At 39.6% G+C, this 71,585-nt stretch overlaps 2 protein-coding genes across 13 annotated transcripts; one reads left to right on the plus strand and one right to left on the minus strand.

Annotated features, from left to right (window-relative positions):
• The first annotated feature begins 6,647 nt into the window (after positions 1-6,647).
• On the plus strand, positions 6,648-34,484 carry Fubp1 (far upstream element binding protein 1). 11 transcript variants are annotated; one of them, XM_028754345.1, is made up of 23 exons: positions 6,648-6,961; positions 10,212-10,302; positions 11,010-11,072; positions 11,793-11,831; positions 12,995-13,034; positions 13,266-13,318; positions 13,410-13,481; positions 13,664-13,721; positions 15,329-15,491; positions 15,583-15,681; positions 15,778-15,879; positions 16,118-16,220; positions 16,342-16,442; positions 16,907-17,048; positions 17,742-17,902; positions 19,851-20,002; positions 20,299-20,378; positions 23,122-23,250; positions 24,948-25,022; positions 29,391-29,536; positions 29,913-32,088; positions 32,989-33,125; positions 34,260-34,484. In XM_028754345.1, exons 1-21 carry the CDS (start codon positions 6,851-6,853, stop codon positions 29,919-29,921), a joined length of 1,989 nt encoding a protein of 662 aa, XP_028610178.1. In that variant the 5' UTR covers positions 6,648-6,850; the 3' UTR covers positions 29,922-32,088; positions 32,989-33,125; positions 34,260-34,484. The 11 variants fall into 11 exon arrangements, with proteins under 11 accessions (XP_028610178.1, XP_028610184.1, XP_028610174.1 ...); XM_028754341.1 differs by having other exon boundaries at positions 6,753-6,961; positions 23,122-23,259; positions 29,773-32,088; XM_028754344.1 differs by having other exon boundaries at positions 6,753-6,961; positions 23,122-23,259.
• A 240-nt stretch (positions 34,485-34,724) lies between these two features.
• Nexn (nexilin F-actin binding protein) lies at positions 34,725-53,782 on the minus strand. Of its 2 annotated transcripts, XM_028754311.1 has the most exons (12): positions 53,595-53,782; positions 51,481-51,556; positions 51,232-51,380; positions 48,016-48,057; positions 46,514-46,696; positions 46,266-46,436; positions 44,221-44,409; positions 41,661-41,858; positions 40,472-40,693; positions 36,169-36,354; positions 35,400-35,757; positions 34,725-35,315 (listed from the first exon to the last, which is right to left on the minus strand). In XM_028754311.1, exons 1-12 carry the CDS (start codon positions 53,619-53,621, stop codon positions 35,302-35,304), a joined length of 1,815 nt encoding a protein of 604 aa, XP_028610144.1. In that variant the 5' UTR covers positions 53,622-53,782; the 3' UTR covers positions 34,725-35,301. The 2 variants fall into 2 exon arrangements, with proteins under 2 accessions (XP_028610144.1, XP_028610145.1); XM_028754312.1 differs by lacking the exon at positions 48,016-48,057.
• Positions 53,783-71,585: the final 17,803 nt, after the last annotated feature.

A 71,585-nucleotide genomic window follows, 5' to 3' on the forward strand; every position in this document is an offset into this window, starting at 1 on the left:
TTTTTAGAGAATGCAAAGTCCTACTTGTCCCATTGGAAGCTGGTGCTATTCTGCACATGTGCATCTTCAAATGACCCAAATCATTTTGAAAACTGAGCTGGAGACAAAAAATTTTGTGAAGTAGGAACATTCATAAATACAGAATTGACATGAAATGAGGATTAACCGTATAATGATGCACCAATAAAGAACTATGGTCACAAAAAAAGAAAAGAAAAAACAAAGGAAAAGAGTCTTCAGAGCAACAGCATTATTGGAAACACCTGCACCAAGTGGCGTACCTTTGACATATTTGCTCCATATAAAGCAAGCGTATCTTTTACTCCAGGAACTCTCCACACAGTTTAATCTCTAGTCTGAGCACTGGCCTCTGAGAACTGTGCTGCTGTGGACCCTGGCTGAGGCTAGGCTTCTACTCCACATTCGACTTCAACTCTCACTCTCCATAAACGTATGCATTTTCCACTACACTGTGATCTCCCAGAGGGGTCCCCCTCCTGCCTTCCCTACCTGAACAAGACCTTTTATCAGCATAACATACTGATAAGCTTTTGCTGAATGAAGGAACAGAAATGGCTAACTACAGGACTTACAGTAAGATGTGTATACTATAAAGATGGGAAATTTTAAATAGAGTCTGCACAATTTTCCAACCAGCTAGATGTGACATTAGGATGGGTATCAGATGTTGGTTTCTGGGCTGAATAAAGGTGTACACAAGTTACTAATCAAAGAAAATTTAAGAATAAGACATTTGAAGGGAAAGTCAAGTTCATTACATGTATGCTATGGTTCTGTTAATAAACCCCTACTGACAACAGAAACAGTGCCTAAGAGTTGATACTCTAGAGAGAATAGGGTCATAAACAAAGAACTAGAGCTTTAGCATGTAGAGTTGGGGCCTGCACTGACGGGTGCACTCAGTGCTATCTGATCTAACAGGAAGTCTCCACCTGTGACTTGGTCAGGACTAAGCTTTTTACTCAGGGTTAAAAACAGAACAGAATTGAGACGACAGGAGCACTCATGAGGTTATTCTAAGTACTGTAACTTATGTTAGGAGTTAAATGTTTGCTAGATGAGTGACCTGTCTGATCATTAGGCTTTTCCTATCCCAATCTTTCAATCCATTTTCTAACGAACTACAGGACTACCAGACTACTGGAAGTAACTGGGTGAAAGGAAATGCAGGATGGGCCGAGTGACTCAGGATTTCACTGACATCTATGCACTAAGAGTATCTTTTCAAGGTTGGCATTTTTATTGTTTACTGATGCCCAGACTCCAGTGCCCAGCTCTTTTATGGGATTGAAAAATTGAAGAATTACTGCATACCTATTATAGGTCAATCATCAAATCAATGTCAAGTTCAAGGTCAACCTGGGCCACACAACAAGATCCTGTCTTGAAAAGATGAAATAAAATGAAGACAGACTACATTTGATTCTGAAGAACTATTTATATCCTTAGTTGCTAAAACTAGAAACGACTATGATAAATCAGTGAAAAACAGTAACTTCAAAATATCTGTGTAAAAAATTTAATTCCATTTTCTCTCAAGTTCACATTTCATTAAATATATTTCCAAAATGAAGTGAAAACACCAACTAATAAAAAAACAATACAAAAGTATAAAGAAAATCAGAAGGCAAATTCCAAAATGATCACAGTGATAAATAAAAATATCATGAAAAAAATTCTACTAAAAACAAAACTGTTATCTCAAGTGAGTCTTAAATCTCATACCCACAAATCTTAAGGATTTTTCTGGTAAAGAGCTTCAGTTTTCAAATGATCTTTTTCCAGGAAGAAAATGTTATAATGGAAAAGGAGAGGTCCTGATTACAAAAGCAAGATGATATGAGTTCTACACATTGAATATGTGAAGCCGCTGGTACCTGAAATTAAGGCATGAACACATGTGATGTGAAGCCACTGGCACTTGACATTAAGGCATGAACCTCTGGGAACGCAGGCCTTTTTTTAGTTTCATGATTATTTCAAAATCCTCTCAAACTATTTAACTGTTCATTCTAGGGCTCAAATTTATGGCATTTGAAAAGATATTTTCTTATAAAGTTCAGATAAAAAAAACAGATTTATTTATATTCTGCCTCCTTAGCAATACAACTAGAACTCATCTTTCAGAACCAAATGCTCAAATACTAGATGTTGAATAAATATGGAAAACACCAAGCAAATGAGGTCAAAATACATGTGTGAAAATGTCAGATAGGTTTTATTAATAGTTTGAAGATATTGCTTTATTAACATTTTTGAACATATTCAATGTATTAAAAACATGACTTTATAATTGTACTATGATTGTATTAAAATATTTTTTGCAACAAGAAAAAAGGAAATAAGGTTCTACTTTGAATTACAAAGCTGGTAACAGTTCTGGGAGACTATAAACTGTGTTCCCTTATCAGGATATATAGCTCAATGCTAAGACTCTTGCTTGTATAGGAGGCCTGCTTTTGATTTATAACATGGCTGGGGAGAAAAAGCCCTTTGGCATTTTAAGGTTTTTGTTTATTTAAGCAGATAGTGAATTGTGAATTAAGTAGCTTCACCTCAAAAATGGTTTGGTGATTCAGAGCTAATGGGGCAAGGAAAACAGCTTTCATAGGATGGACTCCTTTGAGTTCAGGCTAGCCTGGTCTACATACTAAATTCTAAGAAAGCCAGGGCTACCAAAGTGAGACCCTATCTCAAACAAGGAACAAAAAAACCCAAAAAAACAAAAAAGAACAAATTAGCTTCTCTGTGTGTATGCTGGGGTACCTCCAGTCTCATACACTGGTTAAAATGTTGTTCTCTACCGTACTGCAATGTTATATTTATGTTAACTTTTTATTTAAAATGTGCACATATGCAGAGGTCAGAAGACCTCAGGTCATGTGCTGTATCAGGCTCTGCCTTACTCTTGAGACAGGCACTCAATCTACAGCTAGACTACAGGGTAGCCAGCAAGCCCTAGAGATCCTGTCCCTGCCACCCGCCAGACATAGTGTTAGGGGCCTGTCAAGTAACTGTCTCCAACTCTTTATAAGGATTCTGAGAATCTAAAACTCAGTCCTCAGACTAATTCATCAGGTAAGGTCTCTTACCTGATGAGCCATCTGTAAGGATCCTGAGTTTTACCAAGACTATGTGAACATGTGATTTAGTGTGTACTACAATCCACTCTTGCTCATGAGAATACCAGATGAATTAACTTATTTTAGGGGTACCAACTCCCATTTGCTCAGCACTATATGATTCCTGAAGAGTTCAGAAATGTCTCTCCTGAGAATGACAAGGCAGGTTATGATCACTATGTAGATGAGAAATCTGAGATACAGGTAGCTCAAGATAATAAAAAATAAATAAAAATAAAAAAGAACATGTAGTTTGGGTTTTTCAACATTTATTTACTCAACAAATAGCTAGACTGCCAACACAGTGTTAGGAACTGATACTGATGGGACAAAATCATTGTTCTTCAGTTCACACTCTAATTTAAGGGAACCAAGAAAATAAACACAGGACACAGATAAATTCTATAGAGCACGGTAATAAGTTAGTGGTTGCTGAATGGCACGATGAGTCATCACAGTGGTCTTCATAGGAGCTGAGGTGAGGCCTGAATGAGGCAGTCAAATCATGCATGCCAAGGGCTACAGAGCATCCAGGTAAAGAGCAAGAATACAGACTGAGGTAGGGAAACCTTGGATATCGAAGTGGACATCTCACTGTAGTAGAGGAAGAGACCTGATTACATAAAACTTTTCTAGTTAAAAGGGTTTAAAGTGTAATTGAAAATGTATAGGTGAGATAGGTTTCCAAGAAATCATGAAAAGATGGATTGTAATACAGTCAGAAAGAAGACATACCTGAGCTATAAAAAGGTAGGTAAGAGTATGGTCGTTGGATGATATCTGTAATGGCTATTCCTGGTTGATAACTTGACTATATCTGGAATGAACTACAATCCAGAATTGCAGGGCTCACCTGTGATCCAGATCTTGAGGCTGGAAGACTCAAGTTTCTGACCTGAATCTTGGCATGGAGATCTTGAGGCATAGTGGCTGAGTCAAGGAGATTTCTGAGTTCAAGGTCAGCCTGGGACAAAACAAGTCCCAGATCCAGGCTAGGTGGTATATACCTTTAATCCGGGCCACACCTTCTGCTGGAGACCCTTCCCTGCTTGCAGTTACTTGCTAGCACATCTGTTGAGATCTACTTCCACAGAAGACCAGCTGAAAGAAGTCTTGTGGGACTGGGCAACTACCAGATTCTTGGACTTCCATTTATAGCTAGCTGACCATTGTTGGAGAGTTGGACTATAGACTGTAAGTTATCACAATAAATCCTCTCAATATAGAGAGACATTCCATAAGTTCTGTGACTGTAGAGAACCCTGACTAACATAATACCTCTCTACGTTGAGTATGTTACTTTTGAATCCTTATATATAGTTCTGTATAAACCTTCTTAATTTTATTTTTTTCAGACAGGGTTTCTCTGTGTAGCCCTGGCTGTCCTAGAACTCCATCTGTAGAACAGGCTGGCCTTGAACTCAGAGATCCACCTGCCCCTGCCTCCTGAGCTAGGGATTAAAGGGCATGAACCACCATCACCTGGCTAACTTGTTTTTAATTTTTGAAAGATTATTTTATTTTACATGTTCAAGTGTTTTGTTTGTATGTGTATGTACCTTGTGAGTGGTAGGAACTAAACCTTGGTCCCCTGGAAGAGCATCAGTGCTTTTAACTGATGAGCCATCTCTATAAATTCCTTACCTTTTTTTTTTTTCTTTCTTAAGTGAAATATAAACAAGGAGGAGCAAAATTAAAGTGCTCCCCTTTGGTCTGGGATGACAGTGATGGTAACTAGGGTGAGGGCTGGAAGCGGCAGGGTTAAAAAGTATTGGATTAGAACATATATTGGCAAGAGTCAGTAAGGTCTTCCTGATGGCCAGAGAAAAGGCAGGGACAGGGATCAAGAAGAGTTCAAGGTGTGAGCCCAATGCCTGCAGATCTTTTCAGTTATCACAACTGGTGGTGCTTAGGAGACATGGGATTGGCATTGAGGGCAAGTAGCAGCCAAAGATGCTGCAAATACTGTACCATGCAAAGCATACAGCCAAGAATTGTCCAGTCCAAAATCTCAATAGCACTGAGGTTGAGAAACCTTAAGTCTAAGCTGACTCCAATGTATTCCATTCTAGAATACCCAGCCTTCCAGGATTATATACAACGTTGTAAAAAATTAGAAATGAAGGTCCTTTCAATATTTAGGAAAAAACTTAAATGATGATAATATGGCTAGAGGGGTAGTAAACAACTCTGAATTATTTCAACCAGAACATCTAATTAGTATACAAATCTAATTAATGAAATAAAAACATCAATTACTGATGAATAAATGCTATTTGCTGGGCAAACTTTTTCAAAATACGACTGAAATGTTCTCATTAGCTAGTTTTCCTGCATATTGCTATGATTAAATCTGTAGCCCAATACCTTTACTGTTTTTCGAAATCCACGAACATTCCTAGGTACCTATGAACAGGTTAAAAAGGACAAGCCGAGCTATAAAATGGCTAAGACAGAGCTGGTTTTAAAAAAATCATGCTGTTTCTATCTGCAAGCACCTGACTTGGTAACTGATAGTGGGTCTTGAACTAGTGGGCACATTAGTTTCCAGCTATCAAAGCCAGAGGCACATATTTCTCTCATTCTAAGATTGGGGATAAGAAAAGTGCTTCTTAGGCAGATTCGGGGCGGGGTGGGGGATGTCATTTTACCTTTCTTTCTTAGCTAAAGTGGGGGCAGGGGACAGAATAGGGCCCAAGAATCCTCATTCACCGTAATAACTGCTAGCATTGGGCTAAGACACGCTCAGGGATGATCTGGAGACACGTGGTTACTGGCATATATAGCATATACTAGAAACTGCCTCCAAACCCATCTAGTCCAGAAATGAAAATTCAGAACATTCCATTTATCCGATTACCTGCAGGGGCGTGGGGGGTGGAGAAGACGAAGTCAAGCCAACGTGTGTCAAGAACACGACATGTTCAGTCTAAGGGGCACACGGCATGGCCGAAGACACACAACGCTAGGTGTCTAAATACTGAATTCGCAACACTCACGTTTTTAAAGGACAAAGGGAGGTCATATTTTCACCATCCGCTCGCCCACATTATTTTACATATAGTCTGCTCGAGAACTAAGGGCCCGGTGGTCTGAGTTCATCCCCGCTTGTGACCGGCCGGGCTGGAGGTCACAGGCGGCGGCAGCTCAGCGCCCCGGAGCATGCTGGGCTCCCGCCGGGCCGCAGACGGTTCCGCAGCGTCGCCGCGGACGCCCCGCGCGGCCCTCGGGCTCTGCGGCCGCGCGCTCGCGGGACACTGTTGCGTGACGTCCACGCCCGACGACGTCAAGCCTTTCACTACGGAAACACGGAAGGACACTAGCTCCCCGATCCGCGACGGCCTTAAGTTTTCTACAAGCGTGAGTGACAAACGTCTGGGAGACTACAGCATCGCCCCGCCGAAGCCAGAGAACAATAGCCCGCAATCACGCTGAGCGGAGGCGCCCGGATAAACCGTACTATCGTGGGATCTTAGTCAAGTCTCGCGATAATCTCCGCCGGGCGTCCCTTCTCAGCAACCCCGCCAACCGCACGTCAGCTCTGAAACATCGCGGGACTTCCGTCTCCTAGTCTCCGCCCCTTTACGGCACGATGGTCGTGCAAGAATGTGATACGGCCTCGACGGCCGCCATTTTCTTTCTTTCTTAACAGTTAGCCGAGAGGGAAACCTCCGCGAGGAAACAGCAGCGTGTGCTGTAGCGTGAGTATGGCTGACTACTCAACAGTGCCTCCGCCGTCGTCTGGCCCAGCTGGCGGCGGCGGCGGCGGCGGAGGAGTTAACGATGCTTTCAAAGATGCCCTGCAGAGAGCGCGGCAGGTAAGCGTGGACCGCGCGGCGGCTTCCTTCCCGAGAGCCGCTGGCGGGGTAGGTCTGGCCCTGCTCGCCGTCCGGACTACGGTCTGAGGAGATGGCGACTCCTCACGGGGGGTGGGGGGGGTCCCAGCGGCTCGAGGCCGAGCCTGTCGTGGTCTGAAGCCCCCCTCCCACGCGCTCTCCCCAAGCGTGGCCCCAGGGCCTCCACTTCCGCACCGCGGCCTCCCCACGGAGTGTGCTTAGCCCCGTTCCCCTCGGGCCTGTTTCCGTTTGATACGGGAGCATGGAAGGTTCTGGGCACTTAGGTCATGACTCGGGCCAGGAAGGGTTGTCTCGTTAGCGGTCTTCCCCGCTTCCCGCTCCGCCGAGCTCGACTCCCTCACTGTAATTAGACTTAAGGTTCACCTTCCCGTTACAAGGGAGGCTTTTCCCCGGGGCGGGATTTGTGAGGCGTTCCACCAATCCTTTCCCCCATCTCAAAATGGCCTCGGGCCCATTCTTACCCAGCCTTCAGTTTGAATCTGCCTCTCCCAAGTCTAAACCTACAACCCTCTTTGTGTTACGTAGGGACGTACTGTTTGCCCCCCAAAGGCACCATTTTCCCCAGACGAAAAGGGTTGGAAAAAAATTAAAAGTGCTTGTATTTGGAAAAAAAAATTTCCCCCTTAATCTGAACTTCAAATGTCTTCAGGTAGAGCCCCTTGACAAATCTTTGTAGCTTAAAAATGTCTAATGTTAACCTGCCGGGCGTGGTGGTGCTCGACTTTAGTCCCAGCACTCGCGAGGCAGAGCCTGGCGGATCTCTTGAGTTGGAGGCCAGTCGGGACGGCCAAGAGGGACCTGTCTCAAAAAAGTCTGTCACGGAATTCGTTTGTAAGCTAAAGTAAACCTTTATGGCACTCTATTGTAGTTGTTAGACATTTTGTACTAGTGTTGAACGAACAGGTTTTTAAAGCCAGTTTTGACTATATTAGAAATTTATTTCCTAATCCCCCCCCCCTTCCTGGTCAGGACTGAAAGATTACCGAGTCAATCAAGGTTTATCAAATCTATCATGCTATAGCAAGCACACTTAACTATCTAGTGCATAGATGCTGAAAAAAATCTTTGTGTGTCTTCATGGAGAGGGAGGGATTCCATGACAACGTGATGTGTGTCTAGAAGTCAGGGCGACTTGGAATTGCCTCCTCCCATGTAGGACCCTTTGGTCAGGGACAAGTGTGGCTGCCTGGGCATCTGATTAAAGCTGAGGCAGGCCTGAGTTTTAAGGTTTCCTGCAGAATCGTCTCTAGTGCTTATTAGCAAGTGTGCTCCACCCAGGTAGCGTTGGAAGATTTTTAAGTTGTGGTCTTGTGAAATGAGAGAATCAAATACCAATGAGCAGATAGAAGATGCTTGATTAATAAAGCATGGCAGTTATATAAATATTTGTGCTATGAGGCACACACTGTATAGGGTGCTGCTGGAAAAGGATGCCTTACTGAATGACATTCAGACAGTGAGGAGTGAGGCTGGCCAGCATGGACAAGACGCTGCTGCTTGCTGTACAAAACTGTACACAGGGTTAAGGGTTTCTGGAATGACAACCAAGCATAGAATAGCATAGGAGGAGGAAAAAGGTGGGAGTGTGAGAAAAACTACGGATGCATCCGTTAGCAAGCATTGACTGATGCAAGTGTTTAGTATAGATAATAGTATCTGTTAGACCTGGACATTCTGGCTATGTAGTAATCCCAGCAGGACCTTGCCCTGTATAAGGAAGGCTCACAGTGTATGTTAAATGGAATAACCATAGATCTTTAATGTGTTAAAGCAGTAAGGGGATTAAGGTCTCACTATGTCCTGGAACTCACTGCAGGCTAGGCCTGCCTCTGCCTTTAGGATTAATGGTGTGTGCCACCCATGACCAGCTGAGATCTGGTTTGTTTGTTTGTTTGTTTGTTTGTTTTTAATGAGAGTCTTTGTGCCTCACCCTCCCAAGTACTGGAGTTACAGGCCTGTCTGTACTGGTCCACTATGATCCAGGCACACTTTGTCTTTTGTAGATTTTTTTTTTTAATTTGCATTCCTGCTCACACACCCCTTACCCCAGTCCCTCTCCCCATCTCCCCACCCTGCCCCCCATCTCCCTTCCCTGGGGCCTCAAGTCTCTCAAGAATTAGGTAGATTTTCTCCCACTAAGGCCAGACCAGGCAGTCCTCTGGTATATATATGCCAGGGATCTTGGACTAGCCTGAGTGTGCTGGGAGGCACACTTTTTATAAAAGTTTAGTGCAACTGTGTCATTGAGGATAAATGAACACATTGTTAAAGTTTCCAAAAGAACATTTCGAATGTTGCTGTGGACCTTTCCTAGGAAGTATTAGAAGTAGAAAGTGTGGGCTAAAGTATAGGAAATGGATATTTTCACCTCATTATCTTCTGAGAATTATCTTTAACTTCAAAATTGGTAAGGATGGGTCAGTGAAGAAGGTGGTAAATGATTTGGTTTGATTTTGCTTGAAGTAGCACAGAAAATGTAGTAGAGCAAAAATCAAGTGGAAAGCTTGAGTTATTTCTGTAGATTAAAATCAAAGACATTACCCACCTATAACATGTTTAATAGAAACATTATTGAGTTCATAATTCTAACATGTTAGTAGTTAGGATTAGCCTAGCCTGGGCTACAGAATAAGACCATGTTCTCATCCTCTCACCCCCATGAGGGAAGTTGAAAGTTTTGCTTGCTCTTTTGAATGAACCAAGTACCAGCTTTTTCTTTTGGATACTTGTAGAACTATTACATGAACGGAGTATAAATGAGTGTAGTTTGTTATGGATATTCCTTGGTTTTTCAAGTAAACTCAGTGTTTATAAAACCTGACTGTAGAAGATAGCCATAGTCTAAGCCATTTTCCCCTAGTTCAATGGTACTTAACACTTCCCTTTTAACATCAGTACCTGTCGGTTCTAGACAGTGTACTTCAATCCCTAAGATACAGTTTATAATGCTATGATTTGAAGTCAAAGGGTAGGAAAGATTTTGTTTCCAGATGTGTGTTCTTTTAAATGGGGGATATATCATAAGTTTAATAGATCATTATTATTATTTGTTAGCTCTCTGAAGTATGTGGTAGTTTTAATTATTCTTAGTAAGTGAATCTTTCTAATGTTTTTAAAAGGGGAATAGTATATCTTTTATTGTAAGAAATTTAGTGCTGAGTAGTACATAAAGTAGTAATACCCTGATTAGTATTCTCATTTTTCTTTTAAGATTGCAGCAAAAATTGGGGGTGATGCTGGTACATCATTGAATTCAAATGACTATGGTTATGGGGGACAGAAGCGACCCTTAGAAGACGGAGGTAAGTTATAGCCAATAGGAATAAGTATCTTCCACAGTATTCATTTGATAAGGTTTTCAGTATTGTCTATTGAGATGACTTATCAAAATACTATCTATTGGTCTCAGAAGGATAGGGTTTTGAAAAAAACAGACCTAGAAAAGGTAAGTATAATTTGAGTATATCAGAAAGTATTACTGTAATAGAAAACAGTTCTTTTTTGTCCTATTTTAGGATTATGCTTGCTTTGAGTTTGCACAGACTGTGTTAATGCTAGAAACAAAATAAGATCAGTTATTTGGGAAACATTTTACTGAGTTTTCATATTTACTTCAAAATGCACTTTAAAGGTTAAGGTTTGTTTGTTGTAGGCATCCCATTTTTATATTGTTTTAGTGCTTTGTTGAGTGCTTCATATTTAACTTTAAACATTGATTAGAACAGTGGATTCATAGTGCTCTCCTTAGAAAAATTGACACTTCTGCACTTAGAAGTGTGTACTTTTTTGTTTTAGTTCTGATGTATGTATAAATTTTGATGCTCTTTGCCCTTTTATAAAAGATTCTGACAGCGTATAGGACTGTATTGTGGCCCTTTCTGGTAATACTTGGTTTCCTTTTGTCTAAGTATGTTTATATTTGCAAGTGAGGTTTTCAATGTGCAAGAAGAAATGAGCTAATGATGCTTCAGATGTTGTGTGTAATGTACTCTTTTTATTTTATGTGTAGATGGCTCTTGGACAAATCCGAGCAGTACCACACACTGGGAGGGAATGCCCTCTCCTTTTAAAGGCAGGAATTTTTATTTATTACCTGTGTTTAGTATGTAAATGTGAAATAAGCCAGTGGATTCTTAAATGGACACAATGGTCTCTCTTGGTTTATGTGTCTGAATTTTTGCTATACAAAGCCTTGAAGTTGGGAGAATAATAATAGTGTTTTGAGCAATAGGCTGTCTATTCTCTAATTGTTGTATGCATTTTGTTTATCTGAGAAAGGCAATCATGTGGTTGCTTTGAGGTTTTGGGGATTTTTTGTAGTGAAATGCTTCATTTGAGAATAAAAGAACAGTTTAGATTGAAATTGTCTTGTAATGTGAGCTTTCTTTTTTGGTATTGCTTTATGATCACTGTCAGATACACTCATCTTTTGATATGTCTGGTTTTTATGTAGTTCTCCCTAATTGTCAGTTCCTACAGTGGATGAAGCATCATTAACCATTAGCATAAGGTATTCACCAGCATTGAAGCTAAATAGTTTGTGCTGCATTATTCTAAACTATTTTAAGTGTCTGTGCATTGTTTAAACAACACACGAGAATGAAAGAATGTAGGTTTTGTGGGTTTTTTTTTTTTTTTTTTAGATATTTGAGTCTAGGTTGAATCATGTCGTTTTTGATTCAAGTGGTAAACCATTATCAGGTATTTTAATAAACATTGCTATTCTTGCTTGTCAGGGCGGGGGAACTTTGTTTTTTAATTGACAAAAAGTAAAAGACACTTAATTTTACAGATCAACCAGATGCTAAGAAAGCACCTCCCCAAAATGACTGTAAGTACTTTAGGCTGAGGTTTCGTTGCTTCTTTTGAAATTATTTATGTGTGTATATAAAGATAGCGTGGAAATGCCCTGAAAGTGGATTATATGTGGTTGCTAAGAACTGAAATTTGGTTGTCTACAAGAGCATGTGTGCCCTTTATCATCTGAGCCTTCTCTCCAGACTGTTGTTTCTACCTTTGGATAGGTTGTGGGGTTTGGGGAATTTGCTTTTGAGCCAAGGTCTCAACTGTGTAACTGACTGGCCTTGACTTCACAGAGATCTACCTGTGTAAAAGTATTTTTTATTCACCTGATGTAATTGTCATCTCTGAGGCTTACTGCCTCCCTCAAACCTTCTAGTTCTTTCTGAACTCTGGCTGGATCAACTTAGCTGTTCCAACCTGATTCAATCCAGCTTCTCTCTTGACCTCTGACTGAAATACTCTGCTTGACCTCAAACTAACCTCATTTTCTGGCTCATTCTGTTTTTACCTTTGTCTAGCTTGTTCCTTCTCTGCAACCTGTGTCTCTACAATTGTTCCCCTACCCCCTGGGCTGTTATCTCTTAAGTCCTCCTCTCTATTCTCCTGAGAGTTGGACATAATACTATTATGTTGACTCTTTCTCTGATTGATCACTTTGCTACTCAGTTAAATGTCACTTTCAAACATGAGTGCTTCTACAAACTAACTTCATTGTTTGGGATTAAAGTTGTGTGCTAAGGGCTAAGCCACGTCACACCTATAAGCAGGGTTTTCTCCCCCAGTAAATAACACAATCTTGGGGTTCACGGTGTGATCAAATAGCCTATAACAGACTAGCTTTTGTTTTCTCTTGTGCTGGGACTAAGGATGTGTGTGCCTTGCCATACCCAACAGATATTCCTTACAGATGTATAGCTTTTTAAAAAAAAAATAGTGATTCTCTTTTAATTGGAGCCATGTATATATAAACACTGATTGCTGAATTTTGAATATAAGTTAACTACTCTGGTTCTTAATCCGTGCATCCCTTTCCTGACTTTCTTGCCACTATCAATGATGATTCAAATATGAATAGTCGGAATTTCTATTTTACCAATGTATATATCAGGGAAAGAGTTTGGAGTATATGGTGTGTTTATCTTAAATAAATAAACTTGAACTTAAGCTTGTTTTTGTTTAAATTTTTTATAGCTTTTGGAGCACAGTTACCACCAATGCATCAGCAGCAAAGGTATAGTCAAAACTTTGAGTTTTATATAAGCAAACAAGTTAGTAGTGGCATTCACTCTGAACCCTTTCACAAGTGTTCAGGTCACTGTCTTGCTCACTCATGTACTACCTCATTTAAAAACCTAAGTTTGGGCTATTGGGAGACATTAAGATTGGATTTATTAGATTACTTTTATGTATACGTGCACATAATTTTTCTGTGAAGAAAATGTTAGTTTCTGTTCTTTCTTAGCAGATCTGTAATGACAGAAGAATACAAAGTTCCAGATGGAATGGTTGGATTTAGTAAGTAACATTAATTTCAAGTTTTTAAGACAAACCATACTTCAAAATTTAGTGTAAATAATAACTTCTCCCATTTCTCTACCTTAACTAGTAATTGGCAGAGGAGGTGAACAGATCTCACGCATACAGCAGGAATCTGGATGCAAAATACAGATAGCTCCTGGTAACAGTCTTGTCTTTTCTTTCTTTCTTTTTTTTTTTTTTTTTTTTTTTTTTTTAGTGTGAATTGTAATTTTGTCCAGCCCTTGCAGATTGGATAGGAACCTTGATTATTTTAAGTTTCTAAAGATCAGATAATTTTAATCTATTTTTTTGACCTAAACTTTTCTTTTTATTTAATTGTAGATAGTGGTGGCCTTCCAGAACGGTCTTGTATGCTAACTGGAACCCCTGAATCTGTCCAGTAAGTTTGAAAACCATTACATCTACTTACAGTGAGACTGGAGACTATACACTTCTTTCTCTTTGGTTTTTTTTCAAGACAGGGTTTCTCTGTGTAGCCCTGGCTGTCCTGGAACTCACTCTGTAGACCAGGCTGGCCTCGAACTCAGAAATCCACCTGCCTCTGCCTCCCAAGTGCTGGGATTAAAGGCATGCACCACCACCGCCTGGCAATGCTTCATTTTCATAACGTCTGCACCGTTGTTCTTTGTTCGTTGCCTTGAAATCGTTGCTTTAAAAGTTTATATATTGTGCCTTTCTTAGATAGGGTTCGTCATCTGAACCTGAGACGGAAAATTGTTAAAAACGGGGACTAAGGAAATAACTCAGGCATTTAGGTTCTTGTCTTCCAAGTAGGAAGCACTTAGTATAATCCTAAAACTAAAAAATTCAGCATGGTAATATGGCTCAGGACTTGTGTGGAAACAGGCAGATTTTGGGGACTTGGTAGCCAGCCACCTAACGCTATTTGATGGGTTCAGAGTCATTTGGAGACCTTGCCTCAGGGTACCTATCACACAAAAAAATGGCACTGGTGGTTGTAATTTGGCCTACACACCTACCGTGAGTGTGTACACAGACTCAGAAAATTATTAAAACCTGATTTGCCTTGCACACAAAACTAAAACTCATAACCAGTATAGTGAAAATTTTATATTCCTGGTTTTCTCTTCCACTCAACTCTTAAGGCTCTGATAAAACTACTCAATCTTTACCACTAATTGTCTTCTCCCCATTCCCACCTCCCCCCCAGACAGGGTTTCATTGTGTATCCATAGTTGGCTGTCTCAGAACTCACTCTCTGGGCCAGGCTGGCCTAAAAACCTCACAAGATCTACCTGCTTCTGTCTACCAAAGGCACACACCACCATTGCCCACCACCACTCTCTGTCTTGAGTTATTTCTATTGCTGTGGCAAAACACCATGACCAAGGAAGGCTACTTAGAAGAGAAAGTATTTTATTGGGCCCATGGGTTTTAGTTCAAGACACTAAAACCACTTAAGCTTATCTACTTACTGAAAACTTAGAACTGTGACAAAGTATGTCATCCTACACTGAAATTAACACCTTCCCTTATTCTTTTATCTAGTATTCAGATATCTTTTAGGCATAATTTCTAAGAGCATATAGACAGGTTTGGAAATTTCTTATCATAAAAATATCTTTGAAGCTCATGTTCTATTTTTTTAACACAGCACCTTCAAAGGTTTACACTTCCTACATCTGCTTGCCTTTTTTTAAACTCAGTGCCCATCAAGCATTGCATCTAACAATTGCATTGACAATTCTCTTTTCTATTACATTATTTAGCCATTGGTGTTTGACACGATAGATGGGATATTTTTAAATTACTATATTTATTTGGTTTATAGATACTTAACTACTGCCCATTTTACATTCCTTTGGTTTGACTTCTTGCCTCTAACCATGAAATGCGTCCAAATTAACTGCCATACAACCCATTTAGAATATACTTGATACATGACTGGATAAAACTGCCTATTATTATTTGTGGGTAAGGTTGGTTATGCTACATATTTTTATTTCAAGATTAATTTGTTAACAGATCAGCCAAAAGATTATTGGACCAGATTGTTGAAAAGGGAAGACCAGCCCCTGGCTTTCATCATGGTGATGGACCTGGAAATGCAGTTCAGGAAATCATGATTCCAGCCAGCAAAGCAGGACTGGTTATTGGAAAGGGGGGAGAGACTATTAAACAACTTCAGGTATTATTATACTATAAAGAGTATTATTACGTCTTTTGAAGCCACTTTTTACTTTTTTACTAATTTGTATTAATTTTCATGATTTTAATAGGAACGAGCTGGTGTTAAAATGGTCATGATTCAAGATGGGCCTCAAAACACTGGTGCTGATAAACCTCTTAGGATTACGGGCGACCCATACAAAGTTCAGGTAAGCCTCACTTGATATATCAAGGCTGACGGGGTGGACAAATAAGCATTAAAATGTTTGGACACATATTCTGACTTGGGTAACTTTCTGTTCTAGCAAGCCAAGGAAATGGTATTAGAGTTAATTCGTGATCAAGGTGGTTTCAGAGAAGTCCGGAATGAGTATGGCTCAAGAATAGGAGGGAACGAAGGGATAGATGTAAGTAAGAATCCTGAATTGGGAATGGTTGTATACTAACTAAGCCATGAGTGCAATAGTGTTTTTCCTGCTTTGAGTTAAATGGACTTGTCTTAACATCCTGTCCCTTTTCTTGGTTTCTTCTATGGGGCATTTTTATCTTATTTTTATGATCATCATTTAGTATATTTACTTTTATGATAATATGGATATGAGTCTTTGAGAAATGTCTTTTAAAATATACTTTCACTTGCTTAAGGTCCCAATTCCAAGATTTGCTGTTGGCATTGTAATAGGAAGAAATGGAGAAATGATTAAAAAAATACAAAATGATGCTGGTGTTCGAATTCAGTTTAAGCCAGGTAAGCTTAAGGTATAGTTAATGTTCTAAGAATTGATAGCTTTTAATTTAATCTTGACATTTATAATTGGTTTGTCACAATTTATTGGGTTTTTTTCTTGTTGTTGTTGTTGCTGTTTTAGATGATGGAACAACACCTGATAGGATAGCACAAATAACAGGACCTCCAGACAGATGTCAGCATGCTGCAGAAATTATCACAGACCTTCTACGAAGTGTTCAGGTTTGATAGGAAATTAACATTTTCAGTTTGCTTTCATTGGAAAAGATACATGAATGAAAAAATGCCCCTCCGTCTTATCTTAGATATCTGTTAACAGTGTTAAAATGACTAACATTAAATTGCTTTAAGGTAAACATTTTAGGGTAGAATTTATTTACCCCAGTGCATCTGAAATTTTATTTGTATGGGTATGTGTGCCTGGGCATTTGTGCCAATGGAAGCCGAAGGAAAACTTTCTTAAGTTGGTTCTCTATTATTGGGTCCTAGAGATCAAACCAGGTCATTAGGCTTGTATAGGAAGTCCCTTCACTGTTGAGCCATCTGTCTGTTATTATTTCGTTGAATATTTTTGTCAAGTAATGTTTGAAGTCCTCTCTTAATTTCATTGCTTAGAAATACGAGAGTTGGGGGTAATAAGCCAAATAGTTTTATTACAGAGTTTGTTTTGTTTTCTCCTTTCTTAGGCTGGCAATCCTGGTGGACCTGGACCTGGTGGTCGAGGACGAGGTAGAGGTCAAGGAAACTGGAATATGGGACCACCTGGTGGACTTCAGGAGTTTAATTTCATTGTGCCAACTGGGAAAACTGGATTGATAATTGGAAAAGGCAACGTATTTTAAACTCTTTTTTTTTTTGACATAATGATTTTTTTTCTGGATACTTACAAACATACCATTTATATTTATTTTTTATTGCATATTTTAATAGGAAAGGGGTCTTAATATGGCAGCTAAAACAGGAACAATCTTTAGTGTATGTTAAAAATGAGGTTGTGTCTCGACTTCTAGGGAAAGGGGACCAAGAATCTATCAGTTACAAAACTTGATCCTAATTCAAATGGGTTTTATTGGTGTGGGTTTTTTTTTTTTTTGGTTGTTGTTACTTACAAAAGCTATATTTATTGAAATATTTTTCTGTTCTAATCCATATTAGGGTGTCTATATAGCAGGGTGCGTATAAAGTAGTCTTTAGCATGTTTTGTATGAGTTCTAGAGGGAAGAACAGAATAAGTAGAAAAACTTAACATTCTTGTCCAGTAGAATGTTACCAAACTTTATTTAATGGGCAAAGTAAATAGGTGTTTTTTAAAAAAATAGTATTTCTGTCATATATGGTGACAGATACCTTTAACCCCAGCACTCAAGAGGCAGGCAGATCTCTGTGAGATTGAAGCCAGTGTAAGTCTGCAGAGTTGAGTTACAGGAAAGCCAGGGCTATACAGAAACCCTTGTCTCGGGGGAAAAAAAGTGTTTCTTGCATTCTGTGAACTTTAGAGAACATACCGTCCTCTGGTTTTAGGTGGTGAAACCATAAAAAGCATAAGCCAGCAGTCTGGTGCAAGAATAGAACTTCAGAGAAATCCTCCACCTAATGCAGATCCCAATATGAAGTTATTTACAATTCGTGGCACTCCACAGCAAATAGACTATGCTCGACAACTTATAGAAGAGAAGATTGGGGTAAGTTGTACTCTAGGCTTCATGTTTGTAACATAGTTCCTAGTAACTTTAAAAAGTACTAAATCAAATGTACCGAGGGAAAATACATAATTTTTAATATGAAATTGCAGGTTTTATAGTATAGTGTGTATACATATAGCAACATGGGAAAGATATCCAAAATACAAGTACCATGATTAAGCATGCAGTTAAAAGTATGTGAAGAATCACATACTTGTATTTGAATGTCTATAGATAAAATATTTGCTGGTTATAGGAATTTGGTATTCTATCAAGGTCCATACTACATATCTACCTGACTCTGCCTTATCAGTCAAAATAGATAAGATGTCTGTCTCACCTTCTACAGAAATAATTTATATTTTCTGGCTTTGAACTGACTGCCAGTCATCAGAGGTTTGAGATGTAGGCTTAGTTTAATGGTTCTTACCTCTGAGCTCCCTGACTTCCTAACCCAGCCAATTAATGAGCTTCGAGTTCACATAGACGACAGAGGAGCAGTTAGTTGTTGAAGGACACTGCGTCAGTGCTGATCATGACTTCCACAAGCTCCTGCACCACATTACAAGTCACATGAAGACAACATACTAAATATACAGGCACCATCTGTAGAAATAAAGGGAAAGTGAATTGAGCCTAGTATCCTTTTTCACAACGATTTTTGTTTTTTGTTTTGAGACAATGTATCAATTTTGTAGACTAGGCTAGCTATGAATTCACAGAGGTCTACCTGCCTTTTCCTCTCAGTGCTGGAGTGAACAGCATGCACCTCCAAGTCCAGCTGATCTTTTCTTTTTCTTGGCCTAGATCAGATGAACTGATAACTTGAGTAATACCCAGAATCCTCATGGGCTTGGTTGGTGACCAGCTGCTAAAAGTAGCTTTCGTATTTACAGCTGTAGCACTTGCATATTAATACATAAAATAAATACTTTGAGGAGCTGTAGAGATGTTACAGTAGTTAAGAGCACTTCTCTTGTAGAAGACCCAAATTGAGTTCCCAAAAAGTTTGTGACTTGGGTACCAGGGGATCTGGTGCTCTTCTCTCCTTGGGCACGCACATTCACCATGTGTACATGTAAGATAAGTGTTCAGGGTAGGACATAGAGTACTGGGCTAGCGTGTGCTGAATTCAAGACCTACTACTGGGGAAAAAAGGTTAAAATAATTTTTAAAAAATTGTAAGCACTTCATTTTATATGTTACTATGTTATTAACTAAAAAAAGAAAAGAAATGTTTTAGGGCAGGGTGGCCTGTAAAAGGAAATGATGCCAGGTATAATAGAACATGGTTTGAATTCCATGACTTGGGAATCAGAGGCAGTTTAAGGCCAGCCTGATCTGTCTATATGGTGAGTTCAAGGCCAGCAAAAGCTACAAAGTGAGACCATGTCTCCAAATAAGGAGAAAGATTAGTAAAAGTATTGTGATACCAGTATTTTAAATGTCTTAATGTGTTATCAACTGTAAGGGAAATTTTCATGCTATTTAGAAAGTTACTATAGATGACATTTATCTAAATTGGAATTCAAAGACATCACAGTTGACATTGAGAATACCATAAGTTAAGTGAAGTTGTCCCTTGATGTGCAATTTGCAGAATATATTATCAGTAATTGTCTGACATTAGGGAGGGAAGGAAAGAAACCAGTCTTTTTTAAAAAAAAAACAAAACAAAAAAAAACTTAAAAAGAGTGAGAAACATGGAAGAGAATAAAAGCTGAAGGGGATTTGCTAGTGCTGAGGATTTCAGTGCATTTTACATATCAGATAATGACTATTTTTTGCACCATTAAGTGAGAAAGGTAAATTTAAGTTTGTTACTTAAGCGTAGAAACAGAAAAGAGTAGTTAGACTTTGAATTGCTCAACCATTACGCTGTTTGGGTGTATTTTTGTATGAGTGTGTCTTTTGTTTATTGGATTTTTTCTTTCTTTTTTTTTTACAGGGCCCAGTAAATCCTTTAGGGCCACCTGTACCCCATGGGCCGCATGGGGTTCCAGGTCCTCATGGGCCTCCTGGACCTCCAGGGCCTGGAACTCCAATGGGACCATACAACCCTGCACCTTACAACCCAGGACCACCTGGCCCAGCTCCTCAGTAAGTACTGCATTTGGTTAGTTCTGGGCTTTCCCTAAAAGTCCTAGGTTTGGGGGTTGGAGAGATGGCTTGGCAGTTAAAAACACTTGTTATTCTTGCAGAGGGACCTGGGTTCACTTTCCAGCACCACATGGTGGTTCGCAACCATTCATAATGGGTTCTAGGGTATCTTGAAACCAACACTAGGCATACATAGCTGCATGTACATATATGCAATACGTGCAGAGGCAAAGCCTACACATAAACTGGCTTTTTTAAAATGGTATTTGTGGTTTTGTTCCCCTCCCCACCCCCAGCGGTCCTCCAGCCCCGTATGCTCCCCAGGGATGGGGAAATGCATATCCACATTGGCAGCAGCAGGCTCCTCCTGACCCAGGTAAACAATGTGATCACTGTTAATGTCAGCTTCGTTGTATACTATGTGTCACAGTCCTACGTTACTCTACTGTATGTGCATTGTATTCAGCACCTCTCCTGCAGTGTAAGATAACACTGCTGTCTAGTATGTTGTGACTTTATTCATAATAGTCCATGTTTGTTTATAATGTAATGTGTCTAACACTACTATATTCTCAAATAATAAGTATAAATTACTTTATTGCTGATAAGGCACCTTAAAGTACTACAGATTAGGTCCCTTAATTACCAAAATTGAAAAGTACATTTGCAATCTGGATTTTCTCTAGCATGATGTTCTCATTATATAATCCCATACTAGTTTTGCTTCTACTTCATCGTGATCAATAGTCAACTTGGAAATAGGATTTGTTGTTGTGGTGGTGGTGTTTTCACTTTGCAGCCTCTGTAGTTTGACTCTGGAAATTTCAAAGAATGTGTTCTGAGTTATAGATTAATTTCTACATAGTGTATTTTTGAAAAAACAAAAAAATTGATAATGTAATTGCTTTGTTGGATTTGTTATATGTTTTAATATTTTAATGTATGTTAAATTCATAGGAACTTTGCTCAGTCACCAAATAACCACAACTTCTACTCATTTAAGAAACAACTTGAGCCGGGAGGCGGTGGTGAACACCTTTAGTCCCAGCACACAGGAGACAGAAGCAGGCAGATCTGAGTTCGAGGACAGCCTGGTCTACAGAGCATGTTCAAGGATAGCCAGGGACACAGGAAAAATCCTGTCTCAAAGGAAAAATCCAAAACCTTTAAAAAAGGAAAGAAAGCAAAAGAAAAACATGAATTGTGGTGGCATATGACTATGAAAGATGAGTGTGTGTCCATTAGCAAAAGAGTGCGTTCCCAGGGTGGACAGACGGGAATGGTCTTGTAAGGGTGTAGAAGAAGCATTAGATAGGACTTCCTTTGTAAGTTTTAAAAGTGAATCTTTTCCTTCTAACAAGCATTTAGAAGTGGCATGATTAAATCAAGTTGGAACAGGTTAAATGGAAGGTATTATTTGGGTAGTAAGGTTTCATGGGATTGTGCATGTGTTTGATGTTAACACTGTAAGGTCTGGTCAGTGAGTATGACTTCCAGTATTGCCTTTGACAGATAAGAAACCCATCTACCTGGAAGACTGACTGCGCTCAGGTTTATCCACAGGTTACTAACTCAGGATCATAGTTGCTTAAAGTATACAGTATTTTATTGTCTGCATTTTCAAGAAACTGTATGAGGTTGAAGCTTACATAGATGTCAAGAATTTAGTCTTCAGAATCAGGTAGATCAGTTATCTTTATAACTAGTTGATTGTGCTTTTTTGAGTTTTTACCTTTCTAAACCTTTTTTTTTATCTTAAATGGATAAAATGAATTCATCCTGTGTTAAATAATAGGGAGCTCTCAGTACCTACTAGTTTTAAAAAGAAAACTTTCCTTTTTTTTTTTTTTTTGAGTTAAGTTGAGCTTTGTGCAGAGGATGCAAATTATGGTGACTTGTTTTAGCAGCAGCTAAAACTTGAGTTAACGTTAGGAGATGTTAAAGAGAGAACTGGAGTTTATAGAAAGGATAAGCCACAGTGCTGGGGTTAGCATCAGAACCTGAGTTCTGTTCTGTCCCTCCCACCTGTGTAAAATCTGGGTTCAAAGGCACATACCTGCTAACTAAAAAGGAGCCTTAAAGTTTCCTGGGCAGCTCTTGTAACCAGATCTGTGAGCTCTGGGTTCAGGGACAAATCCTAGCTCAAAAAATTAGAAAGGGGGTCCTGGACAGATGGCTCAGTGAATAAGAGCACTGACTGTTCTTCCAGAGGTCTTGAGTTCTATTCCCACCAACCAGATGCTGCTTCACAACCAATCATTCATATCAGGCAGCTCAAAACTATTTACAACTCTTCTTTCCAAGAGAGCCTACACCGTCTGGGCTCTTTAGTAACCCACATTTGTGTAGATACACACAGGTACACATACACATAACTAGAAATGGAATTTTAAATTGTATATAAAACAAGGCGAAAATGATTAAGGAGAACATCCAGAATCAGTCTCTGGCCTCCATACATTTGTACATGCAGGAGAGCAGACATGCTCCTGCACAGTGGGTAAGCTGGGAGGTCCGTATTATGAAAGATGTTTACAACAGTGGGTGCACACATGCAGCCCCAGCACTGGAAAAGCAGAAGAAGAAAAGGGAAAGCATTGGAGAACAGCCTGTGTTATATGGGGCATGGTCTCAAAAGTGTGTGCAAGAAATACCAAATGATAAACTATGCTGAACTATCCTGAAGGTTATAGAGAAATGATAGAGCAATAATTTCAGGATTGTGACTGTTGTGAAATATAAAGTGCATGTATCTAATCTTTGTTTCTTTCCTGTACAAGTTAGTCCATAACTGTCTTCTATACAGAACTGTTGCACTTTGCAGCTAAACTTGTTGAGGGGGGGGAGCAAAGACACAGGATTGGGCTGAGACAAACCGTTGGATTGGAAGCCAAGATTATCCATTTATATCCCAGTTCCACCAATCACCAGTCATTTACTTAATACCTGAGGCTGAAGTTTCTGAACTAAAAGCCAAGTGATACAGTACTAGAAAAATTTGAAAGTTTCATTTGCTGTTGGTAACTTTTGAGCCTGTCAGGGATCACCGGAAAGGTAAGGATTGATTTCTGGAGTATACATATTAACCTTGAAACATTTCTTTGTTTTTTAAATTGTAGCTAAGGCAGGAACAGATCCAAACTCGGCAGCTTGGGCTGCTTATTATGCTCACTATTACCAGCAGCAGGCACAGCCTCCTCCTGCAGCTCCTGCTGGGGCACCAACGACAACCCAGACTAACGGACAAGGTAACTACGGTAATAAAAGATTTTATTCTCTATTTTAAAGCTAAAGTTAGGTTTGCATTTATATATGAAGTCATAACAAAACTTTCAGTCCCGATGATTGTTGTTGGGCCTTGTGCATCACAGAATCATTAGGTTAGATCCTCGGGCCTAAGGGTTTGAAGAATCAGTTGTGACTTTGGGTAAGCAAACTAAGTCACTATGAAATAGAAACAAGCTTTAATAATAATTGGGAGAATAATGCCCTAGTGAGACTGTTAACTGTTTTGTCGCCCCATTTAACCCCATTACCCTGATACATATGCCTGTTATAATTAGTTCTGAAAAGAGCTACTGAAAACTCTGCTTGGAGACATGAAGCCTCATTACTCTTTATATATCCATTCCAAAATAAATAACCATCATGGACCTTAAAGTCAGTTATTCAACGTTGATATACCAATATTGTACACAGCCCTTGTTTAGATTCACCAACTGACCCAGTGATTTCATTTGGTCTGTTAAGTCTCAAACTCAAGCAGTTTCTGGGTCTTATTTTATGTCTCTAATAAGAGTATAACTCACCTGTTAGATAGCTGCCAACCTAGGTGCCTTTGAGTTACTAACCGTGGTCATTTAAATGGTCTTATTGCTCCAAGCCTGAGTTTTGCACTATAATACTACCATGTACTGTAAAGAATTACTTAGTATTTTCTGGTACACTTTACTGGAATAATGTCACTATTGAACTTCTGCCTCAGCCTTAGTTTGTATTAATAATAAACCTTGCCTTAGTAAACTACTATTAAAATCGCTGTTAACTCTTAGTTTCTATCATTGTATATTAGTTGCTGTTTTACTGCAAGGAATAGATTGCCCTTTTTTAACCACTTTCATTATATTGTCCTAGATTTTGGGTGGTTGGGATTATCTTCAAGGTGGCTCTGGTGCCTTCTGACATTCTTCAGGTGCTTCCTTAGTACCTAACACAGTAAGATACTTTGTCTTCTGAGCTCCAATCAATGATTCATTCTTTTTTTTTTTCCCTTTTTTCCCAAGGATAGAATTTAGAGACCAGTCTAAGTATACTCATTGCTATTTAAATGTCACTAATTATAATCCTGTCCAAGTCGGAACTAAAAGTATGTTTGGAGCTGGCAGTCCATAGTACTTGTTCCTGCAGAAACCCCAGGTTTGATTACTAGCACCTAAAGTGGTTCACACTGAAACTGATTCCAGGGGATCCGGTGCCCTCTTATGACCTTTGAGCATACCAGATTACCTGGGGTGCAGGTATTATACATACAGACAAAATGCTCGTGCACAAAATTAAATGGTCAAACTATCTTTATAAATATGGAAGACCACAACATGTCTACTAAAAAATCACATGACTATATGCTGGTTTTTTGTTTATTTTTTTTTTTTAATTTAACATTTAATTCCGCTCTAGTGCTTCAAAGTTATTTATGGTTTTTCTAAAAAAGAAACCTTTTGTACTTAAAAATGGGCAGAAACTTGATGTTGTCTATTTCTTTCATGTGCCTTGATTTACTGTCCCAGTTTCTATGTCCACCTCTTCTGTACACACCACCATGTATCCCCAACACTTGCACAGCTCTATGGGAGACAGCGTTCATTACAGTACTGAAGGTGTGGAAGCAGAAGTGCAAAATAGCCTTGAGTAAGTTAAATCTTGTTTGCTTTGTTTCTTTAAAAAGGAGATCAGCAGAATCCAGCTCCAGCTGGACAGGTTGATTATACAAAGGCTTGGGAAGAATACTACAAGAAAATGGGTATGTTCTATACTTTTATGTCTATCTTTTATTCATTAAACTGAAGTAAGTACACATTACAAAGTTAGATATTGGTAACAAAATACTTGCTTATAAAAATACTTTCGATAACTCACCTATATGTTTTTATAATGTTAAAGTTAATATCAAACAAGCTAGGCAGTGGTGATACATGCCTTTAATCCCAGTACTTGAAAGGTAGAGGAAGGTAGATCTCTGAGTTTGAGGCCAGCCTGGTCTACAAAGCAAGGTTCAGAACAGTTGAAACTGTTAGAGTAACCCCATCTTGGAAAACAAAAATAATAAAACAGGAGAGGTGACATTCTAAAACTTACTGGGAGGTTAAAGCATATTAAGAGCAATCCAAGAAATTCTTATAATTGCTTATATGGCAAAGAAATGCAATTGTCCACAAGTTAGTTAAAACCTGACATGTAGTTACTAGGAAATAACATATGGCTTTATTACTGTACTTTTGTGTCGTGGTGCAAATGGAATGGGATTAAATTTTAGGCCAGAAAAGCAGTTATATCACTGATTTTACTGCAAAATAAGCAGGAAATTAACCCATAGTGTCAGGAAGTGCTTTGCTTTAATAAACATTAATAAATAAATTATTAAATTAATAAATGTTTAATAAACATTTGCATGCATTGGAAAGGGAAAAAGGGGAGTGACCTTTTTTAAAAAGATTTTGACAGCTATTGAACATAATTCTTAACAGAACCGTAGTGATTGTGTAAATGTATTTCTTACTGATGATACAGCTTTCTACAAAGCTGCTTTCAGACTAAAGAGGTTTTGTATTTGAACAACTGTTTATAGAAATGATTGATGACATACTCCTGAGATGAACAGATGGGCTAATAACTTTTCTTAACCTCACTGATCTCAGGCAGGTTATAACAGTTGAACTTTAGCAGTAGAAACTTGAAACCTTAAAATAGTATTCTGTGTAATTAGAATGATTACATAATTTCTTAACTGGGATATTTTTGAGAATAGATGGAAATGTATAAATTATTCTAGGATAGCCGGTGGTCAAGGTATGTATCCACCGTACTGAAGTAATGCTACTTATTTATCAGACATTAAGCATGTTAAGGCTAATGTGCATTATCTTTACTGTGTAATGCACCAGGTATGTTCATGTGTTGATTAGGTGGAAACCTGGTAACTGAATTAGGTAATTAGGACAGAATAAGGTTGACATCTCTGCTCAATTATGTCCTATTTGTTTAAGTGACTTCAAATAAGTTTTGCTAGCTATCTTGCATTCTGTATTTTTTAAAAGTATATTATCAGAGCTTTTGAGAGTAGATATTTTAACTGAATTAGGTTTTAGTTTTTAATGTTCTAGCACTTCCCAGCACAGAAATCAGTGAATTCCTGTTCTTGATTGTCATATCTATCAATCAATCAATCAATAAACATTTATATAGACAGACACACACATAAAAACAGACACATGGCACAGAAGTAACTGTTTAAGTAAATAACTATTTGGAGTCTCATTTTCTTCATTTGTGCTTTTTTTGTAATTATGTGGGGAGATCTTAATGTTGTGAGCAAGAAAAGACTAATTGAACAAATCCCTGTCATATATCTTGAAAAACACTGTTTTTAGGTAATTTAGTTAATCATTGAATAAATGTTGTATGATAGTTATAAAAATTTTCCCTGTAAAATGTTTAACTTCAATTCTTTTTTGAAAGTATTGACCTTGGTATCTTTTTAGTTAGGATGATCACAAATTAAGAGACCTTAAGCAAAGCTTTTGAAAAGGTTCTATCTAGGAGCTCAGGAAGTAGATGGGTAAGAGTTCTTAATGACCTGGGTTCAAATCCCCACTTACCCATCTTAAAAACCCAAGCGTGGACAGTTGCGAGTCCTGATAACTACAGTTGGGAAGCAATTGCAGGAGCGTTCTAGCCAACTTTAGATTCAGTAAGAGGAAGAGAGTGAGATACAGAGGGATGGAGGAAGATCCTTGATGGTTCCTCCGGCCTTCCGTGCTTGTACATATGCATACTCATCCACGTCCAGAAGTTGAGTCTTGGTGTGTTTTACATGGAAGAGAGGAGAAATAAAAACTTGAAGGCCTATAGTTTAATTTAGTAGAGTGCTTGACTGCATACAGGGTCCCTAGTGTGGGTGTGTGAATTTTTATCTCCAAAGTCACTTTTCTTGCTGACTTTCCAAAGTAGCCTGGGTGGATTTCCTGGTTCCTTGAGGGTAATTCCTGTCTGCATACTCTATTTATAAAACTAAGCAAACAGAAGTGTTAAGATTTTTTTTTTAATGAGTTCTCCCCTCTTGGTGTTTTTTTGAGTGAGGAGTTTTGGGTTTTGGTTGGTTGGTAGGTGATTGGTTTTTTAAGTGTCTCACATAACTTACGCTATGCAGTTGAAACTAGTATGTATTTGATGCAGTTCTGAACTCCTGGTGTCTAGAGCTCTACTTCTAGCTTTTCCTCTTAAAACCAAAGTGGGAAGGGGGCTGTAATAGACTGTAAGTTTGTCATCATTTCCTCAGTAGCAAACCTACTAGAACATGAGTTTCTTGAGATAACACTACAAAAACTCTAGAGATTCCTAGATGAGGTTGTAGATAAAAGGAAAAAATGTCATGAGGAAGAACAGAATATATAGTGGTAGAACTTTCAGGTAGAATAAAAACTTCTGTAATGGGTAAAGAATTAAGTGTTAGAGCCGGGCGGTGGTGGCGCACGCCTTTAATCCCAGCACTTGGGAGGCAGAGGCAGGCGGATTTCTGAGTTCGAGGCCAGCCTGGTCTACAGAGTGAGTTCCAGGACAGCCAGGGCTACACAGAGAAACCCTGTCTCAAAAAACCAAAAAAAAAAAAAAAAAAAAGAATTAAGTGTTAGAGTGAAGAGTAAGGTAATTCTTGTTTGGAGGAAAATTAAGTGAAAACATTTTGGGGGGTGCTTTAAGAGCTACTGTGGGGCAGTGAGACGGCTCCATTGGATAATCATACTTGTCCAGAGACTGCTGACCTAGGAATTGAGGAATGCAGAGTTCCTTCCGACATCTGCACACACACACACACACACACACACACACACACACACACACACACGGTCTGTATGCTTGAGCACACATATTCCATATACAACAAAGTAATGCTTTTTTTTTAAGCCCTTATAGTGTTAAGGACTGATATAATGGACTCTGAAGGCAAATAATATAATACCTTAGAGCCCAGAGGAAGTAAAAGCTTTGGAAATTTCAAAACGTTAAAAAGTTGTTAAAAAAAAATAAATTGCATTGTTGACAAACTTGGCCAATATGTTCAGCCAAATGATTTTTATTTATATTTTATGCCTGGGCCATTACAAAGTAAGTTGTAAACCAATTTCTTTTAAATATATTGAATAATACCCTCTGTTCTTAACTATTGTAATGTTCTGGTCAAGAAACTGTCATTTGCAATTAACTTGTTCACAAAATCAGGTCAATATTTCTAGGATTTGATTTTTTTTTTTTTTTCATTTGGTAACTCCAAATGGTCACTCTGCCTAGAAACAAAATAAATTACTCGTGAATCTTTATTTCAGCTGCCAGGTTATTTTTAGTAAAGCTGTACTATGATATGAACACAGTGTCTTGTGTCATGGCGTGGGGGGGGGCATGTACATATCTGTCAGTAGTTCTTTGTAGTTTAAGGCTAGTACTATAACATAGGACCCAAGTGGATAAAAGAAATAGTGAGCTAGGTGTGGTGGCACATGGATGCATTTAGTACTAGCACTCAGGAGGCAGAAGCAGGTAGATCTCCACGGAGCCCTGGATAGTGAACAACAACAACAAAAGACATTTCTTCTTTCCTTGTCAAAGATTATGTCTGACTATTCCCCTTTGTTTAAAGGTATGTGAGTTTGGATCACTTTATCTTTTACTGAGTGTGCTAAATAAAAGACTAAAATTTGTGATTGAAATGAGAAAAGCATATTTCCTGTTTGTTTTGTGTACCGCACTGTTTTTCCCTCATTCTCTTCCCTGTCTGTTTAAGGCATATTTAAGATAAACAGTAACTGAAGGGGCAATGAGACACATATATGATCCCACCAACTTGGGAAGTTGCCAAGAGGAATACAAGTTTTGAGCCAGCCAGTTTGGGCTACATAAGTGAAACCCTGTGTCAAGATAAAAATAAGAACTATTGACCCTCTGTGCCTTTCATTATTACAGTGCATACATTTTTGTATTAAAGTTACGGAATGGGGGGGGGTTAGGTCACAAGGGCAGGCACAAGGCTATTAAGGCTTTGGAGGAGTATTACAAGAAGTAAGATACTGTGAGATTTGTAATTACAGTTGCAACAATGAAGTCCTCTGTTTTCCTAAAGGTCAAGCAGTTCCTGCTCCTACTGGGGCCCCACCAGGTGGTCAACCAGATTATAGTGCAGCCTGGGCTGAGTACTATAGACAGCAAGCAGCCTATTATGCCCAGACAAGTCCCCAGGGAATGCCGCAGCACCCTCCAGCACCTCAGGTATAATACATTAGCTGATTTTGTTTTGGTTTTTTGTTTTGGTTTTCACTCCAACCATGTTTTCTGCATGTTTGTCTATTTGGGAATGAATATGTTTTACTTTTTACTTGGTAAAATATAAGTACATGAGATATTGTGTTGTGTTTGGGGATTCAGTTTTTCTAAAAATGCTTTCTGGCATCTGAATGCTATTTTTATAATGCCTTTGATTTTAAAAATAAATTTTCTTCCCCCAGGGATTTGCAAATCATGCAAGAAGCCACCATCATTTATATTAACCAGTTTTTCTTTCTTAAAGGATTCACTCCTGAATTAGCTCCATTTAAAGGATTTTCTTTAACTTTTTGTGTATCTCTTATGTATCTCTTCTGCACAGGGCCAATAATAAGAAGTGGACAATACAGTATTTGCTTCATTGTGTGGGGGAAAAAACCTTTGTTAAATATATGGATGCAGACGACTTGATGAAGATCTTAATTTTGTTTTTGGTTTAAAGTAGTGTTTTTTTCCCCCTTTTTTTTTAATTTTGAAAATGTACAAAAATATCTATCACTACTGATAGGAGGTTAATATTTCTGTGTAGAAATGAAAATTGGTTTGTTTTTAGTCTTTAGTGTAGATGTACACATTCCAGCAAATGTATTTGCAACTATTATGTGGTCGATGCTTTGTGATATAAATGTACTTTTTCAATGTATACTTTCACTTTTAAAATGCCTGTTTTGTGCTTTACAATAAATGATATGAAACCTCCTGTGTCGGTAAGTTGGATATGTGGGTAAAGGATTCATAATTTCTTAGCATTGATAAATTAAGATACATGTACACGAATATATAAGCTTTCCCCATGAATTACTTAGTTTTTAAACACTGGCATGTTTTTTCCCTGTTGGAGTATAGTGGTAGATTGGAAGTTCTCTTCTGTTGTATTTGGCTGTTTCAGCACAAGTAATCTTGATATCTTCATTTTTTTTCCCTTCTATTTGATTAAAAAAAACTGCATGTGTATACGATGATCTTTAGTATACTTGCATTGCATTAACAGTGAAATTTCTTTTATACATGAGCACTATTTCAGACCTGTACTGCTGCTACAACAGTTAACCTTCCTGTTCTTCACTTATTTCCAAGACTGTTTCAGCATAACTCATTTTGAACAGTTTTCAGACAGTGATTTGAGGAGTTTATAAGAAACATTGTTTTTTTTTTTCCATGTAAAGCAACTCTTTCAATGTATATATATATATATAATAGTGTGTTTCTTTCTAAATTCAGGATAGAAAAGTAATAGAATGCGAAAGTATAGCTACATTGCATCTGCCATTGAAACATTTGGGGTATGAAAATGTTCAAGCTTTTTTTTTCTTTTTGCAGTATAGATAAGCTTTGTCTTGTAATTGCACAAGTCCAGTCATTGAATCAAATTAATTTTTTTTATGTACTTGAATCATTTTATTAATCTTTAACATTCATGCTGAAGTTCTGATATTTTGTTGAAAACCATTGTTTTACTCTGCATATTTGTTGGCTCTTTGCATATTAATATATTAGACTACATGCAAATACAGTCTGTCTTGCCATTGTCTGTTGAAGTGCAGGTTTGATCCAGCCAGTATAGAACTAGCTCTGTAGGGGTGAGGAGGACTGTGCTGTGTATCATCCTTGATTGTGTTCCTTCAAGGAGCATTGCACTGTAAGTACATCAGAATGACAAATTGATGAACTGCAACAGTATCTTTTTGTCAATGTTCCACATAATGAAATGCTATATTTTGTGTGACTATTATGTTGGAATACAGTGCTGATGTCATGGGAAACCATAACTGCTTCTTAACATAGAATAATACATAGTTCTGTATTTTTTTTAAGTGAGCTTAATGGGTAAGTATTTTTGATATGCTTTAGCTAATAGCTAAAGAAAATTGATCATTAACAAAGTTGAAAGTAGTATTATCAGTGCTCCTAAAATGCTGTTTTTCAGTGTAAAATATGCCTATCTTTTATAGTTATATAAAAAACTTGAAATGTTTAAGACAGAAGTGGTTTTCAGTTTGCAAAATTTAAGCAATGTAGGACTTTAACACCTTTTCATAAATGTTGTATCATCTCTAGGGAGCACCGTGTGTATGAGGACAAAATGTTGAGGTTATAGGGCAGAAAATAGTAGAGCTCATTGTGGATGTTTTGAAATGTTTTGATTGTTTTATGTAACTTAGTGACTTCCCTTACCCATATTTAGATCTAGTATGAAGTTTAATAGTAATAGTTAAGGAGTTATCTGTTAAGATCTTAAGTGTAGGGTATTGACATGAACAATTTCAGTATTTTGCATGATGTTGTTGCTTAGATGAGCTAGGAAAGTGTTGTGGTGCATTTAGTAATTAAACTGAAGGAAATAGTTGGATTCAGTATCATAATTCACAAATTGGAGGCTGTTGATTTTGATTCGTTTAAAATTTAAAATCTTTATTAATTGCAAACAGTGCAATTATTTATACTTCACAGTGCCTTCCCAGACCTTCCACCTTAGGTTCTGCTGCAAAAAGCAACAGGTAAGCACAACCTAAGGACATATATATAAATATATCAGTACATTAATGTTGTCCCTGTGAGGTTTTTGTGGTTGTGTACTCAAAAGCAATCTGGTACTGCTTCCCCAAATGTATTTTGTTATTTATGGTACCATTCTAGTGGAAAGTCTGTTAAGTTGTTCAAGCAACTGTTGACAATTTTGGGTAATGTTTTTTTTTTTGTTGTTGTTGTATTTTTTTGTTTTGTTTTTTCATTAAAATAAAATGAGTAGATTGCTGCGATAACTGACAACGTCCAAACCTTTTTGTACACCCTCTCCCCCAGAGTTACAGAAGTGTTACAGTAAGAAGAATTAAATAGTTAAGACTTAGGAAGTCATTTGGTCAGAAATTTCAACAGCCTTCATAGCCTGTTTGTATGAGTAACAGGAAATTTTCTTTGCCCTCCAAATCTATGATCTTTTTATATTCTTATTTTATTCCCCTGTATTATTACTGCTTTATAGTAAGTAATTCAGTAAGAAGATTTTGGTTCAGTTTCATAGTTCTATTTTCATGACTTGTATTTGCTGACAAGGATACTGAAAAAAGAATACTGGCAGTAAGTTTTGAAAAAAGGCATGTGCATCAGTGAAATGTTAATTGTATAACAAATAACTTTTCATAATCTGCATAACCAATAGTTTCTGATTTATAATATTTTAATAACTGCCACTGCATTTCCTTTTTGCCAGTTTAAACTGTTTGTGTTCTTAGGGGTGATGTTTAGTGCATATTTTGAGTTAAATAACTATCTTAAAGCAGCACCATATCAGTTGTTTTTATTCATTTTCTAAAATGTGCTGATCCTATTAAAAACTCCTGCTTAACTTTACAACAAAGAAAAATATTCAAAAATGCTGCCTTCATTTTCACACACAGTGCTGAAGATGCTGCAAGCACCAAATCATAGCTCATAAAATCAGGTCCTGAGATAGTTACCCATAAAGAGGAATCCTTTGAGTGTATGCCATTGGTGAGCCGATGAGCATGGACCATAGAAGGGCTCAATGTAGAAGGTAAAATGGCAAATCATAATTGAGAACTATGAACTGTCTTCCCATACATAATATGGTATAGGGTGTGATGTACCTGCTCTTGATCACTTTTCATTTTAAAGTGCTTAAATGTTCCATGAACTGTTTAAGTTATAGAGTTATTGCACCACAGTGTGTGCGTGTGTGTGTGTGTGTGAGAGAGAGAGAGAGAGAGAGAGTGTGTGTGTGTGTGTGTGTGTGTGTGTGTGTGTGTGTGTGTGTGTATGAGAATCAGGTCAGTATGTTGCAAGCAGATCTGTAGAGCCTGTCAAGTTTTGGTTAGTTGTAGTTTCCATCCATTTGGAAATGTAGATGAATGCTTGTAGATATTGGAGATTGTTTCTATTTTGAAGAACTTTTAATTTATTACCATAACCTTCACTGGTGTTGTAAGCATTTTAAATAGCATGGATCTTAACCTTTAAATAGAAAGTAGAAAAGGTGAGCCAATTGATATGAATGTGGCAGATTGGTAGAAAAGTGAATGGTTTAGACTGAAAGTAAACTCGTTTAATTAAAAGTTTACAGATTATTTTTAATGCCATACATGATAGTGTAGTGATATTTAGAATTCTTTGTTTTGCTGTTTCAGAAATGCGTATACTAGAGAATCATTTTAATACTAAAACTGGTGACGTGATACTAGTTGTAAAGTGTTTTCTTAAAGATCTTGGTACTTAATTGACAGAAGTGGGTTTAGACAGGAGTAGCAAGTGCTCGTGGGGGGAGGTTTGTTCACTTGAATACTTTGCCATGACAACTAGTTCTTCCTGAAAAGAGTTACATGTCTAGAATATTGATGTAGCATTAACTCACTGGAGATAATCTTGTTTTAGTTCTGCAAATTCTGCCTGGCTTAAAATGCATTTTCATAATACTTAAAAATAATTTGACTGAAAATAACTGCTTTTTTGTTCAATCAGTCAATCAAATTTTATTACAAGTTTAATTGAGGGATTTTTTTTTAATTGGTGCTTTAAAGAAGCAAATAAATCCCTGGGTTTTATTTTCTTCAGTGATACTCTAAGAAGCTCTTTAATGTATTTGCGAGTATATATATATATTTTCTTATGCATGCTCGATGCATTTTCGTCCTGAGAAAAGTGTTCTCTACAGAAACTACCCGTGTGTTAAAAGAAGATTGGCTTAAAATGGCTACTGTGATGGGAACAGTGTCTTAGGGAGATGCAGCTTGGACTTGAGGTAAATTGAATACTTTACAAACTGGTTTAGAGTTTTTGCTTTAATGACATTGTATGTAAAAGGGCACATGATTGTTGTAATTTTGTATTCTTTATGGTTTCTTTAATTAAAAAAATAAATGTACAGTGATTACTATTATGAGTGCTTTTTGTCTTTTTGTGTCTTTGATATGTATACTGAGTAAAATTTTTTTGTCTTTATTCCTGTCATTAAAGGTTTACTGTGAGAAAAGTAATGGTTTTGATTTTGCCTTTTTAAATGGTAAATGCATTCAACTTTTAAAAAGGCAAATAAATTATTACACAGTTTTTAAAATAAAAAAAAGGACCTTTTAATGCACAGGTAACTTTATTGTTTCACAACATGTTTTCCAGAAAATTAAATATAAAACCACCCAACATTAGAACGTAATAGACTGTTATTTACAGACTGTGTTGTTAGGAGCCAGGGTAACATGGTCTCACTATGTAGACCAGGCTAACTAGATCAGAGATCCACCTACTTCCCATGTGTGAGGCTAAGGCTTGTAATACCACACTTGACATTTACAAAACTTACTTTTAAAACTAGAAATTTAAATCAAAATGAATCACTTTTTTCTAAATCTACTGATCATTCATTCCGCTTTCATTGTCAGTAGCTAGTTTAAAAAATCAATTTTTTTCATGCAGACTGTATACTTTAATAATTGCTGTAAATATGAAGCTTTTGTTTTAGGTTCTGACAGAATGGGTGCATTTATTTCCCTTTTCTGTCAGCTACATTTTGACTTTGCACAGCATGGTAATAAACCTAATATGCATTGGAAATGGTGTTCTTTAGATGCACTCTTATTTTGAAGATTTGGGGAAAGATTAAGTCAGTATAGTGGCACTTCTGGTCTCCTTTCTGGCCCTTCCAGAGAGATGTGTCGAGAGAGTTGGTGAGAGAGTGAGTTCCAAGTAAAGAAGGAAGCCTAGTAGTCATCCACTAAAAAAGAAGAAGAAGAAGAATGATATTTTTTCCTATTTATTTCCTAATAAAACAAAGGATCAAAAGCCAATTAGTTCTTACTTTCAATGGTAAGAATACAGGTACTCGCTGCTGAGCCTTTATTGTTGACTGCTTTACACATATATTCGCCTCCATCTTCTGGGAAAGTTTCTGGTAAATACAGGCAGTAAGTTTCACCTCTTTCGATGTACTGATAGTCTTCTCCATCCTGCAGCATTTCTCCTTCAAACCACCAGGTAATTTCTGGCTTGGGTTCTCCTGTGACTTTCACAGTAAATCTGACTGGCTCACTGTCTACAACCGAGGTATTTCTTAAAGGCTTTTTGAACCATGGAGCACCTGATCGGGTTTGCTCTTCGTCTTCAGTAGTGGAGCCATTAGCAATGCTACCTTCTTCCTCCTCCTCCTCTTCTCTTTTCTGTATTAATATAAGTGTATTATCAAGTTGGCATTTATTTTAGTGAGTTGAATTTTGAAGGTAAAGAAAGTTTGGGATATACCTGAGTATTGGTTAGCAAGCATGATGCCCTGGGTTTCATTGATTGACACAGAAAAGAGCTAGTTACTATACTACCTAACCCATTCCAGTGGCTTGAAAGCTAGCTAGGCTATGATGTTTCTTTTTGGTTTTTTCGAGTCAGGGTTTCTCTGTATATCCCTGGCTGTCCTGGAACTCACTCTGTAGACCAGGCTGGCCTCAAACTCAAATCCCCCTGCCTCTGCCTCCCAAGTGCTGGGATTAAAGGCGTGCACCACCACTGCCCAGCAGCTATAATGTTTCTTAATTGCTTGCAGGCATGTTTAGAATACCATCTCCGTTTATACATACCTTCTGTAGTGCTGCATCGATTTCTTTCTGTTCAAACTGCATTCGTAGTAACTTTTGTTCTTCAATTCTCCTTTGTTCTTCTTCTTCTCTTGCCTTCGCCATTTGTTCAAATCTGGCTTTCATGTTCACTTTATGAGTAAAGGGAGATTCACTCTTTTTTGCAGGCTTCACATCAACATCATCATCCTTTAAAAAGAATGGATGAAAGTTGTGTGGCAAGAACTTGATACGTTCATGACTCAGTAATTTATAGACACACATTGAACATGCTTTGTTTGCTTTGTGTGATACTGTATCTTCAGGTTATTAGTGAAATGAGTTAATTATTTTTAAACAATTTATAATATTTTAGTCATACCTAAAACATTAAAGGCCAGCATCTCATTGGACTCATTTAATAGTGCTAATGTTAAGCCTCTTATGCACATATATAACCTTCACAGACTATTGTACATAGTGAAAGCTTTAAAATAAACTCTTCCCTCTCTACATAAGGAGTGAGTTATCCTTGTTGCTTCTGGAAATTTTAGACATCTAGAATATAGGAAACTTGTGATGAAGGTAAGTCATCTATTTAAGAGTGAGTTTTGGAAGCCAAGAAAATAAAAAGGCAGGATCACCTATCAAAAGGTAGCTAGGAAAAGGCCAATTGAATGATAAATTACTAATCTTTGATACAGTGGTATGGACAGACAGGTTAAATTGGTTTCAAAATTAACAAAACGGACTAGAAAGATGATTCAGTGGTTACAAGAGCACTGGCTTTTCTAATAAATCTAACAAAACGCAGGAAAGTCAACAATTTTTTTTTAAGTTAAAATCTGAGTATCCAGTGTCCGTGGAAACCAGAACTAAATCTCGAACTAGCATTACAGATGGCTGTGAGCTGCTTTGTGGATCTGGCAGAGAACCTCAGTCAAGAAAACAAGTTCAATATGTGTCATGTCAAAGGTTGAAGCCAGGGCGTCGGCAATGCTAGGCGTGTACTGCCAACTAACATGTATTCACAGCCGTAAACTCTTGGTCTCTAGAAAATTTTATGGTACTGTGGGGATCATGAGGGGTGTCTGTGTAAAGCACCCCAATTGGAAAATAAACTGTAGATTGAGAACCTTTATGAGAAAATCTTGACTCATGGATACATACATGCTTTTATCAGTTTGGTGGTTTCTTAGTTTCCCAGATGACAGTTATATTATCCTAAAACCTAGAGCATGAGGTAATAGTTACATTCCTACATGATGGGTGCAGTACTTTTGTGCTGCTTGTTTACTGTCAAGTGATGACTAGTTGCCTATGATGCTGTGGTTTGTTTGAGAAAACTCAAAGGAGATGTAGCTCATCTGTTAGAATGTACTGCCCTTAGTGTGATCCCAGCACCACAGAAATGGAAGTGAGAGTAGCAGTCAAGTCCAGCCTGTGCCTTGAGTGGCTTAATAATGGTTTGCTTTCATTACCATAAATCTTCCCAAATATGTGAGAGGATAGTTAGGCCAGTACATTAACTAATGTTATAACTGAATCCTAATAAGATAAAATCTCCCTTCTCGAATTTAGCATCAACTTTGTGCAAATTCATTACTTTGCATAGCTTCCTCTCAAAGCCACAGTCTCAAAAAGAGGTTTGAGTAAGCAAAACCTAGCTGAAAGGAATGTCAACTGTTAAAACATTAACTTCTTTTCTAGAACCTTTAGAAAACTGAGCTGATGCTATGGGGAAGTAAAAGTTACAAATGGAATGAGTGCCATAGAGCATTGATAATATTGGTACCCTAGGATATTAGGGCAACACAGTGACTCCTGAGACACAGTAGATCATTAGAAAATCAAATTAGGTTGAGAGTGAAGCTTCATTGGTAGAGTGAGTGTATAGGATGCATTAGTCCTCAAATGTGATTCTTAGCATCATGCTTCATGGGAAGGTGGTTGATGCCTGTCTGGGGGGATACAGAAGACTTTGAATTTAAACTCAAGCACTATGTGCCTGTTAATGGTTAACCAAATAGGTGATAAAAGTGCTCACTATGTTACCCTGTCCTGGAACTCATTCATACCAGGCTTGCATTAAAATCATAAATCTGACTCCCAAATACTTGGATAAAGGAGTGCACCATCACTTCCCTATGAACATTGGTATTTCTCAAAGGGGAGAAGGAGGAGATTCTAAGGGTTGGACTAAAGTCCATCCTCGGAAGTTGTCAACAGTTTACCTACAGTTTTTTAAAGCTCTTAATGACAAATTAATCCATGGTGGATAGATGCGATTTATGCAGTGACATCCTAATCTCACAAGTAAGCTGGAAGTAACACATCAAACATACCAGTTTTATTAGAAATTTTACAATGAGCCAGGCAGTGTTGTCGCACGCCTTTAATTCCAGCACTTGGGAGACAGAGGCAGGTGGATTTCTGAGTTCCAGGACAGCCTGGTCTACAGACTGAGTTCCAGGACAGCCAGGGCTACACAGAGAAACCCTGTCTCGAAAAACAAAAAAGCAACTTTGTATTGGTTGAACTGTGTGCTTGATAGGTTGGAGTTTTAAGACAGGATCTCCTAGAGCTCAGACTGTCCTTGAACTTATCCTGTCTTTCCCAAGTGCTGAGATTACAGAAATAAATCATCATACCTGGCTTGAACTTTACTTTCTATGATGTTTAAAGATTCGATTTTAACTTTGTCCATCATAACCAGTAAAAACTTCAGTCATACTAGACTATTATTTTACTACTTCCAGCTGATACTCATCACTTTTACAACTCACTAAGCTTTAATCTCACTAAGTTTTAATCTAAGTTTTAATCTCACTAAGCTCAGAACTAGTGTCAGACTTCGTTTGCCTTGCCCAACAGTTTACAGTATTTTACCAGACTCGATAGGTAGCATCAGCTGGTTGCCCTAATGATGGTACAATAGTAAAGTCCTCAGCAACCATCTAGACGAAAATTTTTACTCAGTTTGTTAAATTAGGTCTTACACAGGGTTGGAGGTACATACCTTTAGTCCCAGACCTCAGGATGCAGAGGTAGGTGGATCTCTGAGTTTGAGGCCAGCCTACTCTACAGATTGATTTCCAGAACAGCCAGGGTGCAGGCAGGAAAAAAATCTCAAAAAAACGAAAAACAAAAGTATTCCCAAGCATAGTGGTATGTGCCTATAATCTCAGTGCTCAGGAGGTGGGAAGAGAATATTTCAGGGTTAATCTGTTACTTTGCCCTTGGCACAGGATTTCTCTGTGTAGCCCTGGCTGTCCTGGAACTCAGTCTGTAGACCAGGCTGGCCTCAAACTCAGAAATCCGCCTGCCTCTGCCTCCCAAGTGCTGGAATTAAAGGCGTGCACCACCACCGCCCAGCGGGAATATATTTTCTAACCTCTCAAAATAGTACAATTTTTGTCAACTCCCATTGTCCCTTAGTCTGAAATGTTCCTCTGACTACAAATTTGTTTAATGTGAGGATGCTTTACAGATGATAAGGTAACCTTGGACCCTAAAAGGTGAATATTTTCCACAGGACAGTAAGAGGTAAAACCTTCCCTGCAGAAAGCATTTCAGAAGCAAAGGCCTGGTTACAGCTCAGAGTCTGGAATGGTGTAGAGACACACTGGGTAGGGAGCAAAACATCAAAGGTCTAGAATGCTGCTAAGTAAGGTTGGACCATTTATGACTTGGATCACAAGGCACCGTGGAAGGATTTTCTCCAAAAGGCAGCCTGATAGCATTAAGAGGAGGTTATGGCAGTGATACAGAGCTATGCCTATTCATGCTGAAATGCCTTAGTCCTATAAACCTTCAGGTACACTATGTACAATAAGACTTCATGGCAATAGGGAACATACAGCATAATTGGTTGATTCAGTCATAGCCCTAGCTCACTTGTGTTCCTAGAACAACTGTCACCCTGATTTACTTACTTCTACATTTTATTTGTTGCCATTCCATTTTTTTTCTCCATTCTGTACCCTATCCATTGCCCCATCCCCATCCTTTTAGATTCTTTTTTGTTTTGTTTTTGTTTTTTCAAGACAGGGCTTCTCTGTGTAGCCCTGGCTGTCCTGGAACTCAGTCTGTAGACCAGGCTGGCCTCGAACCCAGATCTCCGCCTGCCTCTGCCTCCCAAGTGCTGGGATTAAAGGCGTGTGCCACTACTGCCTGGCATCCTTTTGGATTCTTAAATGCTATATGAGCTTAATGGATTTTTGCTATTTAGTTTCCAGATTATTACATATATACCATAATGAACTGTAAATACTAGAACTTATTTTAAGATCAAGGTTGTAAACAAACACAACAGTAATATACCTACCTCATGGAAGTTTTCTGCTTCTCGCTCTTTAATTTCCAGGTCAATTGCTCTCCTTTTTGCTCGCTCTTCTTCTATCTTTTTCTGTACTTCTTTTTCCGACAACTGTCCAATTTTTTCAAACTTGCTTTTTAGATTTTTAGCTTGAATTGAGCCACTCCTTTTTAATTTAATTAATTCTTCATATTCTCTGCTCAACCCAAAGTTTTCATTTTCTTCTTCTTCCTTCAAAAGAGTAAGATTTGTGTATGCTGAATATCAGCAAATTACAGTGAATGCTCCCTCTTATTTCTGTGTGAGGAGGTACAACAAAGCAGATGCCTGGAACTCACAGGACAACTGAAATCATATGTATATCACTTTTATTTCTGGGGCTGGAAAGATGGCTTAGTAGTTAAGAGCACTGGCTAACCTTTCAGAGAATTTGAGTTCAGTGTCCAACATTCACATCAAGGCTCACAAAACTTTAACTCCACTTCCAGAGGATCTGACATTCTCTGTTGGCCTCCACTGCTGGCTCATGGTGCCAGACATATACATACGCAGGCAGAACACCCATACACACAAAAGAAGGCTTACATTTTAAAAAGTTTTCCTTATTAAGAACTTTCAACCTTTCACATAAAGCCTTGTACAACTTTTTGGCATATTTAATTGCTAGTATCAATACTATTGTGCTTTGGACCCACAAATAGATACAATATTGATTACTTAATTTTTTATTTTATATTTTTACACATATAAATGCTTTGGCTGCATGGTACATGTATGTTCCATGCATGCCCTGTGCAGGTTAGAATAGGACATCAGAGCCTCTAGAACAGGATAGCAGTGAACCATGGGTGCCGGGAACTAAATCTCAGTTCTTTGGAAGAGCAGCTCCACTATCCTTTTACATTGTGTTAGGACACTGTTACCTACAAAGCTCACACAGGAGACGCATGATTTAGTTATAGCAAATAAATATACACGATTTAGTTATCACAAAAGGGATCTCAGTGTTTTAAATGGGTTTTCAGTATCCTGTCAGGCCACATTCCTTGCTACACTCTACCAGGTCAGACATGGTAGCCTATATATGTGTCATAAAAACATGTCAAATATCCATATGTGATTAATGATACATAAAGGTCACAATAAAGCAATATAAGGAAAATACTCAGATCATTAAGTGAATACTCTTACACTTTACCTTTCCCATTTCTTGTCTCAGTTGTTCAAATTCCTGTTTCTCCATTTCTAGTTTGTGCCTGCGTTCTTCCTCTGTTCGTCGTCTTTCTTCTTCCATTTTTTGCCTTAATAATTGTTCAAAATTAATTTCCAGTTTTCCAGGTGTTAGAGATTCTTGAGAGACTGTTTTATAAATCTCTGGGGAATCATCATCTAATACCTATTTAAAATAAATACTTTTTTCAGAATTGTGCATACTAAAAAGGTGTTTCTTATAGAAACAGATTTATTGAATAAAAATGTTTCATTTTAATCTAAAAATTCAGAAATCATAAACTTTCAGGAACCAATGTAGAAGGGGGCATTATCAAAAATCTAAGACTGAAGTATCTGTTACGAAGGATAGTAACCCTGTACATCACTCATTTCTCCACTGAAATGAACAAAACATGCTCCATTTTTTTTTTACAATGAATCATTTGAATTAGAAATTGATGTTCTTTAATTATTAAAATATTTTATTGGATTGATGTGAATCTCCAATTCTGGTCACTAAAACATTTCAGTTAAATCATAGACTTAATGAGTTACATCTGTGTCATCATAAGCTTTTATCAGAATAAAAGGTACCTACTGCCATAATTTTATTGTGCAGTTTTGCTGCCAAGATAAATTTTAAAGACATAATAGTTCATATATTCTTAAAACTGCCAGTTCAATTATAAATACATATATTTAACTAACCCAGTAACCTTATAAATAGCTTGGGATTAATATCCTTGGTTTACACATGAGGAACCTGAGGAACTGACAGAAAAGTAACTTTTTGGACAAGGTAGCAAAGCCAGAAGTCAAGCTTCAGAATATTTCCAATGAGATTATAAATAATGTTATACATGTGGGAACATGTCATAGTGAAATCTATTACTTTATATGCTACAAGAAGCTAGAAATATGAATAACAGACTGCTTTTTGTAATTTTGTAAATTTATATGAGTAATTAATTTGATTGTGATCTTGGGCAAGCTGTTTACCTCTCTTGAGCCTCCCTGTGACAGTTTTATTATGGTTCTCACAGGATTAAATGGAGCTTAGAAATACTAAGTACATTGTCTAATATTGAGGTAGGCTCCCAACTCTAGGGTTTTAACTTAAAAAAAAATGTTTATTTGTCTTACTTATTGGGGGGGGTGGGGCATGTAGGTGTCAGAAGAAAGTTTTCAGGAGTCAGTTCTTTCTTCCTACCATGTTGGTTTCCAGAAATGAACTTAGGTCATCACACTTAGTGGAATCTTACCTAGCTGAGCCATCTTCCCAGTCTCCAGTAGCAGTTTTATGATACAATCACCACCTGAATACGAGTAATCTCAAAATTGCAACTAGACCCTGTGCGTGTAAGCTGTTGATATCTGATACATTTTACCGTGAAAAACAATTTAATTCTGTTTTTCTGTGTCCTGGAATTAAACTCTTTTGTTCAGATCTGAACTGTGGCTTGCAGACATGGACAGGAGTGAGAGGATCTCTCCTGGGCTCACAGACAAGAAAGCAAGCAGGTTAGGACTTGGTCCCAGGCAAGGAATAGCAACAGTAATACGGATTACAGTAGTGAAGATGAGAGGTTAAGTCAGGGGGTCAATGGGAACTCATAGCCAGGTGGGCGTGAATGAAAGGTTTCAGGCTTCTGAGTTTCTGATCTGAATGTATGGACAAGTGATTAAACCAAGTATTCGGCAGAATACCCAAGACAGACGTGAACAAATACTAGGCTGTTTTACCAGAAGTCAATTAAGATGCAAAAAAGGGGTACAGTTTGCATATATTAAATTACTTAAAATTGATTGTTGAGATAACTATTTTACAAACATGGTGTGGAAAGTTAACTTTTTGACAAATTAGGTATCAATATGCAAGAAAGAATGCTGGGCATTTTGAAGTTAGATAATTATGATGTGATCACCTAATACATATTGAGAGGGATTAAAATGGCAAGAATGAAGGAGAGAAGGTCAGCAGAGAAGAGAAGGGAATGAGAAGGAATGGAAAGGAGGGAATGATAAGGGGAAATTCCCTGTTTTTCTTGACACTCAGATCTGGTCTAAAAACATTTATCTTTCCAGAGAAGGATGATAGTTTCCAACCTTTTATGCCAGGCATGGCATTGGTAATCGGATCTCTTTCAACACCAACTGAAGCAAGTGCTGACAAGGACCTGGTATTTGACATTCATATTCTTGCTACAGATTTCAGAGATGATAGAGGCTGGCTGTTCCTCCTCAGTCTAGTCATTTCATTTACATGCTCTGAAAACTGAATCTTTGGGCTAGGCTTGATAGCTTATTAAGGAAAGTCCTTGTCTTGGAAGCATAGGGACCTGAGTTCAGTCCCCAGGGCCCAAGTAAAACTAGGTGCACACCTGTAATCTCATCACCTCAGACTGCTAGCCAGTCCTGTGAGAAAAGAGGACAGCATTCCTGAGGACGGCATCCAAGGTTGTCTGGCATCTCATAGCTTGGGCAAGTACACATACTATACACACATGCTGAATCCCAGACTCCTGTTCAGTCAGCTTTTGTCTTACCATGCTTCTCCTTGCTTCAGCAAATGCCGCCTTCTCTTCCTCTATTCTCCTTCGGGCCTCCTCCTCTGCTTTTCGCTTTTCATCTTCTCTCCTTTGCTTTTCTATTTCTTCAAAACTGAGTTTGAGTTTTCCTGGGCGATACTCTTTAAAAACTATATCTGTATCTTGGTTTTCATCCTCCTCATTTACCTAATAAAGAAACTATTCATTACTAAAAATTGAGATTCTTTGGCACAGGAATAGATTACCAGTGGAAAGGTATGTGGTTAGCAACTGGACAGAGTATTATTTCAAAGCTCCCAGAATACTTATTCCAATTCTTTTTTTCTTTTTATTATTGTCTTTGGTTTTTTTTGAGGCTGAGTCTCTCTAAAAACCAAAGATAATAATATCTGGAACTCACAGTAGAGACCTGGCTGGCCTTGAACTCACAGAAACCTGACTGACTCTGCCTCCCATGCCTGGCCAAATCCTCTCCCTTTTTAATGTCCTATATGATAAAATGACCATATGTAGAGAAGTTACAAATTTTAAAATGTACTCAAGATTAAGTAAAATTTCTCAATAAAGCTTTTAAACGAGATTCCAAATTTAAATGGCTTATGCTGACTGTTAATTCTCATAAACTAAATGGTTTGTACTTAGAGCTCAGGTGTACACACACACACATTGCGCACGGGCAGACACACACACACACACACACACACACACACACACACACACAGTCTGGTGATTTGTAAGCATTTTCCTACCAGGTGTGGTAGTGTACACTTTTAATCCCGGCACCTGCAGAGGGAAGAACTCTGTAATTCAAGGCCAGCCTAGTTTACATAGTAAGTTCCAGGACAGCCAAATCTATTTTTGAGTCAGCAATACCCTGACTCAAATTTAAAAAACAACAAAAAAAAGTTTCCTCATTATCAACTAGAGTGATTTTCCTTATATCAATCAGATAAAAGACTGCCATCTGGTATTTATATAAAATTCATTTCACAATTTTCTCACCTAAATATGAATTGAAACCTATTATTAACACAATGAAACATTATTAACACAGTAACTAGCAACATTACTGGGTTGCTTGCCAGTTATATTAAAATGTCCAGGTATTATTTAAAAGTGAATAACATTTGTTTTTGAGACAGAGTCTTACTATACAGACCAGGCTGGCCTAGAACTCAGGGACCTGCCTGCCTCTACCTCTCAGATGCTGAGATTAAATGCGTGCACCAACACACCCAGCCAGAAAGTAATAACATTTTAAATAATGTCTAGAAAATTCAAAATGTTCAGCTGCAATCTTCATAATGTTATTAATGAAAGCTGATCAAGAAGGTCATAGTAACTTTGAAAATTATAGTTGTTCATTTTTACATTTTCAAAACGAGACTGGAGTCTATGCTTCCTTTTCTTTTTTTTTTTTTTATAGTAGTGGGAATTAGTGGGGATTAAACCTCTGGCCTTGTGAATGCTAGACAAGTGCTCTATCACTGAGTATGTGAGCATTGCCCAGGTTGGCATCCGACTGATTCTATACTACAGGCTAACCTTGAATGTGTGTTCTCCCTTCCTCACCCTCCTAAGTAGCTAACATTATAGACCTGTGCTCCTCAAGTGAAATTCATAATTTGACTTGAAAATGTCCTACAACTATATCATTAAATATACTGTTTAACTTACAAAGAAAAAGTATGCATTGAGTAATTTTTTATATCAACATAGTATACAATATTAAAATAAAAATTCAAAGCGTATTGAACAACACATCCCAAAGTGAAAACTCAAAAAAAATGTACAAGTGAATTGTATGCATGTATATTGTATATAAATATATATGCAGTTTCAAAACAAGACTTTTGGGACTTGAATGGTGTCAAGTGGTAGAACACTTGTTTAGTATGCACTAGGTCCAATCCATAGTACTATGAAAATAAAACAATGCAATGAGGTCTCCCCATTTAGAGAGACCTCCTTGGATTTGCTGGAAACGTCATGCTGAGCTGGCTGTCTTTGATGAAAGGCAAGGTTAGCACATAGACACTTGCCATGTTCCTCCTCGCCTCCTCGAAGGCACGTCTCTCTTCTTCTAAGCGTCGTCTCGCTTCCTCTTCCGCTTGCTTCTTGCGATTTTCTTGTCTTTGTCGTTCCAGTTCTTCAAAAGTTGATTTCAGTTTTCCAGGAAAATGTGATTCTTTTTTGGCCTCTGTCTCATCATCCTATGAAAACAAAGTTGTTACTCAAGGGGCAGTTGTTGTTAAACTAAACTTTTGGTTTGTTCTTGTAAAACACTTACCATGACTAATGAAAGACATTTTGCTTCTTTGAGACCTTGGCACTCTTCGTATCTCCTCTCATCTTCATGATGAATCCTTTCATTTCCTTGTTCTCTGTCCAGGTCCTCAGGATCCTTTATTTTTCCAGATGTTTTGTATGATTTGGCAGGTACCACTGTTATAAGTAGTGAGTCATCTCCTTCCTATGTATAAGATACATAATTAGCACCCATATCCTTAATAAAAATGTAGGTGGTGGGGTACTTCACCTCCATAAGTGGTGAATTACATGGCTGTCAATGCTATAAAGGACCAAAAAAAAAAACCCTTATTTTTTAAACTAGTTACTGTTAAGTACATTTTTCTCTAAACTCACTGTGCATTAATCAGTTTTATTGAGATCCATTGATAGCAGTTTCAAGAAGCATTCTATGATTTGAAAGATAGAATTGATATTCCTGATTAAATGACAAGACTGTAGTAACATTGCCTGACTTTAGACAGTCTACATTAATTTCACAAAAGGTAATGTGCATGTGAGCATACTTCAAACCAATTTGATGGTGGATAGTTTCAGCTTAAACATACAACAAAGTTTTCTCCATAATCTGCTTCTCCATCCAAGTTTTTCAATACTTAATAAAGTATTACTTAATGAAAAAGGCCATTGAATATTCACCCAAGTGATGTACTAACATTCACAATATAAATAAAGCTGTAAACAAATAAATAAAGCATTTATCCTATTAAAGTTTAAAACAAATTCTTGGGTTTCTTTGTTGAGACAGGGCCTCTTTATGTACTTCTGACTATCCTGGAACTTGCTATGTAGACCAGGCTGGCCTTAAACTCACATAGATCCACCTGCTTCTGCCTCCTGAATGCTAGAATTAAAACCTGCACTACACATGGCTAAAATGCATTCTCAAAATTGATTTAAATTGGTTTTACTACAAATTTATCATTATCTCTAATTTTTTCAAAAATAGATCATAAAATATAATACATGCCACTAAATTAAAATTTTTCCAATTTTTATACCATAATTTTAGGCACACCATCAAATTGGTTGGCTGGATTTTTAACTTGGCTAGTTATCTGGACTCTGTTTTTATGGTTATTGGACATTTTCTTCGTGGTAATACACACTCCTCTCTATACTAGTATGTGAAAACCAGAATGTGAGCTCTTAGGGACTGTGAGGAAAGAGGACAAATGATGGAAAGTAAACTGCCTTTTAAAATGTCGGCCTTCAACAGCTTTAGATGTTAGTTCAGAAAACATGTGTCCCTAAAAGATTCATGGACGCTGTCTTCATGACCCAACCGGGCAGGCAGAAGCATACTTTTCTTTAAACACACTACAGTATTTGTAAGAGTCAAAGTATACTCTTGCCTTTACAAAACATTCTTGACTTTTGTTATTGTGATATTTATAATCAATAGTGAAATAAAAGCCTCTGCATGTCTTTGTGAATCAGGTAATTTTCAGTGAATGTTTCATTAAAGGAGATGTCTGTTACCTCTGCTGCGGATTCGGTTCCCGTATTGTTTATGTCCTCAATCTATTGAATGAGAATTTCATATCGTTACATTACATTGAATTTCTGCTTGGTGCTTTTAAACATACAACTGAAAAGTAATTTATCCATGGCTTCTGGTAAAATTTCATCTTGACTGTGAGCTTACAAGGAATGAGTTTTAACTTAGCAGCAATTTAAAGTGAGATACAAAAACGCCCCTCCGTCCTCTTGCCCCTGAGATAGTAGAAGGAAGATTCCTCACAAGCAATCAGATGGTGGTGACTCTATGTCTTTTTTTTAATCTTTTATTGAAACAAGGTTTTTCAGTGTAACCTTGGCTGTCCTGGAACTCTCCTTGTAGACCAAGCTGGCCTCAAACTTACAGAGATCTGCCTGCCTCTATCTCTTGATTAAAGGCATATCCAACCATGCCCAGCCTATGACCCTATTTCTTATCAAAGATATCTGGCAAGAATATAACTGATACAATATAACTGATACAATAATAAAGTATGGTAGAAATATCAGGTAGACTTTACAATGGAGGATAGTTGTGGTACTTATATCTTCCTCATACTGAATTAGGAAAAGGCCGTCATTTAAAGCACATTTCTTTCAAGTTGGAGAAACATTGGGTTAGCTTGATGAGCAGGCTGATACTTGAGCAAACTGCTGAGAGAAAATAGGTGATTCTAACAGTGCAGTGTCTGAGATCTCAGGAAAAGGAAACATAAGCAACAGACAAGTAAGAACTATCATGAAGTTAAAGTTAGTCAGGTTGACTTCCATGACTCTGAAGTCAGCTCACCTATGTGTCAAGTTCCAGGCCAGCCAGGACTATACAGTGACACCATGTCTCAAAAATAGAACAGAAAATTTAAAATACCTTGTATTTTAATAATGAATACTTTTATCAGAATAATTTTTATACCATACAATTTAATTTTTCAGAATAATGTTTTATTACAAAATTACTCATTATACTGACTTGGTATATAAATGGCAAAGGTTTTTTCAATGCTGTATCATACTAAGTCAAATTTTAATGGCTCTCTAATAAAATAATTACAAAATAAACTGTTTTCTAATGAACAATCAAATTAATTCAATAAAAAGATCTAGGAACTCTGAGAAGCCAAACAGTGGGAATTCAGGAAAGAGAAAGAGTTCTATCTGCTACAGCTTTTCCAGGCCCTGTCAGTGGACAGAACACTATGGCCTTCTGTTTTTGCTGCTTACATTTCTGTTGCTGATGCTTTCTTTCACTTTTGTTCACTTTAAGCCACCACAAGGCAACAAAAGATACAATCGTGTATTTTTTTTTCAACAAACATGGAAAATGATTCATTTATTTCAGGGGAGCTATGCTACCAGTATAGTCAAGAAAGGACATTCGAGTTCAGTTGTTGTTGACTTTCCCAAGTTAACATGAAAGAACTGTTTGTCAACTTTATATATAAAGCAAATTTGTTTCTTCCTCAGATTTCTTTCCCTGCCTCTTCTCAAGATCCTATCTCCCACCAATACCATCTCTGTGTCTAAATGGATGGACTTAATTTTGTCCATCAGGTATCTTCAGAGTTAACCAGATAATTCACCCACGGGGTTTTCCCATGAACTTTATTTTCTTATTCTAATATTTAATAAACAAGGTATATTCCTTTTTAAGTCTTTATAAGATCCTGAAATCTTAGAAGTAGCAATTATTTTGGTGATCACTTTAGCCATTCTGGGCTCAGGAATACCTCTTGCATACTGGTTTGTACTTATAAACTGTAAATGAACATTACACTACCCTGCATTAAGTCATGTTAAATTTGAGTGGAAATGTACTTATATTTTAGAATTAGACTTTCCATATTTATAAGAAGTTACTATTATTACATTGCTGTGGTATCCCTAATGTAGTAGGGCTAAAACATCATTAGCCAGGGTTCTATGGCACCCTACATACAGCAAATGTTTGCTGTAAAGACGCTGACTTTTTTTCATGATCATCTTTTTTTAATTTACCTTTGAGCATCCAGTCTTTATTATAGTCAGGCTCACTGACAGGTTTTTGCTTTGTTTTGCTTTCTTTTGTTTTTGAGAAACCACTGTCTAAAATTCCATTCTTGGGTTTCAAATGGGTCAGTAAGTCTAGAAAATATGAGTACTTTGAAAGTATAGAAGACTGAAAGATATTTTTCATATATATACAGTACTCTGTGTTAGACACCACATTTTATATACTTTAGTATTGTTTACTTTGTGATTTTAATATAACTATGATCTTAACTCATATAGCTACCTAAATATTTGAAGTAATTATATATAGCATAATTAAAAATTCAATAATTCTCATATACTTTGACTTCCTTATAAAGCTTCACTACAAAATGAATGATCATCTTAAATCACTAGAATCCAGAGGCAACACTAAAGTACATGGCATCCTTCAGATCGGGATACAAAACAAAGTATTCTCGTTCTTCCTAAGGTTCATCCAGCTTACATCATCGTTCACCAGTTATCAAGTAGTGTGTGGCCCAGCAGAGGTTATTTGCAAAATTGAAGTTAATGGATTTTTGGGGGGCATGCAAGAATGGGATATTCTCTATTTGCATTATAACTTTTCTCTTTAGAAAACAGTGGAAGATAAACGGAACATAGCACATGGACGTACAGTAGAGAGAGGCGGCTCAGTGGTGAAGCGCACCTCTGTGCCTCTGCTCTTGGCTTTGGTTCCTAGCACATATGTGATGACTCAGAACTTTCTATAACTCCAAGTCCAAGAGATTCAGTGCTTTCTGACCTCTGTGGACACTGCATGTACATGATGCACATACACACAGGATAGCACTTATACGTTACTATTCCTATTAAAAAGCCATAATTGTGCTTTATGGTTATGAATCGTTTATGTGTGAAAATGTTGTAAATCTTTATAAAATTCTCAAAGATACCAAGAAAAGCTGGGAGTATAGTCAGTTTAAGGAATGTAGAAATAATTAGTAAGGTTATATAGAACGAAAGCTGTATCATCACTCCTAAGGCAGGCCCATTCTGCCCACACTACTGGGCATCTGACATATTTTCCTTTACGATAATGTTTTTAAGCTAGCCACTATTATTAAGTTTATACTGGATTAAGCATGTTAATTCAGCAGCACCCTGGCTCGCTAGCTCTCCTCTGCTCCGTTACAGAATCACCCCAGTGTGGCACTTAGCACCCACCTGCTCAGCTCTCTTCGCTAGTTCACGCTGGATCTTCCTCTTTTCTAACAGATCCTGCTCAATTCTGCGTTTTCTTTCTTCTTCTGTTCTCTTCCTTTGTTCTTCCTGTCTGTGTTTCTCCATTTCATTGAATTTACCTTTAACTGTCCCTAAAAAACACACACAAAAACAAAACAAAAAACCCTTGGATATCTTGCCATGTTTCTTTCTTTTGCAATCCCGTTTATATTTAGCCCTCAAGGCTCTTACCTGTTAGCTTTGGGACATAAGCCTTTCCTACTTTACAGCTCTCTTCCTCATCATCAGAAGCAAGCATTTCTTTAATCTAGGTGGTTGAATAAATAAATATGAACACATGCTTCAAAGTTAGACTAGATTATATTAGAATAGCCCCTCTGCCCCACACTACACAAGAACCCTCTAGGATACCCAATGGATTCCAGAAACCGCAAATAACTCTGAGCCCTGTGCATGCTGTTTTTCTTTTATGAAAGTTATATTCGTATAAAAAATATTAGGCACAATAAAAGACTAAGAACATGTAACCATAAAAGGATAATTATAAAAATATACTGTAATGGAATTTATTTAAAGCTTCTGTTTGCTTCTGGGATGGCTGTTTTGGACCATGGTTGACTGCAGGCACTGTAGGCAGTGGGAGACTGCAGACAGGGATAGATGAGCACACAGAAGTCAGCTCACAGACACAGGAACAGTGTTAACCGTAGTCTATGAAATGTTAGTGGGGTTAATACATTAAAATGAAGAACATGACATTTTTCACAAGAATAAAATAAAATAAAATGACCTCCTGCTTTCTCCTGTTCCATTCTCTCTCTCTAATATATTGTTCTTTTCTTCTTTGCTTTTCGTCTCTAGACCGCCTTTGATTTCTTTCTTCCCTGGCCCTCTGCATGGCTTCAAATTTATCCTTTACATCTCCCTTGCCAAGTTTTGGCACATAGGATTTGGGGACAGGTTTAGATGAAGAAAGTAGAATCTTTGTTAGAAGAAAATAAAGACAAGAAAGTTTAGAAAGAAGAAAGTAGGCAAAGATAAGAACAAGATATATTACAATATTTATCAAAACAGATAGAAATGAGTTTCAAACCTTTATTTGGATCATCACAGCCTGATTAGGTGTTCTCTAAAACTTTGTTAAGTTGAACTTGCAGAAAATATGAGAGCAGAAATTTTATAAAATCAAAATTTTTTCAGAAATGAAACCCCAATTAGTAGTAGCCTTTTACTGAGGCTGAAGGCCAGCAAAATATAAAACTCAAATAGCGAACTCTAATTAAAGAGTCTATTTTATTTTCCCATCCTATTATTAAAGATTCAAATTAACACCACTCCCTTAAAATTAAAAAGGTCAATCTCAGTAGAGATTTAGAAACAAAGCATAAGATTAGGCTTTTGGGGTAAAGTACATATCACAGCTAGCACTGTTGCTGTCATCTTACACAGTCTAGGCAAAGCTGAGGTGAAGTACATATTACAGATAGCACTGTTGCTGTCATACAGTATAGGCAAAGCTGAAGGCCAGTTTCACTCCACAAGAGGTGATTCGTGTCTCCTGTTGCACCGCCCATGTGTAACTTCCAAAAACCCCATTCAAATGTGCAGGGTGGCGACACCAACTGCATAGAGTAGACTCTAAAGGAAAACCCTAAAGAAAGAAAGTCTGATAGGAGACTAGGGGAATGGTTTCCCTGTTCTAAAACTAAGAATGCAAAGTCTTCTCACTTTTTAAAAGAAGTTTGTTTCTGAAAGAAGTTTCTGTAAATAAAATTGAGTGTCAGAATGCCAAACTTTCTCCTAATGATCTGCCACACATCATGTGGCAGATCTGACCCTCATGGTTTCTTTGTCACTTTTGAGTGTCAGCATCTGGGATCTCTCACTTCTCAGTAACTACAGCCAAGAAACTGAAAGGGGAAATTTTAAGAAGACTGTTACTGCAGTTTTTAGAAGATGCTGAGAGCCCTCCTACTAAAGCTGATTTATCACCTCCAGAGGGCCAAGCCTCATTAAAGCAACACCGAAGGAATCATTTCTAAGACCACTGTACTTAAAGTCCACTGCCTTGCAGAGATTCAGTATCCTTGTTTCCCAGAACCCAGATAAAGTAGTGGCCCACAACAGTGCACAAACTGAGCCTTCCCTCCTTGTCCATCCTGATATTAGCAATTACAAACACTGGGACCTTTCCCACACTCACTCCTTCAGTCAACCGTGTATTATTGCTCAGCTCGTCCTCTCTTTCTCTCTTTCTCCTTCCCTTTCCAAGTCTCTTCCTGCCTCTCTCCACCCCACCTACCACCCACCCACACACACATACACAGATTTTGAGATTTACTTACCTCTGCCTTTTGTGAAACATCATTCATATTTGCTATGTGTGGTTTGGGCTGAAGCCTTGTATGTTTTTGTACCTGCAGAGATGATGATAATAACGTAATGATGATGATGATGATGATATTGCTAGGTGTGGTGACCACACCCCTTTGATCCTAGCACTTTCGAGGCAGAGACAGGTAGATCCCTTTGAATTTAATGCCAAGCTGGTCTATGTGGAAAACTCCAGGCCAGCCAGAGCAACCGAGTGAAACCTGCCTCAAACAAACAAATGCCCATATTGTATATGAATTGTAATGACCATCCCTTTGATATATTTTATTAATATAACCTTTTAAATATACAATTTGTATACTGATATAGAAATACATAATTTATATTTTAAATTTTAATATGTTTATATAGAAATATATACATTTTATATTCACTTCAGAAGTTCAAATAAGTAGTTATGATAATATTTAGCTCCTTTAAGACTCATGATAGAGAAAATAAAAGGTGGATAATTTTAAAAGCCCAAGAAAGTGTATAGTCCCGAAGAGCTTGAAGAGGCCTCAAAGGCACCTGACAAATGTGTACTGTGGACTTACTCAGGAGACTATACTATAAGCACCAGATAGCTTGAGGTAGTTTGGCTATACTTCCTTTAAATTCAACCTTTTTGTTTCTTGTAATCTGATTCTTTTAAATATGAACATACTTTTTTTTTTTTTTTCGAGACAGGGTTTCTCTGTGTAGTCCTGGCTGTCCTGGAACTCACTCTGTAGACCAGGCTGGCCTTGAACTCAGAAATCCACCTGCCTCTGCCTCCCAAGTGCTGGGATTAAAGGCGTGTGCCACCACTGCCCGGCATATGAACATACTTTAATCATGACAGAGCCTTTAAAAATGTTCCTTTGAAGCCACTGGTAGCGATGATGTGGTGGTGCACATCTTTAATCTCACTGAATAATAGCCCATTGTATGTGGATCCATTCACCCAACGGAAATATTTTGGTTACATCTCTTTTGGCAATTTTAAGTAAAACTGATGTTAATCATCAACATGCAGGCCTTTAAATAGCAAAACTTTTTCCAATCCCTCAGAATAAATATCAAGTCATGATTGCTGGATCACATTGTAAGAACGTGTTTAGCAGCTGGTTGGTGGTAAACATCTTTAATCCTAGCACTTGGGAGGTAGAAACAGGCAGATCTCTTGAGTTGGAGGCCAGCCTGATGCACAGAGTGAGTTCTAGGACAGCCAGGGCTACACAGAGAAACCCTGTCTCGAAAAACAAAAATATAGCAATAACCAGAATGTGCTTAGTATAGTCGAAGAATAAACTGACTCTCAAAGTGGCGCAGGTTGTTGCATCACCTCTAGCAATGGAGGAGAGTTTGGGCTGTTCCGCCCTTGTCCCTCCCTTCATGCCACCGTTCTGGGTTATGGTTACTGTGGTGCTGGGTGCTATCTCATCTTAACTGGCAGTTCTCTGATGACATATGATACCTTTTCCCACCTGCTCACTTCCCATGTGCGCATCTTCTTTAGTGAGGTGTCTGTAGTCTTTGCTGCTTTGGGGGAGAGTTTTTTGTTTTGTGTTGGAGATAAGGTCTCACTATGTAGAAAAGGCTGGCCTGGAACTTTCGATCCCCTCCAGTCTACCACCTGAATGCTGGGATTATAGGTGTGGCCACCATACCCATAATATAATGATCATTCACTGATAGCACAGAAACAAAGGATTGCACTCATTCCACAGGTGCTTGTTAAGCATCTACGGTGTGTGAGGCTCTCTCTGGTTGATGCTAAGGGATGGAACCAGTAGACAGGCACTGTCCCTATCTCCTGGTCTTAGTAAATGCCTTGAAACCAGGTTTTTAAGTAGTCTACTTTCTTTCTGAACAGTTTCATAAGATTTGAAGCAGCCCTCCGATGGAACTGGAAAGCAGCATATTTAGCTAGTGGCCTCATTCTGTGTTCATGTTCTGTATTGTCCTTCCTTTCAGACCTAGGCACTGTACGCTTCCTGCCAAGGTTACAGGGGGTCAGGTGCTTTCTGGAGCTTCCTTCCCACTATAACGAAAGTAAATTTCATCAGAGAAAGCTTTACAGCATTCATGCAAAAACTGACAAGCCTGAAAGATCTGTTCTTGATTCAGTTTCTAGAGTCTCTGTGGGAACTAGGGAGCACATGTAAGCCTGCGTGCTTGTGTGTGCATCCACCTATGTACTCACATGCATGCATGTCTGTGGTTAGAGCTAGAGACAGTCTTTTATTGAACTCAGAGCTCACTGACTCTGCAAGGCTGGCCAGCCAGTGAACTCCAGGGATCCACCTGCCTCTTTCCCCAGTGCTGAGACTGCAGAAGTCTGTGCACTCAGCTTTTTATGTGGGTGCTGGGGATCGAGACTCAGGCCTTGGCATTTTTTCAGCGGAGGCTTCACTGCCTGAGTCATCTCTAGAGCCCTGTTTCCATCCTCACCATACACTACCCAGATGGGGCTTTTAAATCAGCCTTCCGGAGACCTCAAATCCCAAAGATCAGGCATCAGTCATGTACAATGTTGATATTCACATGTCAGCAGTAAGGTCATTGTGACAGTCTTGGACTCATTTGTACTGTCTTCCACTTTGAGCTTCTGTATAGTACCAGCCAGCAACTAAGTCCACAGGCAGGAACCTGTCTTCTATTGCGGAGGAGCTCATTTGAGCACAACCTTGCTTACCAGTTCACATCCGCTCTAGCTCACAGTGTTCAGATACAGACTGTAACACTGATAGTATCCATTCAACAGTTCACTTTTCCCCAGAATCTTGGCAACTATTTTCAAATTATCAACTCCTTTTCAATAGATGTCAAGGTTCAGTGAAAACATAGTTACTATCACTGCTATAGGGCAAATATTCTAATGTAGTTTCTGTGAAATGTTTTAACTACTGTGGATTACCAGAATAATAACTTTAAGTATACATTCTTGATAAAGGTAGAGTTTTACAGTTCCAGAGTAATGCTTTAGATCAGAGTCTCTAGAGTCGAGTCTGTCTGTTCTGCTTTCATTTGGGTTATAACGCAGCCCCTTTCTCTGTGTACTTGTTTTTCTTGGGTCTGTCCCTGAGGGTATAGTCCCTGAGGGCATAGTACCCCATGGGAAAGAGAGCTGACACCAGAAAGTCATCTTCTGGACTTTATACACATCCTATAGCACACCCTACTCCTACTGATAATGATTTTGACAAGTAAGAGACCATAGGTAAACATGGATCCTGGAGACTAGCTCAGCACTTAAACACACTGTCTGCGGCTGCAGAGGACCTGGGTTCACTTCCCAGCACCCACATGGCTGACTTCAAACCATCTGTTAACTCTAGTTTCAGAAGCGCCAACACCCTTTTCTAATTTCATACCAAGCATGCACGTATTGCACAGACATAGGCAAAATGCCCATACACATGAAATAAATCTTTAAAAAACTAATATATGGGCCGGGCGGTGGTGGCGCACGCCTTTAATCCCAGCACTTGGGAGGCAGAGGCAGGCGGATTTCTGAGTTCGAGGCCAGCCTGGTCTACAGAGTGAGTTCCAGGACAGCCAGGGCTATACAGAGAAACCCTGTCTCGAAAATCCAAAAAAAAAAAAAAAATTTGAAAAAAAAAAAACTAATATATGTACAAATTCAGAAATGTCTGCTGAACATCTATCTATAGTCTGTTAGGGTATTTCCATGGTCCTATTATACAATGGCAAACAGGATAAGCTCTCAAAGAACTGAAAGTCTAGATAGGATACAATAGAACTATAAGAATATAAGGCTCTCATTAAAAGTGTTTATTCACTTATTTGTGTATGAGTGTGGGCATGTCTGTGTCACAGCACACTTATGGAGGTTAAAGAACAACTTTCAGCGTTCAATTCTCTCCTTCTACCATGTGGAGCTCAAGGATGGAACCTAGGTACCCAGGCGTGGCAGTGAATACCGTTATGTGTGGCGCCAGCTCTCTGGCCAAAGCTGTTTTCAAATCAGAAAAGGCATGAATAATATAAGGATGTAAAACTTGGAGCTCTGCATGAAGGTGGAGTTTTGAACACTTGGGCTTCAGGGCTCAGTACAGGCCTATTCTCGAAGACATTGATAACTTTTATGTATATAAATTTATCTATAGATATGATGATTAGGTGAGTCCTTACTAGTTCACCTAAATAAAATTGAAAACATATTATCCTCTGAAAACAACTATTTTCCTAAATAAAGAAAACATGGAGAGTGGTATTGTTCTATAGGTTTGAAAATCTCTTTTCTATCTGGCCTAACAAGAGAAACACATTCTTATATCTGCTTTTACACTCAAATTACTATGACATGTTGTCTTAATTGAAATTCATAGAGAAAACATGACCTCTCACAGGCTACATAACTGCAGAAGCGTGATGGATGTCCTTAACCTTAGAGGACAGGTTCTGAGACCACCTTTTGAGAGTCACTGAACTTACAGAAAAAAAGAGCATGCTACCAAATCAAGTCAATTCCCATTCTAGAAAGTAAAAATTTAGACTGAGATCTCACTATATTTAGAACGCTAAATGAAAATTCGTTTAAACTCATTTTTATACCCAGTAACTGAATACCAAAGGATTTTCTATCTGGGAGCATATAAGTTTTTCTGACTCTAATTAGTTAAAGTGATTTCTGTTGTCTGAACAGGCAGATGCAATATCTTTAGCTGCCACATGGGGGAAGCAGCAGCATAACAATGCCATACATCCTGTGTCGTTCTAAATGTAATCCCAGGCAAACCCTTTGAACTATCAAGAACATGGGCTGGAGAAATGGCTCAGCCGCTCTTCCAGAGGACCCAGGTTCATGCAGGCATGTGGCAGGTTACAACCATCTCTATAACTCCTGTTCCCAGGTACTGGACATGCTCTTCTGGTCTTTGCTGGCGCTTGCACTCACACACATTCATACACACAAACAATAAAATAAATCTTCAAAAAAGATCTGGTCGGAACATTAGGTGTAACACTCTTTATATATCCTATTCTGTGTATGTATATATTTGTGTCTCTGAATTTAGTCATATGTGTGCCATGCATGTGTGTGTCAGAGGACAGGTTCAGGGGCAGCCCTCACCTTTCACTTTGTTTGAGATGGGGTTTCTTGTTGGCTGCTGCATGTGCCATGTCACCTGACCCATGAGTTTCAAGGATGGGCTTGCCTCATCTGCTTCCCATGTCTCTTTAGGAATGTTGGCAGTACTGATGCAAAGATCCCATAGCTTTATTTGGGCTCTGGAGATTTGAACACGGGTCTTCATGCTTGCACGGCAAGTGCTTCACTCACTGAACCCTCTTCCCAGATCACTGTTTCCTAGGCTGTGTGAGCCCAGGGCTTCACATGGTTATGCAACAACCAAGCTTCCTCTTCCTTTCCCTGACACAACTGGTCCTCAGACCTCTCCTCTTCCCCAAAGCATTTCAGTACCAAATAATGTGCAAAACGAACTTGAAATCATAGCTGTCCTTCAAATGTGGTGATCATATTGCCATATAATCTCAGGAGAGCAAAACTCTCCAGACAGTGGCAGTCTTGCAGTTTCTCTTCGCTGAATTCAAGCAAATTCTTTGTCTTAGGCCCCTGTCTCCCTGACTCCGTCTGATGCACAGATACGGGGGCTCACTACGTAACCCAGGCTGCCTCTGACTTCTCACCCTCATGCCCACCCCACTTCTTTTTTATAACTCTCACTCTGTAGCACTGGCTGGCCTGGAACTCTCTTTGTAAGTTAGGCCTGGCCTGGGCCTGGCCTGGTTTGTAATTTACAATCCTCCTGCTGCATCCTCCCCAGTGGATGAGATCACAAGTGTCTAATGCCATAAATGGCTTTGTTGGAACTTTTAAAGGGAAACCTTAAGTATGTAAATAAATGTTAATAATGTAATGCAAATAAGAATATAAATGTTAAATAAATGTTAAACCTAAGTCTCCAAAAGGAACAACGAATTTGTTTTGAACTACATAAAGTTTAAGGCTAAAATGTTTATCATTTTTCACTTGTATAAAACACAGTCAGCTCTAAGAGGTGCAAAGCTCTCACTGCAGCACTTGGGAGGCTGAGGCAGAAGACTGCTGTGAGCTCCAGGCTATCATTAGCTACACAAGACCCTAAAGCAAAAGAAAGGAAAAGAAAAAAAAAAGAAACTTACATGTAACTGTCTCAAATTTAATTCATGAAGTTACTAACAGGTAAAACAGTGTGTGCCTGGCTCAGAACTCAGAAGCATGAGGCAGGAACCATAGGTTCAAGGCCAGTTAGGACTATACAGCTAAGGCAGTATTTTGGTAAAAGAAAAAGTAGAGCAAAACTACTCTATAAAACTTGTCAGATACTTCACCACAGCTCAAAGGCAGGAAACTGGAGCTTACTTCTGGTGTCCTTCTGTTGCTGCAATAAAACACTGACCAAAAACACTGAGGGCTGGGAAACAATAAAACACTGACCAAAACCACTGAGGGCTGGAAAGGATTTGATTTAGCTTACGTCTCCTTTATGGTCACTAAAGGAAATCAGAGCAGGAGCACAAGCAGGCAGGAGGTGACAACTGTAGAGAAATGTGGCCAGAGGCGGGCGGGCTGCCCCATCTCTGCCAACACTTGCTCATAGCTAGCTTCCTTATACAGCCCAGGACCACCTGGGTCCTCCTAGTCAATTAAGATAATCTCGCACAGACATAGCCACAGACCAACCTGATAAAGACTCAACTGAAACCCTTTCCAGGGGACTCCAAGCCATTGAGTTTATAGCAAACTAGGTCATATCGTGAAACAGATGTCCAAACCCCTAACAAACTTAAGGTGCAGCCTACTTTAACATTCTTCTGGAATAACTTTTATAACATTATTCCTTTACGTGGTTATAATACTTTTCAAAGCATATTTATCACCCTGGAGCTTTGGTAAGTAAACCTGCTGTGCTCATCAGTGCTGTTAGGGTTTCACACAGCAGCCAGGACACAGGGCAAGCTCATGGCATATCTGAGGATAGGACAAAGGCAGAGGTAACAAATAGTACTGCTGTGGGATCTACTGTCAGCCTAAATGAAAAATGGGGACTATTCCAAGAGCAGCCTTGTGATAACTACTCACCTGACATAGGAAATAAAGTGGGGAGGCTATACTCCACCAGCCACCACAAGAAAAAGCCAGGACTTTGGGAAAGTTGGGAGCAGTGGAAACTGTGGGAGAGGTCTGGGCTTCCTTGCCTATCTAAACTGGAAGACAGTCATCACTGAGGACCACAGTTGGGATGGGGAGACCTGGAATTCTGGCTATCAAGCCAGTGTGGGTGTAGGGAGGTAGGATAAGGACTGATTCCTTCTCATGGATATTCTAGTTTCATTCTGTTGCTGTGATGAAACAGTCTGACTGAGAACAACTTGGGAATGGAGGAGTTAATTTGACTTCCCCATCCAGGTCACAGACCCTCAGCAAGGGCTTATGCTCTGCTGACTTATACAGCCTAGGACCACCTGCCATCAATAACAAGATAATTACACACAGACGTTGCCACAGGCCAAGCTAATCTAGGCTTTCCTCTCAGATGACTCTAGACTATGTCAAGGTGACAAAGCTGAGACAATGGGCAAGCTCTAAAGGCCGCAAGAATCACTCCTAAAAATAAATGGGACAAGGATGAGAGGTTCTAGAAGTGCTTTCTTTTAAAAACTCTCTTCCCATGCTTTCTAAATTACACAGTTAAAATCATTCCATTTATTTTTGTTAACAGTTCATGGTTGTCTTTCTTCTCTGGGCAACAAACTGACACATGTCAGTTCATTCCTGGTAACTTCCCCTTCCTACTCCCATAACGCTACCTAAGAAGGATTTTGTCTCTCTGACTATCCTGGAATTACTATGTAGACCAGGCTGGCCTCGGACTCACTGAGATCCTGCTTCTGCCTCTTGAGTGCTGGGATCAAAGGCATACATTGCCACACCCAGCTTCCCTCACTGTTTTCAATGGTGTGTGTGTGTGTGTGTGTGTGTGTGAATTTTATAATACAAATTCCGATGTATAATGAACATCTATCAGTTTAAAACCACCCATTCTAGAGTGTAGAAAGCACACTGGCATAGGCAATGGGCAGGCACAACCGATGGATGTACAACACTGATTTCCATACCTACACTAACACATTTACCAGAATGTACACTGAAGGAACTAAGGCTACGGCTCAGCAGTCAAGCACGTGCTGCTTTTGTAGAGGATCAGTTCCAGGGGTTTTGTCTCCCTCTCCTCACCTGTGTGGACACTGTAGGCACACAGTGCACACTCATACATAGAGTCAAAACGTACACAAAAATAAAAAACACACTGCCGTAAAAGAACCCACACTACACAGTGAATATTTAAATTTAAAAAATAACAATTTCAAATGTAATTATCAAAACAGAGGAAACACCCGGACAGAAAATACACAAGTGATGTGGGCCAGATTGGTCAAATAAGAAGAGAAACACGAAGTTAGTGGGTGGCGTCATTTCCCTCTAACTGATAAAGGAGACCAAGATGCTTCAGCTCCATAATGAAAAGATGCCTGAGAGACTTCTATAAACACACGTTTTGATCCCATGTGTCCATGATTTGACTGTCACTGTCTTAATTCTTGTAGGCACGTATAACTGATAGAGTTTTCAAATACTTTTTATTCTTTTGGGGTTTTCAAGGTGATAGAACTTTCTTCCTACAAAAGGAGCCTGTCAGTTCAGGCACTTGCCTTCTAAGCAAACTAAATCTTTGTGTTGTGTCTCTATTATATACACTAGCTCTCCTGGAACTAGCTATGTAGACCAGGCTGGCCGTGAACTCTCTCTCTGCATGTAGTTAATGTCTACAATGTACACACAGAGTTACCATGCTTTTCACAAATGAAGCCCCAGTCTAAAGCTTCAAGTGAGATTTCAGGGCAAAGTACTCTTCAAAACCCAGATAATACATTCCTCGGCTGATGCTAAATATAGTCTTCTCACGATGACATACATTTTGACAATGATCAGCCTTACATGTCAAATTTTCTAAAATAGCACAGATTCCATTTTAAGGTAAGCAGTAAAATTGTTCCTTCACACCTCTGGAAATCTATTAAAACTGAACTGCATCAAAAGCTGCAAGAAGGAAAACTAGATTTTAAATAATTTTGTCGCAGTTTTTGCATTGTGCTCAAGTCAAACGTTGCAGGTAAAATACAAAATTGTACATGTTTCTCTTTAAATGATTCCTCAGAAGCATCAGGCAAAAGACAGAATACTGAGCTGGGCCTGAGGGTGCTGGCCTATAATCCCAACTGTTCTGGAGGCTGGGACAGGGGGGCCACAGTCCTTCCTGTTCGAACTACGGAGTGAGTTCAAGGCTACCCTGGAAACCTAGTAAGATGGGTAGGAAACAAGTTATTGGCAAGAGAGCTTTCCTAGCAGGTACCAACTACACAAAATGAAATCTGTGTATACTACAACCCATAACCCCATGCACAAACGAGACTTTCCTTTAGTTAATTATCACCTTTTCCCGTACAAACACACCCAAACACAAAACAAACAAAAACCGGAGGCATGCAATTTGGATTTTCTTACAGCGGCAGTTCAACATTAAATGAATAATACTGGGGGAAATTTTACGTAGTTCACACAATATCGTGTGACGAAGATGGTCTAAAAACTTTGTTTCACAGTACCGGGAGCATACTTCTCCTGAGATTCGAGCAATGTGGGCCGCTGCTCCTTAACAAAATGTTCTGATGATCGACGGACGCTCTGGTCAGAAAGGTGAGTTCTTTGTGGGGCTGCTTTTCTCTGCCTGCCTGCCGTTTTCCAAGGGCAGCCACTTTATGAGGGCATACCAACCATATGCTATTTTTACCACGTTATCTACGCTCAACTCCTTGTCCACATTGTGGCCTTAAAAATAAAATGCTTACTTATCTCAAGCCACTGAGCAATCACTTAATCTCTCCGATTGCTCCTTCTTCCTTCAGACACACACACACACACACACACACACACACAGAGAGAGAGAGAGAGAGAAACGTGCGAGTATGTATGTACATATGTATGTGTATATAAACATATATGCATATCTTGCATTTGAACACCTCACAGTTTATTCATACAATGCCTTTACTCCAACTTTAAGAGCGAGCTGCTCAACCTCCAAACATATCCCCTTCTTGGCGTTGGGGAGCAATTTGGAGACCGGGCATGACAGGCTAATAAATCCCTCGTTTCCCAGCTTCCACGGGCACCCATACGCAATTTCTTTAAAATCGCAGCAGCTGCTGGCGGAGCCCGCAGTGGACACGTGTTGGGTGTCACAGTAAAGTCGCCCGCTGGGACCCTCGGGTCCCTGGCGGAGGGTGTACACACACTCGGCTCCCTGGAACCACTCTCCCCCCAAACGCGGACGCCCAGACGCAGGTGGAGCAGAAGCACCCGGGCCTGGCGAGGGACCCCCCCACCCCAACCTCCCGCAGCCCAGGCCGGCCCTGCGGAGCGCAGGCTACCCCGCGGGCCTGGAGCCCCGCCGCGTCCGCCCTGCCCAGCCCTCCTACCCGCCTGCCGCCGCCGGGGCGCCGCTCCTCCCGCTCCGCGCTGCGTGTGGGGCTCTGCGCGCTGCCCCCGCCGCCCGAGCCGCCCGAGCCGCCGGCCGCTGCGCCAGCAGAGTTTCCATAAAAGTCCTGGTGCGCAGCGCTCCCGCATTCCAGACGCGCCCGGCCCCGCTGCAGCTGTCCCCGGCCGGCCCCACCCCCAGCCCGCGCAGCCCGGAGGTGGGGGTCACCCGGAAAGAAGAGGGGCGCTGGCTGCCACCGCAGGCCCCCTCCCTCAGATGCTCTACCTGGCCCACGAGCCCACAAAACTCACTGACTTCTGGCCAGCGTCCCCTTTCCTGCGGAAGGAATGGGGCAGCAGTGGGAAAACTGAGTCCGTCTGTCGCTCCTCTTTAATCTCAGGAGAGATGACTGGAAAAGACGCTTCAGGTAGCGGGGTAAGAGTCTGTACTCAACTGTTCACCTTTCCTTAGCTGAAGGCAGTACAGCTCTGCTCTTCCACGTCATCTGAAAGCACGTCCTGAGTGTTAGGCAACAAGCCTACCACGGAACTACACTTGAGTGTGAGAGGCGAGCCCAGCCGAGGCCTGTTGGGATGAGGAGAGGCCCCAGTTCTTCATCGAAAGCAACAAATCAAACTGAGGAGCATGTAGCTCTATGAGTAGTATGTTTGTGTCATAAAACAAGGCCCCAGGGGCACCTCCCAGTACCACACAACAAAAACAGCATTAGAGGAACAAGTTAGCCCGTGCGGCACCATCCCGGCACTAGGAGGCGAAGGCAAGAGCAGAGTTCCAAAGCTAGCCTTCACTATAGAGAGTTTGTGGACAACCTGGGCTTCAGTAGGCCATCTTTTAGAAATCCCCAAGGAAAAGAAAAATCAGAGGCATCGAGGTAGGTGACCCAGAGACAAAGGTAACCACTTCTGATTTTCAGCAACAGACAGACCAAAGCTCAGGGATGTGGCGTTTCTGCTCTTGAATATAGTGCTTTGCCTTCGCATCCCTCACTATCGCCAGGAGGAAAAACCCAATAGGAGGTCTGGAGGCCGGCTCGTCCCTTCTGCCCGCCCTTCAATACCTTCACCCGTTCAGTTCATGGGAATGTCCACAGCCTCATGCAAGCTCCCTCTAGACCCTTTCCTGTGTTGTGGCCTAACTTGGGCCCGCCCTTTGGCCCTCCATTTGAATGTTGCCTCTCCTGGAAGCTCCTTCAGTTCTCTCCATGGCTACTGCAATGCTAGTAGTGTCTTTTCCTCAATGTGCACTTAACTTATAATTGAATCTTTAGTCTGATTTTTAAAAACTAACTGGAGACCATGAGAGCTAAATTAATCCCTTCTTTTTTTTTTTTTTAAAAAGATGTATTTAGCCGGGCGGTGGTGGCGCACGCCTTTAATCCCAGCACTCGGGAGGCAGAGGCAGGCGGATTTCTGAGTTCGAGGCCAGCCTGGTCTACAGAGTGAGTTCCAGGACAGCCCGGGCTATACAGAGAAACCCTGTCTCGAAAAACCAAAAAAAAAAAAAAAAAAAAAAAAAAAAAAAAAAAAAAAGATGTATTTATTTATTTTATGTATGTGAGTACAGTGCAGCTGTCTTCAGACACATCAGAAGTGGGTTGGATCCCATTACAGATGATTGTGAGTCACCATGTGGTTGCTGGGAATTGAACTCTTAACCGCTGAGCCATCTCTCCAGCACTTTATCCTAATTTTTAAAGGACAAGATTTTGTATTTCTATGCAATAGCCTCATCAGATTATGCAAAGCTGTCCATTCTCTTCATAAACGTGGAGAGTACCCTGCTGTGTCACAGACAGTGTAATTGTCAGCGGAACATGTTAGAACGGTCTCAGTCTGTGGGTCATGACCCCTTTGAGGGTCACATAAGACCATCAGAACACATAGACATTTACATTATAATTCAAACAGTAGCAAAATTACAGCTATGAAATATCAACGAAAAGTTTTATATTTGGGCGTCACAGAATGAGGAAGGTTGAGAACCGCTGGCTCTAGAACCACCTGGGAAGAGGCTCGATGAGTGACTGTGGATACAGTCCACCTGTTTCTTAATTGGGTTACTTTAGGTGGCGAGAAGCACAGTCAGGTGGGCTGCGTGGAAGAGGAAGAGGCCAAGAGGAAACACACATACGTGCATTCACTCATTCTGCCTTTTCTTTAAAGACAGGGTCTCGCTCTGGCAACTGGGTATGTAGTCCAGGCTGGCTGTTGGTGTGATTAAACCTGAGTCACCACACCCTGGTCCCTCATCTTTCTCTGCTTTTGACTATGAATGTGAGTATGACTAACCCAAAACGGTGGACTGTGACCTGGAACTAAGCTCAGTAAAGCCTTTGTCCCTTCCGTTGTGAGAGTATCGCAACAGTAGAAAGGATGACCGACCGGGAGTGCGGAAAGGCCACCTGGCCCCAGAATCCCATCATCCACGAAACACGACCAGTCGCCGACATCCAACAGCAGTGACAACCCTCCTGCCCTCAAGGAACACAGACTCCAGCAGAAGCAGGGTAGAGTACGCAGGCACGGGAATCATGGCCATGCTTCGTGATACCCGGCATGAACAGTCTCCCGAGAAACAGGAGGCAGCGTGTTAGTGTTACTCTTCCTGTAACAAATCATTTGGGGCCGTATAACTTCATAGCTATTTGTGGTTTATTTCACTCCTAATTCTAAACCGCGGCTGTGGGACTGTCTTGGGTCTGATGTGGACATCGGTTCAGGTTACACACGTTGGCACAGAGTTTGTGGGAGAGATCACATAGAGAGACAGAAAAGCATAGTGGAGGAGGGGCCGGTAATGACCACAGTAGATGCCAGCTCTTCTTTGTTTTGCACATGTGTGGTGTGCATGCATGTATGTGTTGATATGTGTGCGAATGCATGTGTGTGCACGTGGGGGTCAGAAAACACTTCAGGTGTTGTTTGCTTAGGAAGACTACCCACCTTCTTGAGTCTCTGACTGGTCTGGAGCTCACCCATTACGTTAGACTGGCTGAGCAGCGAAGGTGTCCTGTTTCCTCCTCCCCAGTGAGCACTGCCATGGCTGACACTTGTATGCGTAGGTAATGAGGGCTGATCTTGGGTCCTCAGGATTGCAAGGCAGTTGCTTTTCTGACTGAACTCTCTCCTCAGCCCTAGCAGCTTCTCCCTGAAAGGCCTTAAAGGTTGTACTATAGTTTATTACCACAGAGGACCCAGCGCCCACACAGTTTACATGAATGAAAAGAGCCCCATCTCCGCCACAGGAGGCAGAGAGCTATGTAAAGAATTTAGGACGTGACTATCAGGAAAGAAGCGGTGCACAGAAGGATCCTATCTAACAAGTGCTAGGAAAGACGAGGCTTGTGTGGGTGAAGTGGAAGACAGGGCCGCTGAAATGAAAGCAGCCGAGGTGGGCAGGACCGACATACAGAGGCTTTGTGGGCGCTGTATGGATTCTGATGTCACTCTAAGATAGGGAGCCACCCGAGGATCTTGGACAGAGCAGCGGCTATGTCCTCTCTGCAGCATGGTTGGTTTAGCTCAAGCGTTGCGCATAGACAAATGGGGGGGAGGGAGGAGGCAGGGGACAGATCGAGAGTGGGCCAAAGAGCCAAGATGAAAGGCAATGAATGGCGTTTGGCAGACAGAAAGGAAGTGGGGATGCTTGGCTTGATCCCAGACAGAACTAGTAGGCTTTAGTGAACAGACTGCCTGCCAGCTCTGGAGACAGGCTTCTGGCCTTCAAAACGTAGTGGCTAATACTTGTGGCAGCGACAGTTGGTGGAGGTCAAGATGGGCTAAGTTTTGACATCTAAATCTGAGGTTACTAGAAACTCAAGATTTGCAAGTAAGGATATGAACTGCTGTTGTATTTATCCTGAAACAACTGGGCCTGCTCCCAACCTGTTATAGTTGTATTCTATGGCCCTGGGATTCAAACCCTGGACCTCACATGTACTGAGTGCTCTACCCACTGAGCTGCACCTTCAGCCTTCTTTCAGATTAGACAAACATCACAACAATGGACATAGAAGCAACGTTAAGGCTTTGAAATGGACCGATAAAGGCAAATGACTTAAGTAGCAAGCCGTGAGAGTCCAATTGTAAAAGACTGGGTAAACGTGAAGCCAGTGAAGAGTCTCCAGTCATTGTTCTTTGTATTTCTAGGCAGTTTTCACCTTTAAAAGTACGGGTTGTAGGGGCTGGAGAGATGGCTCAGTGGTTAAGAGCGCAGAATGCTCTTTCTGAGGTCCTGAGTTCAATTCCCAGCAACCACATGGTGACTCACAACCATCTGTAAATGGATCTGATGCCCTCTTCTGATGTGTCTGAAGAAAGCAACAGTGCACTCACACACATAAAATATATAATAAATTAAAAAAAATATCCTGAAAGCATACATACAAGTAGCATATGGGCTCAACAGGCTATGTTTAGGGATATATATGTGAATATACAAACACGTATATGCTACAATAACAATTGATAAGAGGCCATAAATTTGCAGGAGTGGAGAAGGGCATTGGGAGGGTTTGCTGGTGAGAAGGGAGAATGTTACAACTTAAATTTCAAAAACAAGCAACATCAAACAAACACCAAAGGATGCTGGGTATGGAGCACATGAACTGGAGAGACAGAGGCAGCCAGACAACTAAAGCTTTGTCTACATAATGAGTTCCAGGCCAGGCTGGGCTTCATAGCAAGGCCTATCAAAAAAGCAAACAGCTAGGGACTGCTCAGCATGTGTGAGTGGCCATGACTTTTTTTTTTTTAAAGTTCTGAAACTTCACATGACGACCGGAAGAAGTGTGGCTTGTGCAGCAAATGCACCGGGAACAGTGTGGACCAGTGATCCAACAACAGCTTCAAGTCATAACGAAAGACTGGCCGAAGAATGCACATCTTTAGTCCCAGCACTTGGGACAGAGGCAGGTGGATTTCTGAGTTCGAGGCCAGTCTGGTCTACAGAGTGAGTTCCAGGACAGCCCAGGCTACACAGAGAAATCCTGTCTTGGAAAAAAAAAAATTAAGTAGTTCAGGTGTGGTGGTGCACCACATTAAGCCCAACCCCTGGGAGGCAGACACAGTCGAATCACTCTGAGTTTGATACTAGACAGTCTGTATGGTGAGCTCTGGCTGACACATTTGAGACCCTACCTAAAAAAAAAAAAGTTAAGCCGGGTGGTGGTGGCGCACACCATTAACCCCAGCACTTGGGAGGCAGAGGCAGGTAGACTTCTGAGTTCAAGGCCAGCCTGGTCTACAGAGTGAGTTCTAGGACAGCCAGGGCTACACAGAGAAACACTGTCTCGAAAACCAAAACCAAAACAAACAAAAAAAAACCTAAAATTAAGCTAAAATTGCTACATTATTTTTGCATAATTTATTTTGGAAGATTATTTATCATTAGTAAGCAGTTTGTCAGACTTGAGTGGCAAGTACTTTTACTCGACATTTACAAGCCATTTCTCAGGCTCAACATAGGGTTTTGAACTGTGGTACTCAGCAGAAGACCCTGAATGATCTTGTCTCTTGCAATTAGACTCCGTAGAGTTCTCCCACACTGTGTCATGGTTGGTGTCCATCCAACCAGCACAGCACGGCAGAAGCAGCAGCAGTCCAAACCCATGCATCGCCAAGGCTCGGAAGCTGCTCTGTGACTAAAGACTTTCCCACGGGCCTGACTGCCTGACTTCCAATCCCCAGAACCCATGGGAAAGTCAAACTCAGTAGGGCATGGGTCTGGTATCCCAGGTGCACTCCCACTGGAAGATAAAGTACTGCTAGAAGCTATGGGCCAGCTAGATGTCTCAAACAACGTGAAGACTAGTACCCAATGCTGTTCTCTGACCTCTGACCAGCTGTGTACCACGGGCTCCCACGGGCTTCACAAACATGTGTACACCCCACCCCAAACCCTGCCTTTCATACCAGCATTGCCTCTCAGCTTGCTTTCCTTCTATTACACTAGGGAAGTAGTCACTTCAATGTTCTAAAACACCAGGAAGCTGTGTTCAGAACTCAGTCTGTAAGGAATTATGGGCTTCTGTCTATAGCCAGCAATAGACAGAGGCCCACTGACAACAGGCCTGACTCAGAGAGCAAATCTTAGTAGCGAATCCCCTTACTATCACAGACAATTGATACAGGATAACAATATTTTAAAGATTTATTTGGCTCATAATTCTGGGAGCTTGCATGGTACCAGCATGCAGGTAAGGGTCCCTGTTGTATCACAGGATGGTTTGCAAAACAGGGAGCTATGTGTGCTCCCTTAGAACACCCTGCCTTGGGGGACCATGCCCACAGGCAGCACTAAACCCTCTAGAAGGCAGAGCCACAAAACCTAATTGCTTTCCTTGAGGCTCTACCATCTGAAGGTTCCATTGATCACCTCAAGGTGCCACAGGAGAGAAGCTTCCAGCACATGGGCCATGGGGGTTCAGGGGCAAAGCTGTGAGACACGCCCTTCCACGGTGCTGCATATGGCAAAGTGGCTCTCAGAGTTCAGGTACTGTGGTGTTATCTCAAACCGCAAGTTCCAAGTTCTGACGTCCTATATATAAATGTTCCGGGGAGAGCATTGTGACATATGGACAGTCAGAAGTAGGATCTGAGTGATGTCTGACGTGGCAGTTGCTTTGCTTTTAAGTAAAGGATAAAAAAGGCGCCACCAGGAAGATGTGCTCTTTTTTGCTGTACCGGAATCCAGCTCTTCCTTTCCCAAGCGATGAAGGTTACTGTAGGGTTTTTGTTTTGATGTACAGAAAGCCAAATAACCTAAGAAGACCCAAAATTTGTACAGTAGATCAAAGACAGCAGAGAAGAGCGAGAGACCAAATGTGGATAAGTGGCATGGTAAAATATGAAATACAGAAATCAAAAAAAAAAGATGTCAAAAGCTGAGTCAGAGCCGCAGGGAGGATGGCACAGAGACAAGTGTTTGTGACGGGGGTAGGGAAGACCCTCCTAGAGTGAGCAAAGTGTTCTCCAGGGATGGAGCCCCACAGTGTAATGACAAACATGAAGAACTGTGGAGAGGCTTCTTACACACACCAGAATTCTGTGAGATGTGCACACCTTTAATCCCAGCACTCAGGAGGCAGAGAGAGGTGGAACTCTGAGTTCAAGGCTAGCCTGTTCTACAGATGAGTTCCAGAACAGCCAGGGCTACATAGAGACTGTTTCAAAAAACAAACAAACAAACAAACAAAACTAAAACAAAAAATGTCTGTGTGCTGTTTAAAGTGAAGAACCGTAGAGGACACAGAGATGGCAGGGAATAAGCCAGATAATGGCGTTTGGATCAGAAGCTTGGACCGGGATAATACAGGACTCCATTGTTCTTCCTCTGCATCTCTGACAGTAGAGTCAGCTACTGTCTCTGACCTGGTCACAGAGGTCAGTG

The sequence above is a fragment of the Grammomys surdaster genome, unplaced genomic scaffold, assembly GCF_004785775.1.
Source record: "Grammomys surdaster isolate TR1022 unplaced genomic scaffold, NIH_TR_1.0 125996, whole genome shotgun sequence".
Lineage (NCBI taxonomy): Eukaryota > Metazoa > Chordata > Mammalia > Rodentia > Muridae > Grammomys > Grammomys surdaster.

Excerpts from the sequence above, each read along its gene's own strand:
- Fubp1 (XM_028754341.1), top strand. The coding sequence starts at position 6,851 with ATGGCTGACTACTCAACAGTGCCTCCGCCGTCGTCTGGCCCAGCTGGC. Across the intron at positions 20,003-20,298 it reads CCACCTGGCCCAGCTCCTCA|CGGTCCTCCAGCCCCGTATG; the intron begins GTAAGTACTGCA and ends CCCCACCCCCAG. Across the intron at positions 29,537-29,772 it reads AGCACCCTCCAGCACCTCAG|GGATTTGCAAATCATGCAAG; the intron begins GTATAATACATT and ends TTCTTCCCCCAG.
- Nexn (XM_028754311.1), bottom strand. The coding sequence starts at position 53,621 with ATGAATGATGTTTCACAAAAGGCAGAG. Across the intron at positions 48,058-51,231 it reads TAGCGAAGAGAGCTGAGCAG|ATTGAGGACATAAACAATAC; the intron begins GTGGGTGCTAAG and ends CTCATTCAATAG. Across the intron at positions 46,437-46,513 it reads AATGTCTTTCATTAGTCATG|GATGATGAGACAGAGGCCAA; the intron begins GTAAGTGTTTTA and ends TTGTTTTCATAG.